At 48.9% G+C, this 70,832-nt stretch overlaps 2 protein-coding genes and 2 long non-coding RNA genes across 4 annotated transcripts; 2 read left to right on the top strand and 2 right to left on the bottom strand.

The window, feature by feature from the left end:
* Positions 1–30,013: 30,013 nt before the first annotated feature.
* LOC131508793 (uncharacterized) lies at positions 30,014–31,081 on the bottom strand. Its single transcript, XR_009260151.1, has 2 exons — positions 31,007–31,081; positions 30,014–30,237 (listed from the first exon to the last, which is right to left on the bottom strand). It is a non-coding gene; the product is annotated as an uncharacterized LOC131508793 (long non-coding RNA).
* A 1,599-nt stretch (positions 31,082–32,680) lies between these two features.
* LOC131508792 (uncharacterized) lies at positions 32,681–33,202 on the top strand. The gene is made up of 2 exons (XR_009260150.1): positions 32,681–32,892; positions 33,090–33,202. It is a non-coding gene; the product is annotated as an uncharacterized LOC131508792 (long non-coding RNA).
* A 6,681-nt stretch (positions 33,203–39,883) lies between these two features.
* Positions 39,884–63,433, bottom strand: PDIA4 (protein disulfide isomerase family A member 4). Its single transcript, XM_058723936.1, has 10 exons — positions 63,079–63,433; positions 56,246–56,423; positions 54,048–54,253; positions 51,178–51,316; positions 48,554–48,759; positions 48,262–48,420; positions 45,984–46,135; positions 42,545–42,701; positions 41,857–42,090; positions 39,884–41,096 (listed from the first exon to the last, which is right to left on the bottom strand). The coding sequence occupies exons 1-10, from the start codon at positions 63,164–63,166 to the stop codon at positions 40,681–40,683; spliced, it is 1,935 nt and encodes a 644-aa protein (XP_058579919.1). The 5' UTR covers positions 63,167–63,433; the 3' UTR covers positions 39,884–40,680.
* On the top strand, positions 59,761–60,362 carry LOC131508791 (large ribosomal subunit protein uL22-like). The gene has a single exon (XM_058723937.1). It carries the CDS (start codon positions 59,796–59,798, stop codon positions 60,360–60,362), a length of 567 nt encoding a protein of 188 aa, XP_058579920.1. The 5' UTR covers positions 59,761–59,795.
* Positions 63,434–70,832: the final 7,399 nt, after the last annotated feature.

Raw genomic sequence — 70,832 nt, 5'->3', positions numbered from 1 at the left:
GCTCATTTTGCGGACGTTACACGTCTTTTTGTTTCCTCTGTTGCTAACTACTTGGCACAAGTATGTTCATTTTTTTCTGTGAGCCCTGAATGTCCTAAGATATTTGTGAAGGGCAAGAAGCTTCTACCTGGTCATTTGTGTCTATTTCCCATCATGCAACTGCATTCATTTTGAATATCAGTTTGTGTCAAACTGTCTAAAATTCAAGGGCGATGATTGGGAAACATATGCATTTTTGTACCAACAAACTGTATGGTTCTTGTAACATTAAACCTTGTTCAAGCCTATTAAAACATGTCGTCCTAAGTTATTTGGAGTAGCTGCTTAAGAGATTTATATAACGAAAGTGAAAGTGCTCCTTTCGGCTGGTCCGATGGCAGTGGGGTATCAGAACTTATTAACATTAGTGTCACTAAAGTTGGTATACACCCCCCCACTGCTAAATTTGACTGGCTTTTTAGGTTTGATTTTGTGTCCAATTACAAAGATAGCCTTGCATTCTAACCAATTACAAAGATAACTTTTCAAACGTTTCACTTTGGGGGAAAACATTCTTAAAATGAGTGTACGTATAACAACCAGGAACGACACTATTCTTTTTCTAAGGTTGTTCTTTTTTGTGTAATTTTGAAAAATATTTATTTTATTTTTCAGAGAGAGGGAGGCAGAACGTGAGCAGGAGAGGGGCAGAGAGAGAGGGAGACACAGGATCTGCAGCAGGCTCCAGGCTCTGAGCTGTCGGCACAGAGCCCGACGTGGGGCTCGAACCCACGAAGGTTAGATCATGACCTAAGCTGACCCGACTAAGCCACCCAGGCGCCCCTCTAAGTTTAATTATGATGGTATGTAATCTCTCCCTCTCTCTCTCTCTCCCTTTTATTTTCCTGTTTTTTTGTTTTTTGGTTTTTGTTTTTTTTAACCCGACATGGTCTTTTGCAGGTTTGATTCTTTTGTTTGTACTTAGCCTAAATGCCAATTTCCTCCGGCTCGGGCTCCAGGGATTGAAGCCCATCTCCTCCGTAGAAGCCCTCAGGGACAGAGCTGAGGGTTGAGTCTCAGATGGCAGCTGAGGAAAAAGGAGGGGTCTACAGGGTGCCTGTTTGCTGGGGAGGGAGGAGCGGTTTCAGGGGACTACGGACAATCTCCCCTGCTTGTCCCCTTTTGAGGCTCAAGGCTCTCCTGGCCGTCCTGGTCCCCGATTGAGCTGCAAATGCTTGTCAATATCTGTCTCTGGGAGCATCTCTCGGCAGCTCAGGCCTCCCCACTCTGTTCAGAGGAGTTTGTGGATGAGAACCAAGGTGCGGGGCAACCTGTTCTACTATATTTGCTTTAGTTTAAAATAATGATGATGATTAAAAACAATAATAAAACCAGCATAATCTTTCCTTCCTAGAAAATAAGACTGGCCACTGGAGCAAGGCAGAGAAAATAACAAGGGTAATGTTTATTCCCCAAAGCTCCTGATTGTGGACAAAAATAATACATATTTCTTTTTCTGTTTCTTTTTTCTGCAGTGGGAAAGAGGGGCAAGGGTTGGTGGCTGAGTGACAGAAATACAAATAGCCTGCATCCCCAGAAATACCACTTTAGATGATGTCTAGTCCAAACCTCATCGTGATTTCAACTGGTTACAGGAAATGACGAACCAGAGCAAACAAACATCTGGGTATTTGAAGCAACTTTCCCATTGCTCCCCAAACCACTTTGCCTTTTGTATCTGAATAGTGTGTCCTCAGTTGCTTGAATTATGGCCTCCGCTCCTGTGTGTGTGTGTGTGTGTGTGTGTGTGTGTGTTGGGATCAGAGTTCCAGAGACAAGCACAGCAAGAACAGTGTACAGACTCACACTGTGTGGCAAAGTGGGCTTGTAGCAGCAGCCCCACGACGTCTCCTCTGCGTGGTCCCTTAAGGACTGATCATTGTTTTGATCCAGATATCAAATGTCTTGCTTTCCAGGGGCCAGCTCTCTGATCACCACCCCCCACCCCATCTCTGAACCCCCAGCCACACTGCCTTTGGCAAAAAACACCCTCCATCACCTCCAGGCAGAGTCCCCTGTGTGGCCCTTATCCTGCTCCCTACGGTCTCATTTTCTCATTCTCCACCCACTTTTCTGGCTGGAGAGTTAGTGTTTCTCAAGTTCTTTCCCCCAAGCATTCCTTGTGCCCGGCACCCAAACTCCCACTTCCCAGGTGCTCGATAAGTGTTTCTGGGGGCCTCTGGGTGGCTCAGTCAGTTACGCATCCAATTCTTGATTTCGGCTCAGGTCGTGATCTCGTGGTTCGTGAGTTTGAGCCCCGTGTCAGGCTCTGTGCTGACAGCTCGGAGCCCGGAGCCTGCTTCGGATTCCGTGTCTCCCTCTCTCTCTGCCCTTCCCCCCCTCACACTCTGTCTCTGTCTCTGTCTCTCAAAAATAATAAACATTAAACAAAATAAAATTTAAAAAAAGAAAGAAAATGAAATTCTCGTTAAATTAAAAAAGATGTGCCTCTGGAATGGATGAACAATTGAGTGAATAAATATTTCATAAAATTCACTGAGCAAATATGCAAAATTTTCAAAGCCTTGGTTTAATAGCTTATTCCTTTTTAAAAAATGTTTATTATTTATTCTTGAGAGAGCGTAAGCAGGGGAGGGGCAGAGAGAGAGGGAGGCAGAGAATCCAAAGCAGGCTCCAGGCTCTGAGCTATCAGCACAGAGCCCGACGCGGGGCTCGAACCCACAGACCGTGAGATCCCGACCTGAGCCAAAGTTGGACACCTAACCGACTGCGCCACCCAGGCGTCCCCAGAAATAATTCTTTTTCCTTCCTTGCTTCCATCTGTGCAGAACGGAAGTGTGAGCTTCCTACTGCAGCAAGGAGTTAACCAACAACAGAGGTTGTACTGGGAAAGAGACAAAATCGACCACAGGAAGCTGGATTCTTTGGTGACAACCTACCTCCTCGGTGACACGATCTCCTTGCTGTCGGTGACAGATGCTTCTGAAGAACCTCTGGGTGGGTTTCTGAGCACCACCGCCTCATGTGGCACACTGATCAGCCCCGGGGGCCAGAGGACACCCCCAGCTGCTTAGTCATTGTTGTCACTACTGTTGTAAAATAGATCCCAAAGAACATTTGATTTTTGTTTGTGGAACAGCTACTAGTCCCTGACCCCCAGCCCCACAGCCGGGAGCCTCAGAGAAGGTGGCCCACATTCCTGGCATGGTGTGATCGTGCTGGGGTGGGCAAGAAAAACTTTGTCCTCCAAAAATCAGGGTTGTGTGTTTCGATGTGTCTCGTGAATCATTGAGAGACCTACACGGATCTGGCCGTGTTTCAACCACTCGGGCCGAAGCAGCTTCTGTGGAAAGAGTTTAAAGAGATAGAAAGACACAGAACACCTTTTGTTCCTTTCTTTTCTTATTGGATTCAGGCATTCAGATCACAGGCTGACTATGGAGATGATGGAAAAGAGACTTCGGTGACCACACATAACAAAGAATAGAGTCTTAACAAAAGCAGTTCGGAAAAGTCACTAAACAAACAGATGACTATCGGCCTTTCCAAGCACCAACATCAATCCCCAGAGAGGGAGAAAAATCTGATTTCCAGAGTTACCACATTCCAATATTCAAACTGTCCAGTTTTCCACCAAACATTATGAAGCGTACAAAGAAACAGGATGGCTGAGCGACAGGAAAGACAGAAATTGTCAGAAACCATCCCTGCGGAAGCCCAGACGTTAGACTTATGAGACAAAGTCTTCAAATGAACTGTGTTAAATATGCCCCAAGAACCAAAGGAGCCATGGACAAAGATCTAAAGGAGATCTTGAGTCTGAAGTGTGAAAAAGTAGGGAATCTTAACACAGAGCTAGGAATTATTTTTATAAAGAACCAGAGAGAAAGTCCGCAGCTGGAAAGTACAATACCTGAAATGAAAAGTTCAGTCGACAGGGTTAACACCCCAGAAGAATACCCTGGGGCCCGTAAGTCATTGCTTCCCGTTCCAACCATATGCTGCTTATAAGACACTCACCGTAGATCTAGAGACACAGGGGTGCCATAGGACCCAGCAATTCCACTTCTGGGTATTTAGCTGAAGAAAATGAAATCATTATCTTCCAAAAAAATATCTGTCCCCCCATGGTCCTTGCACCATGATTTACAGCAGCTAAGATACGAAAGCAATGTCAGTGTCCGTCGATGGATGAATGTTTTTAAGTTTTTTTAAGTTTCTGTACTTATTTTGAGAGAGAGAGAGAGACCCAGTGCAAGTGGGGGAGGGGTAGAGAGAGAGGGAGAGAGAGAGAGGATCCCAAGCAGGTTCCAAGCTGCCAGAGCAGAGCCCAACACGGGGCTCCAGCTCAGGAAACCGCAAGATCATGATCTGAGCTGAAACCAAGAGTCGGACGCTTACCCAACAGAGCCACCCGAGCACCCCGCATGACATGTTCTTTATGTATATAGTCTATATACTGTATATTTACAAGGGAATATTATGCAACCGTTACGAATGAAACCTTGCCATTTGCAACAACATGAATGAAGCCTGAGGGCATTATACTAAGTGAAATAAGTCAGACAGAAAAAGATAAATATTGTGTGATCTCCCTTACACGAGGAGTCTAAAAAACGACAAAACAAAACAAAACAACAGAAAGCCACGAGCACACGGATAGAGAATTGCTTGGAGCAGGGGGTTGGGGGAGGGGGCGGAAAATGTGTGAAGATGGTCAAAAGGTACAAATTTTAGGTTATAAAATGAGTAAGTCAAGAGGATGTAATGTAGAGCATGGTGACTATTGTTAATAATACTGTACTGCAGATTGGAAACCAGCGAGAAAACTGGATCTTGAAAGTTCTCATCACAAGAAACAAATTTTCTTTTTTCCTTTTTTTGTTTTAATGTTTATTTATTTTTGAGAGAGAGAGAGAGAGAGAGCACAAGCAGGGGAGGAGCAGAGAGAGAGGGAGACACAGAATCCGTTACAGGCTCCAGGCTCTTGAGCTGTCAGCACAGAGCCTGACGCGGGGCTCGAACTCACAAACCGTGAGATCGTGACCTGAGCCAAAGCCGGATGCGCAACCGACTGAGCCACCCAGGCACCCCACAAATTTTCTATAACTACATAGTGACATGTTTCCTGGACTTAGTGTGGCGACCATTTTGAAATACATACAAATATTGAATAATTATGTTGTACACCTGAGACTAATATAATGTTATCTCAATTATACCTAATAATAAATAAATAAATTGCAGCATACCTATAGCAAGTAAAGAAATTGAATTAGTACTTTTTAAATGTTTTTTCTTTATTCTGAAAGGGAGAGTGGGGGAGGGGCAGAGAGAGGGGGAGACAGAGAATCGCAAGCAGGCTCTGCGTTATCAGCATAGGGCTCGATCTCATGAACTGTGGGATTATGACCTGAGTCGAAACCGAGAGTCGGACACTTAACCAACTGAGCCACCCAGGTGCTCCTGAATTAGTAATTTGAAAGATTCCTAACAAAGAAAATCCAGGATCAGATGACTTTATTGGTGAATTTTACCAGACATTTAAAGAAGAGTTAATATCAATCCTACGCAAACTCTTCCAAAAATTAGAGTAAGAGGGGACACTATCTAAGTCATTCACTGAAGCCAGCATTACCCTGGTACCACAGCCAAACAAAGACACCACAAGGAAATAAAACTGCTAACATCAATTATGAATATAGACCCCCAAATCCTCAACAAAATAATGGCTAACTAAATCCAACAGCGCATCAAAAGGATTACATCCATGGCCAAGAGGCATTTGTTTTAGGAATGCAAGGTGGTTCAACCCAAGAAAATGAGTCAATGCAATAAACCACGTTCATAGAACAAAGAGGAAAAATCCACAATGATCATCTCAAGATGCAAAAAAGAAAACCATGGGACAAAATGCAAGACACCCTTTCATGATAAAAACAGTCAGCAAACTAGGACTGAAGAGGAACTTCTTTAACCCGATAAAAGGACATTTATGGGGCGCCTGGGTGGCTCAGTCGGTTAAGCATCTGACTTCGGCTCAGGTCATGATCTCGAGGTTCCTGAGATGGAGCCCTGCATCGGGCTCTGTGCTGACAGCTCAGAGCCTGGAACCTGCTTCAGATTCTGTGTCTCCCTCTCTCTCTGCCCCTCCCCTGTTCATGCTCTGTTTCTCTCTCTCCATCAAAAATAAATAAACATTAAAAAAAATTTTTTTAAGACAGTTATGAAAAATCCACAACTAACATCATTGGTGAAAAACCAAAAGCTTTTCTCTCAAGATCAGGAACAAGACAAGGATATCTATATTCACTACAGCTATTTAACACTGTACTAGAAGTCCTAGTTAGAGCAATTAGTCAAGAAAATTTCCCTGTCTTGGCTACTGTGAATAGAAGCATATGTTTTCCCCAAACAAGTCAGAAGGCAGAGGCCTAGGATTCCACTCGGTTCATTACCAACCACAGCCTTCTTCAGTGGCCCTAAGTTGTCCCTCTGATTTTTCCATCAAATTATAAGACGGTTCCGTAGTTTATGCTAATTGAGGGGTTAATTCCAAAGTGGAGAACTTTCTTCTTACTGCCCTCCTTCCAAGAGTTTAGAAGATACCTCACTGTTACCCTTATGTACCTCTGACGTCCTTAACTCAAGAACTCAAGGTGAAAGTTGGAAAATATTAGCGTCGATGTCCCCGGCACGGTGAATTTCTGGCTTGATGAGGATACCTGTTCCCAGCCAGGACCCCACAGTGTGCGTTACCCTCTGTGCCTCTGGTTGAAACTCTGACTCAATCCCTTACTTGAGGTATCTTGGTCTCTCAATCGCAAGGGATAAATCGCTTTACAAGGAAGTAGCTAAATGTTGGTCAACTTTGAGTGGACCTGTTTGTTTGGTTTTTTTTTTTTTTTTTTTTAATTTTTTTTTTCAACGTTTTTAATTTATTTTTGGGACAGAGAGAGACAGAGCATGAACGGGGGAGGGGCACAGAGAGAGGGAGACACAGAATCGGAAACAGGCTCCAGGCTCCGAGCCATCAGCCCAGAGCCCGACGCGGGACTCGAACTCACGGACCGCGAGATCGTGACCTGGCTGAAGTCGGACGCTTAACCGACTGCGCCACCCAGGCGCCCCTTTGTTTGGTTTTTTTAACTAAAAATTTTTTTTTAATGTTTATGCATTTCTGAGAGAGAGAGAGAAAGCAGGGGGAGGGGCCGAGAGAGGGAGACAGAGACACTGAAGTGAGCTTCCTACTGACAGCAGAGCCCGACACGGGGCTCGAACTCACGAACCGTGAGATCATGACCTGAGCCAAGGTCAGGTGGTTAATGGACTGAGCCACCCAGGTGCCCCTGTTTGTGTTTAATAAAAAGATGAGCTTTTTACTTTAGACTTACAGAATTATTGAGAAGATAATACAGAGAGTTTCCAGATACCCTGCGCCCAGGTTTCTCTATCATTAGCAACTTGCAGTAGTAAGGTACCTTGGTCACAATTAGTAAGCCAATGTTGATACTTTATTTTTGGGGGGCACTTTATTATTAAGTAGGGCGATACTGGATTCACATTTCCTGCTTTCCCCTAACATCCATTTGCTGTCCCGGGATCTCCCCCAGGATACCACATTACATTTAGTAGTCAGGTCTAGACTTCTCTTGGCTGTAACAGTTTCTCCGGGTTTTCATGTTTTTGATGACTTTGACAGTTGTGAGGATTGCTGTTCAGGTAGTTTGTAGAATGTCCCTTAGTTGGGATTCCTCTGATGTTTCCCTTCATGATTAGATCCGGGTTATGGGTTTTAGGGAGGAAGACCTCAGACATGAAGTACCGTTGTCATCACTTTGTACCAAGGTTACCTACTATCACTATGACTTATCACTGCTGATACAACCTTGATCACTTGGTTGAGGGTTTGCAAGGTTTCTCCACTGGAAAATTACTCTTTTCTTCTCTCCCTTGCCATATTATCCTCCGTGGTGGAAAGCTGACTGAGCCAGTGTTTTAATGTCATCAACATTTCATCTTTACATTCTCCTGGTGGCCTGACTTCCCTTGATCATAACAACACCCACGTCTGTGTGTGCGCGTGCGCGCACACACACACACACACACACACACACACACACTTTGTACGTTAGCTGCCACAGACACCTTTTCCAGACGGCTCTTTCCCTTCCTTGTGCATAGTTCATTTTTGAGTCTTGCCAGTGAGTCTGAACTGTACTTTGTAGGGTTTTGTTTTGTTTTTATTTTTTTTTTAATTTAAATCTAAGTTAGTTAACATATGGTGTAACAATGAGTTCAGGAATAGAATTCAGTGATTCATCACTTACATATAACACCCAGTCCTCATCCCCAAAAGTGCCCTCCTTTATGCTCATCACCCAACACTCCTCCGGCAACTCTCAGTTGGTTGTCTGTACTTAAGAGTCTCTTATGGTTTGTCTCCCTCTCTTTTTATCTTATTTTTCCTTCCCTTCCCTTACATTAATCTGTTTTGTTTCTCAAATTCCACATAGGAGTGAAATCATGTGTTTGTCTTTCCCTGACTTATTTTGCTTAGCAGAACACATTCTAGTCCCATCCGTGTTGTTGCAAACGGCGAGATTTCATTCTTTTTGATCATTAATATTCCATTGTATATATATACCACATCTTCTTTATCCATTCATCAATCAGTGGACATTTCGGCTCTTTCCGTACTTCGGTGATTGTTGATAGCGCTGCTATAAACATTGGGGTTCATGTGCCCTTTTAAATCGACATTTTTATATTCTTTGCATAAATGCCTAGTAGTGCAATTGCTGGGTCATAGGGTAGTTCTATCTTTAGTTCTTTGAGGAACCTCCATACTGTTTTCCAGAGCGGCTGCACCAGTTTGCATTCCCACCAGCAGTGCAGAAGGGTTCCTCTTTCTCCGCATCCTCGCCAACATCTGTTGTTGCCTGAGTTGATTTTAGCTATTCTGACAGGTGTGAGGTGGTATCCCATTGTGGTTTTGATTTGAATTTTCCTGATAATGAGTGATATTGAGCATTTTTTCATGTGTCTGTTAGCCATCTGGATGTCTTCTTTGGAAAAGTGTCTGTTCATGTCATTGCCTTTTTCTTCACTGGATTATTTGACTTTTGGGTATTGAGCTTGGTAAGTTCTTCATAGATTTTGGATACTAACCTTTTTCTGATATGTCATTTGCAAATAACTTTCCTCATTGCGTCAGTTTCCTTTTAGTTTTGCTGATTGCTTCCTTTGCTGTGCAGAAGATTTTCATCTTGAGGAGGTCCCAATAGTTCATTTTCGCTTTTCTTTCCCTTGCCTCTGGAGACATGTCAGGTAAGAGGTTGCTGCGACCAAGGTCAAAGACGTCGTTGCCTGTTTTCTCCCCTAGGATTTTGATGGCTTCCTGTCTTACGTTTAGGTCTTTTAATCCATTTTAAGTTTATGTTTGTGTCTGGTGTGAGAAAGTGGTGCAGGTTCATTCTTCTGCATGTCGCTGTCCAGTTTTCCCAGCACCACTTGCTGAAGAGACTGTCTTTTTTCCATTGGATACTCCTTCCTGCTTTGTCAAAGATTAGTTGGCCATACATTTGTGGGTCCATTTCTGGGTTCTCTGTTCTGTTCCATTGATCTATGTGTTTGTTTTTGTGCCGGTACCATACTCTCTTGATGATTACAGCTTTGTAATACAGCTCAAGGTCCAGAATTGTGATACCTCCAGCTTTGGTTTTCTTTTTCAAGATTGCTCTATTTGGGGTCTTTTCTGGTTCCATACAAATTTTAGGGTTGTTTGCTCAAGCTCTGCGAAGAATGCTGGTGTTATTTTGATAGGGATTGCATTGATTATGTAGATTGCTTTGGGTAGTATTGGCATTTTAACAATATTTGTTCTTCCTATCCATGAGCATGGAATGTTTTTCCATTTTCTGGTGCCTTGTCCAATTTCCTTCACAAGCTTTCTATAGTTTTCAGTGTATAGATTTTTCACCTCTTTGGTTAGGTTTATTCCTAGGTATTTAATGGCTTTTGGTGCAGTTATAAAGACCAATTCCTTGATTTCTCTTTCTGCTGCTTCATTATTGCTGTATAGAAATGCAACCGATTTCTGTACATTGAGTTTATATCCTGTGACTTTGCTGAATTCGTGTATCAGTTCTAGCAGTTTTTTGGTGGAGTCTTTTGGGTTTTCCACATAGTATCGTGTCATCTGCAAAAAGCAGAAGTTTGAGTTCCTCCTTGCCAATTTGGATGCCTTTTGTTTCTTTGTGTTGTCTGATTGCTGAGGCTAGGACTTCCAACACTATGTTGAATAACAGTGGCGAGAGTGGACATCCCTGTCGTGTTCTGACTTTAGGAGGAAAGCTTTCAGTTTTTCCCCATTGAGGATGATATTAGCAGTGGGTCTTTCATATGTGGTCTTTATGATATTGAGGTATGATCCTTCTATCCTTACTTTCTTGAGGGTTTTCATCAAGAAAGGATGCTGTATTTTGTCAAATGTTTTTTCTGCATCTGTTGAGAGGATCATATGGGTCTTATCCTTTCTACTATTAATGTGATATATCATGTTGATTGATTTGCAGATATTGAACCAACCCTGCATCCCAGGTATAAATCCCACTTGAACATGGTGAATAATTCTTTCAGTGTATTGTTGGATCCGGTTGGCTAGTATCTTATTGAGAATTTTTGCATCCATGTTCATCAGGGAAATTGGTCTGTAGTTCTCCTTTTCAGTGGGATCTTTGTCTGGTTTTGGAATCAAGGTAATGCTAGGCTCATAGAATGAGTTTGAAAAATTTCCTTCCATTTCTATTTTTTGGAACAGCCTCAAGAGAATAGGTGTTAACTCTTCCTTAAATGTTTGGTAGAATTCCCCTGGAAAGCCATCAGGCCCTGGACTCTTGTTTGTTGGGAGATTTTTGATTACTGGTTCAATTTCTTTACTGGGTATGGCTCTGTTCAAATTTTCTATTTCTTCCTGTTTCAGTCTTGGTAGTTTATATGTTTCTAGGAATTTGCCCATTTATTCCAGATGGCCTCATTTGTTGGCATAGAATTGTTCCTAATATTCTCTTATTATTGTTCGCATTTCTGCAGTGTTGGTTGTGATCTCTCCTCTTTCACTCTTGATTTGATTTATTTGGGTCCTTTCCTTCTTCCTTCTGATCAATCTAGCTAGGGGGTTATCAATTTTGTTCATTCTTTCAAAGAACCAGCTCCTGGTTTCATTGATCTATCCTACTGGGTTTCTCTTTTTTATTTCAATATCATTGACTTCGGCTCTGATCTTTATTACTTCCCTTCTTCTGCTGGTTTTGGGCTGAACTGTACTTTGAATATTCTCACGAAGCAAGAGCTTGGCAAGCGGGTGTCGTTAGAGCAAGGAGACAGTTTCTGTGACCTGCAGTGATGAGGCTGTTGGCTGTGGAGAAGCCTTGTTTGTTTGTTTAATGCTGTCAGCTGTGACACGTGTGACAGCTAATCACCACATCACTCATCTGCCATGTAATTAGCATCTCCGTTAAAACATCAGCGCCCGCTAGCAAGTATCATTAAGTTTAAATTGGATCCCTGGGCAATGTTCTAATTACAATATTGGAATTTTTAGAATGAAGTCATAGCAAGATTAATTTCCTACTGTAATTAGTGATTTTCTCCAATTGGACAGAAATATGCACCGTGCATTTTTTTACAGTGGATTTTTAAAAATTTAAAAAAAAATTTTTTTAATGTTTATTTATTTTTGAGAGACAGATAGACAGACAGACAGACAGACAGAGTGCAACTACAGGAGGGGCAGAGAGGGAGACACAGAATCGGAAGCAGGCTCCAGGCTCTGAGGGGTCAGCACAGAACCGGATGTGGGGCTTGAACTCAAGAACTGTGAGATCATGACCTGAGCTGAAGTCGGATGGTTAACCGACTGAGCCACCCAGGCACCCCTACAATGTATTTTTTGAAGTAAATGTTGATTTCATCCTTGTAACACTAAGGTGGGCTTATGTGTCTGATTCATTCAAGTAATTACATTTCACTTCTTATTAAAATACATTATGTATATAATATATATTATATATGTAACCTATACTATGTCCTATGTAAATATTATATGTTTATATATGTAGAAGTATGTTTGAATGTTTATATATGTATAGATAGATATACTATAGAGAATATGGAATGTAATAGTCTGTGTCACATCATATATATTCTATATTCTATTGTATGTTATATCGTATACAATCTATTGTTATATTCTATATTCTGTATTCTGTTGTTATTGTTGCTGTTTTTAGTGAGCTCTTCGTCCAACGTGGGGCTCAAACTCGTGACCCCATGATCAAGAGTCACATGCTCTACTGACTGAGCCAGCCAGGCACCCTCTATATTCTTATGAGAATATATATGCATGTTTATAAAATATCGTGGTTGAAAATGGGGAATGTGGTGAAAGTAGGGAATGGCAAGATACCATTTCAGAGCGAGGTTAATTACACCATGCAAAGTAACAAAGGCACATAGAGGACAAAAGCAGTTGGGATACAGGGACGTTGTGTTTTAACTAAATAGAAAATAGGGGCGCCTGGGTGGTTCAGTCAGTTAAGCGACCGACCCTTGACTTTGGCTCGGAGCACGATCTCACAGCTTGTAAAGTCGAGCCCCACATCCGGCTTCGCGCTGACAGCATGGAGCCTGCTTGGGATTCTCTGTCTCCCTCCCCCTCTCTCTTCCTCTCTCTCAAAAATAAATAAACAAACATTAAAAAGAAAAAGAAAGAAAATATCCTCCTCGGTATTGACCCTATGATTTTTCAGGCTCCTGCCGAGCAGCCACAGGACACACTAGCCCTGGCAAACAGGGACGGCCAAGTGACAATGTGAACTTTCAGCCCCTACCCCAAGGCACCTTGCCCACTGCCACTGTGTTTCCCCAGGCTGCACACTGCACAACTCCAGAGAGCACCATTCATTCAGGGTCCGTAGCATGGCCATCCTGAGAGGCTCCTGGAATCCTACCACGTGACTCTGGGTCTCCCATAAATTATGTATGTGGCAGAGAGGTTTCCTGAACACTTGCCCCACTTTTCTCTTTCTTTTTTTAAAATCCATAGTGCTCCTCGGATGCTAGTCTTTAATGATTCACTCATCTTGTATCTAATCCATTTGGATCTACCATCAACACCTGGGAAGGGCAGTCTGGCCCTTTTTCATGTTTTGATTCTTTCGCACCATGTCTTGGTTTTCAGTCGCTCGACAGATAGGTATCAGTATTTCGGTCTGTGCCTCCCGGCGGGCTTTCCTTCTCTTATTTTGAAGAGCGGGCATGGAGAATCTTTTATTTCTTGCAATCCCACGCCCCACAGTGGTAAAAAGCGTATCAAAACCGGCTGAAATAGAGAACCACTTAAACTCGTATTGGAAACTTGTATGTAGATGTTCATGGCAGACTTAGTCGTAATATTCCAACTCACATGTCCATCAGCTGCTGGGTGCACAAACAAAATGGGGTATATCCATACAGAAAAACCTTATCCTGCCATAAAAAGAATGGATTACTGCTACACCATGGCAGAACCTTGAACACATCATGCTAAGTGTAAGAAGGCAGACACAAAAGGCCACATGTTGTATGATTCCATGCGTACAAATGTTCAGAACAGGCAAGTCTATAGGGACGGGAGGTCAGTGGTTGCCAGTGGTTGCCTCCTACCCCCAGGTAGGAGGTTGGGAGTGACTGTCAGTGGATATGGGGTTTCTTTTCGGGGTAAAGAAAATGTTCTAAAATTAGATAGGAGTGATGCTTGTGAGTATACTAAAAACCACCGAAGTATACACTTTAAAAGGATGGGTTTTACGGTGTATATGTCAACAAAGCTATAAAAAGTTTTTTTAAATCGTATCAGAATCACAGAACTTTAGAGATGTATTTTAGCGGTCTTCAGACACATTCCTCCTTTTACATAGGAGGAAAAGAAGGCTCAAAGCAGTTGCTTGTTTGTCCGCAGTCACAATAGTCTGTTAATGGCACCACTATGATTCAATTGTGAGGGGGAAGGTGTTTTTGTGGGGGTACACATCCCATGTATGGAGTTGTTGATGTACCCGGGGGATGGTTCTTATACCTGGCTCCTTTCTGATCTTCTCTCCAGTGAGGAGCCCATCTCCCTGGTTAGGGATGAATGTAATGCCTTCAGCTCACGCATTTTATAAAGAATAAACAATGGGGGGGCGCCTGGGTGGCGCAGTCGGTTAAGCGTCCGACTTCAGCCAGGTCACGATCTCGCGGTCCGTGAGTTTGAGCCCCGCGTCGGGCTCTGGGCTGATGGCTCAGAGCCTGGAGCCTGTTTCCGATTCTGTGTCTCCCTCTCTCTCTGCCCCTCCCCCGTTCATGCTCTGTCTCTCTCTGTCCCAAAAATAAATTAAAAACGTTGAAAAAAAAAATTAAAAAAAAAAAAGAATAAACAATGGGGCGCCTGGGTGGCTCAGTCGGTTCAGCCTCCGACTTCGGCTCAGGTCATGATCAAGCGGTTCGTGAGTTCGAGCCCCGCGTCGGGCTCTGTGCTGACAGCCCAGAGCCTGCAGCCTGTTTCAGATTCTGTGTCTCCCTCTCTCTGACCCTCCCCTGCTCACGCTCTGACTCTCTCTGTCTTTCAATAATAAATAAACGTTAAAAAAAAGTATAAACAATCAGAAGCACAAAACGGCATTGAATTAATCAATACAATGAACATTATAAGGATACTTTCAGGGGCACCTGAGTGACTGGCTCAGTCAGTTAAGCGTCCAACTTCATCTCAGGTCATGATCTCATGGTTCATGAGTTCAAGCCCCATGGCTCAGAGCCTTCTTGGGACTCTTTCTCTCCCTCCCTCTGCCTCTCCCCTGCTCACTCTCTCTCTATCTCTCAAAATAAATAAACGTTAAAAAAAATTTTTTTTTAACGAAGAATACTTTTAGCCCATTCCTAGGCCAGTGAGGACAAAATTACAGAAAAAGGAGAGACTGAAGAAGAGAAATGAGGACACAAGAAAGAACCCCAGAGACAAGGGCCGAGACCCAGGTCTCCTCCTCTCTACGCCACCTTCCCCTTCTGCTGGCGCTGAAGGAACAACAGCTCAGAATCCCCTACGCAGACCCTCCAGTCTCCCCACCACCCCTGGAGGCCTGGCCCAAGACCACCTTGACCAAACGCCACTCCCAGGCCCCAGCACCAGGACCTATACCTTTGGTGATATCTCTCCTGCTGCTGGGAACAGACACTGCTCAGCTGGAACACCAGGGAAGTCACCGGGCCATTAACACTGGAGAGTGAGATTTATTGAGGGGATTCTCTTCCAGACAAAATGGCACTGACTTTGTTAACCTTGGAGGAGACATTCCCCAAGGCCTCCCCAGTCCTAAAATTCCTTTCATCCAGGATCTTAAGACTAGAAAGAAGGAGTAGATCAACACCTCAGGGCAGAGCACTTGCTATGGGTCAGATAAAACTTGGAGGCTCCCTCAGGGCTGCTGGAGCCACGTGGGAAGACAGAACAGCCTCGTTCATGCGCCACTGTTGGTCCCGCTCAGGAATGCAAACCACTGTCTCCTCAGAATTGCAACTTATGGGCAATCGGATGGCTCATTGCTTAAGCTGCTGACTCTCCGTCTCAGCTCCGGCCCTGATCTCATGGTTTGTGAGTTCGAGCCCCCTGTGGGGCTTTGTGCTGGCAGCATGGGGCCTACTTGGGATTCTCTCCCTCTCTCTCTCTGTCCCTCCCTACTTACTCTCTCTCTCCAAAAAATAAATAAACTTTAAAAATTAATAAAAAGGATTGCAATTTACTATGACAAAGTTATTAGGCAACCATTGTGGACCCTTTTGAGTGAGTGGATTTTATTTTTTTTATTTTTTAATTTTTTTTAAAGTTTGTTTATTTTTGAGACAGAGAGAGACAGAGCATGAATGGGGGAAGGGCAGAGAGAGAGGGAGACACGGAATGGGAAGCAGGCTCCAGGCTCTGAGCCATCAGCCCAGAGCCTGACACAGGGCTCGAACTCACGGACCACGAGATCGTGACCTGAGCTGAAGTCGGACGCTTAACCGACTGAGCCACCCAGGCGCCCCTCAAGTGAGTGGATTTTAATAAAACTCCGCTCTGCAGACCCTCCTGGGACCTGGGATCGCTTCCACCTGTCACCTGCAGCCACTATCCTGATTTGCCATTTGACGGACCTGGTCTCACAGAGAATGTGGCCGTAACCCTGTGGACTTGGGCTTGCACTTTGTCAGTGTTGACTGCACTGATTTATGAAACAGAGTTTTTAAAAAGACTAAAACCTCATTTTTCTACAGTGGAGAGTTGGCAGTTCTCTATTGCAAACACATCGGCAACCAGACTGGATAAATTCTCCTAAATGTTATCCCCTCAAGGGCATGAAATTTGGGTCAAATAATCAAGGAGTCTGTATTGCGCACCTGTCGGGGGTCAAGTGTGGATTCGATTACTTATACTGGCTTCAAATACGCAATAAGCGAAAGGCTGGTGGAAGCCTGGGGGAGCCGAAGGGAGCACGTTGCCATCGGGATTTCAATGAGGTTAGAAGCAGCTGGTTCTCACCCCCCACCCGGGACAGGATCCCTCACCCTGCCTTAGGGATGGCCTTGTTGAGACCACCCCATTACGGAAATTCCAACTCCCTCTGCAGGAATCGGTTCAGGATCTCAGCCCATCGGTGCATGCATGGCCTTGACCTGGGTCTGGTATTGATTGTGAGCCGGGCACATGATCCCATCCCAGCGACAGAAAAGACATTTTTCCGTAACAGATCTGGACCTGAGCCGAAGTCGGACGCTTGACGGACTGAGCCACCCAGGCGCCCCTTATTGTATTTTTTGAAATCGTGTATAATATATATTACTTAAAATCGACCGTCTTAACCATTTTTAAGCGTACAGCTGGGTCGCCTCAAGTATTCTCATCCTGTCGTGCTAGCCACCTTTGGAACTCTTCATCTGGCGAAACTGCAGCTCTGCTCCATACAGCGCCTTCCCGATTCCCTCCCCCAGCCCTTTGCAGTCAACATTCTACTGTCTGTCTTTCTGTCTGACCAGTCTAGGTGCCTCACATCAGTGGGATCATACAGTATTTGTCCTTTTGTGACTGGCTCATTTCACTCAGCATAATGTCCTCGGAGTTCAACCGCGTTGTAACAGGCGTCAGAACGCCCTTCCTTTTTCAGGCTGAAGAAGATTCCATTGTATATAGATGTGCCCCATTTTGTTGACCCGTGCATCTGTTGATGGACACATGGGCGTTTCCACCCTGGCTGCTGGGATTAATATCTAAGTTCAGAGCAGCATTATTCACAACAGCCCAAAGTGGAAATCCCCGAGCGCCATCAACCGATGAATGGATAAACAAAATGTGGTCTATGGGAACAATGGACTAGTATTCAGCTTTAAAAAGAAGAGGCACCTGGGTGGCTCAGTCGACTGGTTGAGCGACTGACTCTCGGTTTCAGCTCAGGTCATGATCTCGAGGTTCATGAGTTTGAGCCCCGTGCTGACAGTGCAGAGCCTGCTTAGGATTCGCTCTCTCCCTCTCTCTCTGCCCCTCCCCTGTGTGCGCTCTCTCTGTCTCTCTGTCTCTCTCTCTCTCTCTCTCTCTCTCTCTCTCTAAGTAAATACATAAACGTAAAGAAAAATAAATGTTAGGAAGAGAAGAGAAATTCTGACCCATGCAAGAACATGGATGGACCTGGAGGATGTTAAGTTAAGCCAGGCACAAAAAGGACAGAGAGCGAAGGATTCCATTTACGTAAGATCCTTACAAATAGATTCACAGAGACAGAAGAGAGTTGCTAGGGGCGGGTAAGTGGGGAGTTGTTCAACGGATACAGAGTTCCAGTTTTACCGGATGAAAAAAGTTCTGGAGATAAATGGTGGTGATGGTCACACAACACTGTGCACGTATTTAATGCTACTGAGCTGCACAAAGATGGTTAAATGGTGAATGTTATGTTGCGTATATTTTCCTGCAATAGAAAACAAGGTGAAGGTGGGGAGCAAATGGTGAGGTTGCGCGTGCCTCACCTTTTGGGAACTGCCCCAAAAGACAAAGATCCACTCGTGCAACAGGTTACAATTGCTGGGCCCATGGGACCAGCAGCAATTAGAAAGACAAGGGACAGGGGCGCCTGGGTGGCTCAGTCGGTTGAGCGTCCGACTTCGGCCCAGGTCATGATCTCGCGGTCCTTGGGTTCGAGCCCCGCATCGGGCTCTGTGCTGACAGCTCAGAGCCCCGAGCCTGTTTCGGATTCTGTGTCTTCCTCTCTCTCTGACCCTCCCCAGTTCATGCTCTGTCTCTCTCTGTCTCAAAAATAAATAAACATTAAAGAAAGAAAGAAAGAAAGAAAGAAAGAAAGAAAGAAAGAAAGAAAGAAAGAAAAGAAAAGAAAGGCAAGGGACCTGGGTGGAGTAGACTATTCCTTGCAAGCCACACTATTCCTACCATAGGCTTGGCTTGGAGTTGTAACAGTGTGAGTTGTAAAACACCTGTGCCTATCAGAGAAAAGTTAAAACACTCCTTTGAAACAATATATTCATTTCAACACCCATTGAGAAGGTTACCTGTTTTCTAAGGAGAATAAAATATCCCATATTAGAATACCAATGTAAGTACCACTGTGGAAGTGTTGGCTTAGCCCTGGTCTCCAGACACAGATTAGTTATTTATGCATATTTCCCTCGTCTCACTAGAGGGGCAGGCCCTGTTGGAATGTGTGTGCGTACCTACAAGGAAGGAGCCTGAAAGATTACCAATGCTCCAAGGCCTGGGCTCCATGTACAGTTGTTCAGGGTGTACCCTGAGCAAGGGTACCACATATACATGGATATCACTCCCACTGCATATATCTTCACTGTTTTGCAGTATATTAATTTTTTTAAGAGAGAGAGTGATCAGGGAAGAGGGGCAGAGAGAGAGAGGGAGACAGAGAAAGAGAGAATCTCAAGCAGGCTCAGTGCCCAGCACAGAGCCCGATGCAGGGCTCTGAGATCATGACCCAAGTCAAAATCAAGTGTCAGATGCTTAACCGACCGAGCCACCCAGGCACCCCAAAATATTAAAATTTTTATTATAATTGCATTGACTCCAATGATGGAAAGATGGAAGAAGTCTTGTTCTAACGGGATTGATATCGATCATTCCACTTGGAATTCCACAGGAAAAAGCTTGACGAGAGAAAAATCTTGTTGATGTCTCCCTGAAGTAGTCTACGCTTCCAAAAAAGGAGCTCTTTTTCTGCCCTGATTGGCGATTGCTTTCAAATTAAACAAATCCTCTCTTGGCCCTAGCTAGTACGTGCCTGATTTGACACTTTGCATTGTGGTTCTTCTCTTCAGCTCTTTCTTGCCCGTGTCAGACCTGTATTGCTGAATTCCCAAATGATACCTACAAGTGCTTCCATTGTGTGATAACATGTATATATTTACCTCCATTTTCCAAAGTCAAATATTATCTGGGCAGAAATTAGAAATTACTTCGTACTGGTTTACTATTTTATATTATAAACATTATTTGTTTGTTGTTGAGGGATTTCATCAGTACAAAAACTCAGTGCTCAAACGTAGCGCAAGTAGGCATAAAAACTGCCATTTCCTTTTTACAAAAGTAGGGCCTGTATATAAGACTCCTGTGTAGCAAATTATTGTATCCTGGTGATTTTCAGCTTTTATAGTGATTTCAAATTGATATTTCTATTAGTTTGTCTTTACTATTTTGACATTTTTTTAATGTTGATTTATTTTAGAGAGAGAGAGACAGAGCGTGAGTTGGGGAGGGGCATGGAGAGAGGGGGACACAGAATCCGAAGCAGGCTCCAGGCTCTGTCTGAGATGTCAGCACAGAGCCCGATGCAAGGCTCGAACTCACAAACTGTGAGATCATGACCTGAGCCGAAGTCGGACGTTTAACTGACTGTGCCACCCAGGTGCCCCAATATTTTGACATTTATACATGGTTTATACATTACATGGAATGATTTTTTAAATTAATTTCTTAATTTATTTATTTATTTTGAGAGAGAGAGAGAGTGCAAGTGGGGGAGGGGCAGAGAGCAAGGCTGAGAGAGAATCCCAAGCAGGCTCCGTGCCATCGGCACAGAGGCCAAGTTGGGGTTCAGTCCCAAGAACTCCGAGAACATGACCTGAGCTGAAATCAGGAGTCCAACATCCAATGGACCCAGCCACCCAGGTGCTCCCACATGGAATGATTTTATATTTTTGCTGGTGTTATTATTGGCATATACATGACATTGATTAAAATTCACCTTTTACCACTTATAACGCTAGCCTTGCTTATGGCAAATCCACCTTCACTCCTGGAAAGGGTGAGGAGGGCACATAAAACATTGACGATGTTATTGACGAGGTTATTGACGATGAATGTGGAAAGAAATGGCCAACCTTCTCCCCCACCCCCCACACACGTAAACTCTGGCCGATTCAGGAGCCAACTCCATGCAGCCAGCCCAGAGGAGGGAAATAAGTCCCCCAACGTGAGGAACGAGGATGGGCGTCTCTCTGGGAGATTTGGAGGAAAGTCAGGGGAGCAGCAGCCTGGGAAGAGGTAGAGATGTGAAGAGCTTTGTGGCTTTAGGGAAATGCTGGGATCTGACAGCAGAAAGGGAACAAGATAAAGTGTCCCACGAGCAGCCACCTACAGACGGGAGTCAGCCTGTCAGGGCCCGGGAGGCTGTGAACAGAATCCTTTAGACCCAATGCCCAGATTGAAAAACAACAGAAGCAGCAGCTTGTCCTTGGGCCTGAGGATCTAAGGAGAGCACGCACCGGGAAGGGGATGCGCCAGGGTGGGGGGCACACTGCAGACAGGCACGGGCAGCCAGACAGAAACTAGAAGGTGGCCTGCTTTTATTTATTTATTTATTTATTTATTTATTTATTTAGAGAGGGGTGGGGAGAGACAGAGAAAGAGGGAGAGAGAGAATCCCAAGCAGGCTCACAGCTGTCAGCACAGAGCCAGATGTGGGGCTCGATTCCATGAACCCCGAGATCCTGACCTGGGTGGAAATCAAGAGTTGGATGCTTAACCGACTGAGTCACCCAGGTGCCCCCGGCCTGCTTTTTATTATCACCACGTGCTGGTAATTTTAAACAATGCCAGAGACAAAGTGCTCCTTGCCCCAAATCTATTGCTAATCCGAGTTCTAAAACATTGCTGCAGTTACTTTTGAATTTAGTATCTATAAGATTGGAATTAGCACATTTTTAAAAGTTTTTATTTATTTTTGAGAGAAAGAGAGAGACTGAGCACAAGCAGGGGAGGGGCAGAGAGAGAGGGGGAGGCAGAATTTGAAGCAGGCTCCAGACTCTGAGCTGTCAGTACAGAGCCCCACGCAGAGTTCGAACTCACAAACTGGGAGATCATGACCTCAGGTGAAATCAGAAGCTTAGTTGATTGAGCCACCCAGGCACCCCTGGAATGAGAACATTTTTTTTTTCAACATTTTTTTTTTTTTTTTTTTTTTTTTTTTTGGGACAGAGAGAGACAGAGCATGAACGGGGGAGGGGCAGAGAGAGAGGGAGACACAGAATCGGAAACAGGCTCCAGGCTCCGAGCCATCAGCCCAGAGCCTGACGCGGGGCTCGAACTCACGGACCGCGAGATCGTGACCTGGCTGAAGTCGGACGCTTAACCGACTGCGCCACCCAGGCGCCCCTGGAATGAGAACATTTTTAAATGTTTCCTTTAATACACATCATATTCCAGGGCACCTGGGTGGCTCATTCGGTTAAGCATCTGACTTCGGCTCAGGTCATGATCTCACAGTTTGTAAGTTCAAACCCCACTTTGGGTGAGCTTGAGCCATCTTCGGGAGCCCGAAGCAGGAGCCCTGCTTCGAGTAAAAACACAAACACAAGCCCTGCTTTGGGTGAGCCCCACTTCTCTTTCTCTCTCTGCCACTCGCTCACCTGTGCCCTGTCAATCTCTAAAAACAAAACAAAAACAAAAAACCACACTATGTTCTACATGGGAGTTAATTTGGAGACGTCTCAGGAATAGAGGCAACCAACACACGTGGACTCAGCTCAAGCATTTGTTTGAGGAAGGAGTTCCTCTTGTTCCCCACATTATTTAAGGTAAATCACTAGCTCACAGCTATGAACCACTTCATTCAACTGTAGGATTCACATTCTTCTCAAGCTCACATGGGACATTCACCAAGAGAGACCACATTCTGGGTCATAAAATACACCCTAACAAATTTAAAAGACTAGAAATCATAAACTGTTTGCTCCAGACCACAATAGAATTAAACTACAAACCAGAAACAGAAAGATAGCTGGGAAATCCTAAAATGCTTAGTAATTAGCACACTTATAAGTAACCCATGAGTCAAAGAAGAAAGCTCAAGAAAAATTTTTAAATATTTGAACTAAATGAGGATGAAAATACAATTTGTCAAAATTTTTGAGATGCAGTGAAAGTAGAGAGATATTTATAGCATTGAATGAATGTATATTGCAAAGAAGAAAGATATAAAATCAATTATCTAAGCTTCCACCTTAAGAAACTAAAAAAAAAAAAGAGCAAATTAAATCCAAAGTCAGCAGAAGAAAAGAAATAATAAAAATTAAAGCAGAAATCAATGAAATTGTACACAATAAATCAATAGAGAAAAAACAAAAACAAAAACAAAACCTGGTTCTTTGAAAAGATCATTAAAATCACTAAACTTTAGCCAGGCTAAGAAAAAAGAATATCTAAGTTACTAATATCAGAAATAAAATAGGGACATCACTACAGATCCTATAGACATTCAAAGGATGAGAAGCAAATATTGTGAACAACTCTATTCCCACAAATTTGATAACCTAGATGAAACAGACCAATTCCTTCAAAGCCACATACATCTGCTAAAACTCATACAAGAAGTGGACAGTCTGGGTAAGCCTATGAAAAGACATGGAGAAAACTTAAAGGCATATTACAAAGTGAAAAAAGTCGATCTGAAAAGCTACATATTATATGATTCCAACTGAATGACATTCTGGAAAGGGCAAAACTATGGAGACCGTAAAGGGATCAGTGGTTGCCAAGAGTTGGGGCAAGAGAAGGATGAGAAGGCAGAGCACAGAGGATTTTTGTAAACCTACTCTGTATGATACTGTGATGGTAGATACCCATGCACACTTAGTGCACAACACTAAGAGTGAATCCTATTGTAAACTGTACACTTTGGGTGATCAGGATATATCAGTTTGTCCATTGTAACAAACATACCAACCAGGCTGGTTCAGGATATAGATAATGTGGGAGGCAGTGGGTGTGTTGGGGCAGGGAGTACATGGGAAATCTCTGTATAGTCTACTGGATTTTGTTGTAATCCTAAAACTGCCCTAAAAATGAACCCTATTACCAACAACAACATCAAAAAAATTGTAGGACAACGATTGTTCGGACAAGAAACCGAACTTGAGTTACTTGATTTCTATCACTGTCTATCATCACTTGGGATTTTTATTTGTTAAAGTTTAATTTAAAATTAAATTAATTTAGAGGAATTTTAAAGTTTAATTTTAAAATACGTAGATTTAAGTTGGTTTTTAAATTAAAATTAATTTTTTTTTTTTAATTTAAAACACTGTTTTCAACAAGGAAGCTCAGAGGGAATTGCAAGGTGTGATTTTTTTTTTTTTTTTGGTAGTAAGAGCAAATTTTAATTCATACATGAAATAATTTACTGAATGTAAAGAAAATCTTTAAACTGTAAATTTCTTCCTTTTCAAATTGTTGGTGGCTTGTTTTAAAACGAACGAAGGAAACAGAGATTACTCCTAATGATTGCGGGGAGTATGACTGAAAATAACTGGGGTACAGACGAAAGTTCCAAATGGCCCCCTCCGGGGTCAGGCAGTGGTCCCAGCGGCTCCACCTGAGGACGAAAACTGCCGCCGAGCAGCGCGGTGCCCGGGTCCGGCTGCGCGCCCGGGTTGGGAGGAAGGTGCTGCGTCCCCGCAGGACCCGGGACGGGGAGGGGGGGGGGGGGCGGCGCGCGCTTGGGCAGGACCGCGCAGCCGGGGCGGGGCAGGGCAGGACGCTGGGGCAGGTCCTCAGGGAAACCCGGGAAGGTGCCCCCTCCCCGACTTCGGCCTGCGGTTACCTTGAGCCTCGTTTCTGCATCGCAGCTTCCTAAAACTGACTTCTGACACGTTGTCTCAGCCTCCTTGGGTGTCCCCTTCTGTTTCCACAGGGGACCCCCAGAGGGCTGACAGCACCCAGTTCTCCTAGAAACAAAACCTCTCGAGAGCACTGCCACGGAGACCGGCGGGTAGAGAGCAAGCGAGGCCCCCAGGACCAATGGTGGAGATCAGGTCCCGGCGGTTGGGCTCCTGGCTGGGGGCACACGGCCGCCGAGCATCCATACACCTGTGTCAGTCCTGGCAGCGGCCGTCCCCAAAGGTGGAAGCGACCCGCGCTCAGGTGCTGTTTCAACATGCGTCCTGCCTAGGAAGACGCCCTGATGAGACAGATTCGGATTTAAAGAAAATCGGGTGATTTCAGCGCACTGAACAGAACCGCCACACAGAATCCAGACGCACCTTTTGGATTCTGGTGGATGTGGCTGCCGCTCGTTTGCATGCACATCACCCACAATGCTCTGAGCAGCGTTGCCTGGAACTACTTTAATTCCATCGAAAGGGGAAAGGCTTTTTTCATGACAAAGTTGCTAATGTTTTGTCTTTAAAATATATGGTTTATATTCGAGGTGCATAGTTATGCGTTTAAAAGCAAACCTTACTACAATCACCATAACTGTAGAGAAGATGGAACTCTGGAGACTTATATAAGGGGCAGTGCAATAACATTTCCTGGCTGGTCCGAGTGCAGTGGTGTTTACAATTAATTGATCACAGCCAGTTACAGATTTCTTTGTTCCTTCTCCACTCCCACTGCTTCACTTGACTAGCCTTTTGCTGCAGCGGCGGGGAGAAAAGGAAAGATAAAAATTTTTTCCCCTATAGGCCAGCCGGGTACTAGGTCCTGCTTGATGGTTTCTTAAACACACCAGAAAACGCATCGTGCATGCCAAGGACCTGCCAGCAGAGATGACTACTGGACAGCAGCATATTGAGCGATTATCGGTTTGCCTGGATCATGCTGAAAAGGAAGGTCCTCTTGTCTCCTGATTGTTTCTTGAGAACAGGGAGAACCAAAGGTTTAGGTGACCTGGGGAATAAACCGTGCCTCATGCACCTCCTTATCCCCAGTGTCAGGTGTGCAGGAGAGAGGGCAGGAAAGCAAGGGGCAGCATCGTGCCTTGGAAAGAACACAAGCAAGTTGCAAAGTAATGTGCATAGAATGCTTCTATGTCACTCTATAAAGCAAAACAATGAACATATCTGTGAGTGAGTTTGTCTGCGTCCACAGAAAACACGGAGAAAGAAGACAAAGGAAATCCCAAGGCTGTTATGCCATGGCAGAAATGAGGTTTTACTCTGTGCTGAGTCCTGGATAAACTGTTTATGCACCCTTATGCATTCCTCAGTCTCTGTGGTTCACGGTATTAGCTCTAAGCGTTGGGTCCACCAAGCTTTGATTTTCTAGTAAAGCAGAGAGGTTTTGGTATTGAAAAAAAATCCCCTTTCTCTTTTCAAATGCCAGGTTTTTGCAAATCAAGATGATTTTGGCTTCAAACTACAGTGTATGCAATAATAGCAGGATATACCTTGCAATATTTGGGATATACTTACACTAAAAAATGATTTGTTATCTAAGTATCTTGTATTTTATCTATCTTAGTCACATGAGTCTTAGGAAGGAAGTAACCCCAAACTCTTTTCTTTCTAGGGTTATTATATTACTCTGGGCTGGCCCCATTGCTGTATTGGCCATTCATTACTGCTTTGCAGGTATTATTATCTGGTTAGGAACCCTCTAGAAATGAGATACATATATCATCAAGACTGATGGGGGGGGGGGTGCCTGGGTGACCCAGTCAGTTGAGACTCTGACTCCGGATTGCGCTCATGATGTCACCGTCATGATCCTACAGTTCATGAGTTTGAGCCCCGCATGGGACTCTGAGATGGTCGTGAGGATTCTCTGTCTCCCTCTCTCTCTGCCCCTTCCCTGCTCACACTCTCTCTGTGTCTCAAAAATAAATAAACACCAAAGGGCGGGGGGGGGGGGGGGAACCTGACGGGATTGTGCAGTCCCCTAACCTGTGGAATGAGATTTTCCTAGGGTCAGAGAAATTGACTCTGTTCTCGAGTTTCTTAGTTTCCATGTTCACACTTATTCCACCACCAATTACTTACATCCCCTAAACTCGGTCTTATTTTATTATCTAACTATCTTTGAATTTTTTTTTTTTAACGTTTATTCATCTTTGAGAGAGGATGAGCTGGGAAGGGGCAGAGAGAGGGAGACACAGAATCTGAAGCACGCTCCAGGCTCTGAGCTGTCAGCACGGAGCCCGATGCGATGCGGGGCTCAAACCCACAAACAACAAGATCATGACCTGAGCCCCTGAGCTACCCAGGGGCACCTACCTATCTTTGTATTCTAATGCAATGTTTCCATTGATTGGGACACCACAGCAATTGGTTTCTTGGTTTTGTTGCCATTGTTTCTTTGTCAGTTTTTCATTGTGGGGTAGCAGAGGGATTTCTTGGAAAAGAAAGGTAATTCTGGCCCTGCAAGTGGTGAGCTCTGTGGTTGGCCTTGAGCTACTCGCATGTTCTCTCAGAACCTCAGTTGCTTCATTTGTGAAATGGTAATGTCTGCCATACTAACCTAACTGGGTTGTAAAGAATATTGTGAAATAACGATATGAAATAAACGATACGAAATATTTTGCACCTTATAAAATACAATGCAAACATAGGGGTTTTCTTTAGCAAATATAGACCATTGGCTGTGGCCAATAGACTGTTGTTCTCTTGCAATACCACTTATTATCATTATTCTTCAGATTTGACAGTCCTGTGTTCATTGCTGGTGTATGATCAGAGCATCATCAATTGGCTTGAACGATCCACTGTAAGTAAGGTGGTTCTCCTAAGTGTATATCCATTCCCGAGGAAACAATGAGGTGTACAGGAAAGGGCGTGGGATCTAGATTGAGAACACCCACTGGGAGCCCTTGGTCTCTCTAAGTCCTAGGGTGCTGCTCTTAACCTGGCCTTACCTCCCAGTGGAGTCACCTTGAGACTACACAAGACCGTACTCACGGAAGCGCTAGGGAAATCCAATGTCCTCTCAAGGTACCTTGGATTGCCTCTACCTATGAGGACAAACCAAATCGTTTCCTTTATAGGATACACATTTGTGGCCGTCACACGGTACTATGCCTGGTTTCTGTTGCTGTTAGGAATTACACTACCATCCGGTAAAGGTGAAAGGCGGACCAGTGTTATGACTCCTACTGTCAGATGAGGGGGCAGCTGAATGGCTTTCTGAAGGTCACACAAGAACGCAGGGGCAGAACCACGATGAGAAAGTGGCTCTGAGGCCCCACCTGGATGTCCCACAGTATACTCTGCCCTTCTCCACCTTCTGTTTTCAGACTCTTGGGCTTGGTTTTCCTTCTTCCAAAATGTTTTCTCCTTGAAAATGTTCACATCTCTGTCTTCAAAACTTTGCGGGATTGTCAACTCTGAAATGTCTCCAATTCTCCAATGTTGTCTATTAAGTGTTGTTGTATCATCAAATATTAGTCTCACATTCTATTGATATTCAAAACATTTTATAATCCTTACATATCTTCAAAGATGTTTCCTTTGGGTTGGTTTTGTGGGGTTTTGTTTTTGGTTTTTTTTGCAAATGACATAAAGAATATAGAAATTAAATAAATAAGGGGCACCTGGGTGGCTCAGCTGGTTAAGTGTCTGCCTTTGACTCAAGTCATGGTTCACAGTTCAAGCCCCACATCAGTCTTCTCAGCACAGAGGCCACTTCAGATCCTCCGTTCCTCTCTTTCTCCCCCTCCCCTGTTCTCTTTCAAAATCAATAATTAAACTTTAAAAAAAAAAAAAAGAAATTATATAAATTAAACAAAACTCCATTCCATTAAAAGGTGGGGGAGGGTCGCCTGGGTGGCTCAGCGGGTCAAGCCTCAGACTCTTGATTTTGGCTCCGGTCATGATCTCAAGGTTCCTGGGATCGAGCCCCATATTCCACTCTGCACTGACAGCACAGAGCCTGCTTGGGATTCTCTCTCTCCCACCCTCTCCCCCCACCTCTAAATAAATAAACATTTATTTTAAGTGGGAAAAATAAAAGCCTTATTCAACCCACCCCCATTTCCTTTCCTTGATCTCTTAGCATACATACTATATTTATCATCTCTCTTTTATTTTGGGGGGTAAGCAGATGGTCCGTGTTGGCTTCCCTAAGTTCATCATTAGCTCCTGAAGGTTGAGGTAATGGAGTATATTTTAAAACGCGTGTGTTGCTGTTATTTGGTTGGCTTTTTCTTTTGTTTTGTTCTTTTTTTTTTTTTTTTTTTTTTGTATTCCCAGCTCTTATCTCAATGATACAAACATGGTAAGACTACTTGGTAGTGTTGATTTGAAAATTTTTTAAGTAGAAACAGACACCTTTTAAAAAAAAAAAAAAAAGACTAGTCAAGTGCAGTAGTGAGAAGGGGGGAAAGAGTAGAACAAGGAGTTCGATCTGTAACTGACTGTGAACAATCAATTGAGATAACTCACTACCTTCGGACCAGCCAACAAACCACGCTTCTGCTTCCAGTATTTAAAGCCCAAGTACGTACTCATTTTTAGCTTGTGGCGACACTTCAGTTACTGTTTATAAACAACTGTATTCACAGGACACAACTGTACGCATCCTCTAAGAACTCCTCAGTGCATCCATTTACCAGGAGATACCGTAAATGTATTTAACAACCGGAATCAGAAGCACTGCTGAGCATCCTGGGAAAGAGAATGCAAAATTAGCATCTCGCCACTAGGGCGTCTCTTTTCAAGTCCTGTTTGTCTGGAGTGGATCCAGGCGCAGGGTCTGGGCGAGCTGCCCAATCAGCGCTGACCTCCTTTGTTTACCGCGTGTGACCAGGGGGACCTGTGAGGTCCGGAGGCGACTCCGAGGCGGAGCACACGAAGTCCTGTGCTTCCCTGCCTCTGTGACCCCAGCAGAGCTCCGCATCCTGGAAGAGGCCGCCCTTCCATCTTTGCAGAGTCTGCCCCCTTCCGAAGGGCAGAGATGCCTCCCCCGTCTCCCCAAGATCGCCGTCCTCCTCCTTAAACCCCGACTGATGGAAAACAGAAACCAGTACAGGAACGGGAGGAGGAGGCATCTGAAACACCCCCAAACCTTGGATGCTGCTTAGGACTTCAGAATTCAAAAGGCAGAAGCCAAGATGACCAGGGGAAGCAAGCGGAACAGATTTCGGTAAAAGTGTCAGAGAGGCAAACCTCAGAAAGACCCAGAGTTCGCCCTCAGGGCAAAGAACAGCGAGAGGACAGTAGGGATGAACCTGGAGAGACAAGGATGGGAATATTCTGGAACAGGACGTAGAGGCCCCCAGAGCTCACAGCTCCGTTTTGCTCCCTGGGAAGGGCAGACCCAACTACAAGGGAGCAGACCCGAGGGGGTGGGGGGTGGGGGGAACAGGGCGGGCAGGAAGCTGCCCCTCCCCACCTTGGCCAGAGAAGACGTGCCCCTGGGTACCCCCAAGCTGATGTGAAAGGAGAATCGCCATCTGATTCCTTTTGGTGCCAAGCACAATGCCTGGCAGGTAGCAGGTGCTCAGTAAACGTGTTGAGTGAATATGTGAGATTAAGGAAAATGAACAACCTCGGAAAACTAGACATAGGGAAATGTCTCCCTTTTCGGGAGGAGAAAAGTGAGAGCAAGAGTTTCATAAATTACCTTCTCTAAATTGCTGTCGCTTTCTAGCAACATTCTGGTATGGATTATGAAGGAGGTGGATATGACAGCGGGAGCCAGCTTGAAATTAACAAGGGAAAAAAACCAAACACCGAACAGAATAGTTACTTTCTGTTTTTTCAGTGTCACTGGTGTCTGCCTCGGTTGATTACATCCCTTCTTCTGCCTGGGTGTGGGTTGGGTCCAGTGGGCTGGAAGCCATTCAACAACCTGGAGCAGAGGCTGCTGAGGGGGGTTGATGCCATCCTGGGAGAGGCGCGCTGGTGTTACGTGCCATGGTGTTGTTCGTTGGCCAGACCCGGTCTGAGCTGAAGATGGCCCTAGATTGATGGCACAATAGGTGATATGTTGTGAGAATCCAGAAGGCACTAGAGATTTACAGCTTGGGCTCATCTCACCTCACCTCGGGTCCTAGATTTCACTATCCACTAGCTGTGCGTCTTTGGACAAGTTGTTTACCCAGCTTGAGCCTCAGTTTCTCACCTAAAGTGGGCATAATCAGAGTATCCATTTTTAGCAGGTTGGGGGGACTAAATGTGAGGCCATGTAGAGAGTTGTTCAGCCTGGCTCATTAAAGAGCCCTATAAGGAAGTTAGCTCTTGGGGCACCTGGGTGGCTCAGTCTATTAAGTGCCCGGCTCTTGACTTCAGCTCAGTTCATGTTCCCATCCCTCACTGGACTCTGTGCTGACAGTGCAGAGCCTGCTCGGGATTCTCCCTCTCCTCTTTCTCTGCCCTTGCCCCACTTGCTGCCCCAGGGGTGGCAGGCTGGGTCTAGAGCAGTAAGTGTAATACGATTCCAAGCCCAGCCTGGTCCCCAACACCCACCAACCTCCCTGCTCGCCCTCTCTCAAAATAAATAAATAAACTTAAAAAAAATATTTTTTTTTCTTTAAAGTTAGCCCTCAAGGTTCAGAAACATTTTCCCTGGCTCAACAGACACAGACTAACAAGAAACTAACAGATACAAACTAACAATATAATTGATACAGATCAACAGAGCTGAAGTTCCCCTTTTCAGTTAAGAATTTTTTTTTTAATCTGAGCAGATGCCAGATAAGAGACTCTCACAGAGTAAAAATACAAATACCAGCTTAGTTACACAGAAGCTGGCTGTCGTCGACCCTCTGAGATGCGCTCAGGTCAGGTGGCGCCCAGAGCCCAGGGGACAGTTTTTAAAAAGACAGTGGCAAACCAGAGTGTCCTCAGGGGAAGGTGACTGACGTAATGGTAATTTCCACTTCCTCCCACTCTGACTTCACAAAAATGCTTTCAACTTAACGGCTCAAAGAGCCCCACGTGAGTTACCCACACCACCCAGCAATTCCACGCTTAGGTAGGGACCCCAAAGACTTGCAAGCAGGCGCTCAAACAAATCCATGCACACGCGTGTTCACAGCAGCATTTCTCACCGTAGCCCAAACCCGGAAATGCTCTGGAGTGTCCCGCAAAGCGTGAACGGGTCACCCAAAGGTGCTCTCTGCCTACAATGGAAAATCATTTGGCCATGAGAAGGGATGAAATACTGCTACGTGCAGCCACATGGATGAACCTTGAACACGTCATTGCTACGTGGAAGGAGCCACACGCACAAGGTCACCCTAGTGGATGAGTCCAGCTGGGAGCTGTCCAGCATCAGTGACCCCACAGAGACAGAAGGCAGACCGGTGGTTGGTAGGGGTGATTGCCTAAAGGGCACCGGGTTCCCTTTGCAGGTGATTAACACCCGTTAGAACTAGATGGAGGTGGGCTGCACAGCGCTGTGATTGGACCAAATGCCACTGATATGTACAATTAAGATGGTGAATTTTATGTTCTGCGAATTCTTTTTAATATAATTTATTGTCCAATTGGCTTCCATGCAACCCCCAGTGCTCATCCCAACAAGTGCCCTCTTCAATGCTCATCACCCATTTTCCCTCTCCCCACCCCCTGAAGTCTTTGTTTGTTTTTTTTCTTTTTTTTCAATATATGAAATTTATTGTCCAATTGGCTTCCATGCAACCCCCAGTGCTCATCCCAACAAGTGACCTCCTCAATGCCCATCACCCATTTTCCCTCTCCCCACCCCCTGAAGTCTTTTTTTGTTTGTTTGTTTTTTCTTTTCTTTTTTTTCAGTATATGAAATTTATTGTCAAATTGGTTTCCATGCAACACCCAGTGCTCATCCCAACAAGTGCCCTCCTCAATGCCCATCACCCATTTTCCCTCTCCCCACCCCCTGAAGTCTTTTTTTGTTTGTTTGTTTTTTCTTTTTTTTCAATATATGAAATTTATTGTCAAATTGGTTTCCATACAACACCCAGTGCTCATCCCAAAAGGTGCCCTCCTCAATACCCATCACCCACCCTCCTCTCCTTCCCATCCCCCATCAACCCTGAGTTTGTTCTCAGTTGTTTGTTTGTTTTGAGCATGAGCAAGAGGGGGAGGGGCAGAGAGAGAGGGAGAGAGACAGAATCCCCGAGCAGGCTCTGTGCTCACAGCGCAGAGCCTGACTCGGGGCTTGATCTCACTATGAGATCATGACCTGAGCCGAAACCAAGAGCCAGACGTTCCACCGGTCGAGCCACCCAGGAACGCTTGTCCTGTGAGTTCTACCTCAAGTTCCAAAAATATTTTCAACTAATCACACCCATTACGTTTGGTCCTCATGACAATCCGTAAAGGCATAGGATTGGTGATGTTTTTTCTAGTCGTATGGCTGAGACAAATGAGGCTGGGAGTAGTGTGGGGGTTCGCCATTAGTAACCAGCTGGGTGGTGGCAGGCTGGGTCCGAAGCAGTGAGTGTAATACGATTCCAGGCCCAGCCTGGTCCCCAGCACCCACCAACCTCCCTGCTTCTCTGTTGCAGGCGTGTGGAGATGTGCCCGCCTCCCACCCTGCCTGCTGGCCCAGAGCCCTCCCCTGGAGGGCCACACATCCTGTGTCCAGACAGCCCCGCAGAAGGCCGAGGGGACTGTGGGGCCGTCCGTCAGGTCTGTCCTCCCTTGACCCTTCACCTTGTGGCCTGGTCAGCCCCACAGGGTGAGAAACACTGTGCGGTCAGGGCAGGCCCCTCCTTCCTTCGCAGGAGGCCCCATCCGTGGGCTGGACCAGGGAGGGCCCCCGCCTGTAGGGGCAGGTCCGTGTGGGTGACACAGAGATGCATCTCAATGTTATCTTACTTTTTTAGATGGCCAGCTGCCCTTGGCCTCCTCCTATGTTACTTCCCTGGACTGCAAGGGAGTGAGGGAACAACAACAAAACTGGAAGGAATGACAGTTAAAATACTATATGAGAAACTGGTGTAGACAGAAGTCTTTTTCTTACGACCCACCGGCATCCACCGGGAGAGCTGGCTGGAAATCAAACGTCTCTCCTCTTAAGCCCTGTCCTGCCTTTGAATCGTGAAGATAAAGCCAACAGCAACAACAAAATGAGATAAAGAGACACCCCCCGCGGGGCTTCCCTGGCCCCATGGGGGTCCGTCTGACTTTGGCACCCAGTTGACAGACCCTTTCGGGCCCAGTGGAGTGGCCCCCTGGGACAGGGCCCTGCATAGTCACACCAGGGATACTGGCTGTTTCCCTGGCTTGGGGGTTATAACAAAGCACCACAGGCTGGGGGAGGCTTAGACAACAAGGCACATACTTCTCACCGTTCTGGAAGCCAGAAGTCCAAGATCAAGGTGCCCATGGGTTCCGTTCTCCGAGAGGACTCTCTTCCTGGCTTGTCAACGGGCCACCTTCCCCCTGGGTCCCCACACAAGGGAGAGAGAAGGCTGTCTTTTCCTCTTCTTGTGAGGACACCAATCCCATCATGGGGCCCCCACCCCCGTGACCTCATCTCAACCTACGTGCCTCCCAGAGTCCCAACTGCCCAAATGCCATCCCACTGGGGACTAGGGCTTCAACGTACAGATGTCAGGGGGACACAAATGTTGGGTCCACGGCCCCGGTTCCTGCTGGGCTTTGCTTTTTCTCAACGCATCACTGCATGGGCTGCAGTGGTCCCAGTAGTGAGGGTGGACCCAACTGGCCGCTCCCCACCGAGGCTCCCAGGGTGCAGTTCACAGTAGGTCCTGGAGCCCCATGTCCTGGCAGTCGTGGCATCATGGACGCAAACCTGGGGGCCCCTGTTCCCCAAGAATCTGTGTCCATGGCTTAGCAGGTTTCCTCTTAATCCTTCAAAGATAAAGGGCCTGCCTCCACCCCTCTCCCCACAGTCCGACGCAGGTGCTGCCGCCTGCCAATGCGGGGTCACCAGTGGGCATGGGGACAGGAACCTTCAGTAGCTCTGGGGGGCTTTCTGGTGTCCCCCAGGCCCCCATACACCCATTCCATCCGAGGCATCATTTCCTAACTCACAGGGGAGTTAAAAGCCTAAAAAAAAAAATCCCTCCTGACTCCTCTGGAATTTCAATGGACCGCCTCCTCCCTATGGCCCCCACTCCAGAATTTTCTCCTCGGGTTTCATCCTTCTTTCCATAAGGAGGCCCTCTCCTTGGTCCCCACATCCGTCTTCCTTAGAAACAGAGCCTCAAAGGGCCGGAGAGAAGGGCCCCCTGGCAGGTGCCAGTCTACATGACTGGATCCCCCCTCCTCCCCGGAGAGGCTCAGGGGACGCTGCCCTCACCCCAGCCCAGCCCAGCCTGTGCCACGTTGCCCTTCCTCGGGAACATTTTCTCAAAGCACTTCTAGGGGCGCCTTGGTGGCTCAGTCGGTTATGATCTCACAGTTGATGAGTTCGAGCCACACACTGGGCCCTGTGCTGACAGCTCAGAGAGCCTGGAGGCTACTTTGGATTCCGTCTCCCTCTCTGCCCCTCCCCGCATCAAAAATAAATAAAACAAAAAATTCTAGGCGCTTCTGAAGAGCCAGGTCACCTCCCTCCGCCCCCCTAGGTGACCACTGTGTATTGTAAACAGACCCCTTCTAAAAACAACATGGCTCCCTCTCCACTCCTTTGGTTTTGAAACCCAGAAGAGGGGAGCTGGGAAGAAAGGGCCAAGGGACACTTCAGTCTGTGGCCTGAGTGACAAGAGCAGGGCCGTGTGAAGAGGCTGGGCATCTGGCCGCCACAAGGTCATCGCCTCAGGAGCCTGGGCTGATGGCAGCACAGGGGACAACAGAGTCCGCGCCCTGTGCCAATTCAGCAACGAGGGAAGAGTCTTGAACAGAAAATATGGACGGTAGCTTCGTAGTTTGTAGTCTGGAGTATTTGGAAGGGCCCTGGGCCACCTCCGTGACTCGAGCAAGCCTATTTTTTCTCCGGGCCTCAGTTTCCTAAACAGGAGGGAGTTAGAAGCATCAAGGCTTCGGCAGGAACAGCAGATGCTGGTGGGCTTGGAGCCCGGCTGGCTCAGCCCCCAGGGAACTGCTGCTGCTTCCGAGGCCCAAACTAGCTTTGGGGTGAGCAAAGGGCAGTGGTAAGAAACGTGGCTTAGCAGGTGTCCCTGTCGGGGGTGCTCCCATGGGGTCAGAGAAATAACGGGAAGAGGCTGACCACACGCTGCACCCAGGTGACCCTGGAAATGGGGCGCGTCTGCCTGGCCGGGCAGCCGTCCCGTGTTCCAGTGTGGTTCAAGCACAGGCCACGGCCGGTGCCATGTAGCCAGCAATCCAGCAGAACAACCCAAACCCAGCCCAAATTCCAGCACCAGACTGCAATCTCCAGCTTTTCCAAAGGAAACCAATTCTTAAGCCTTTTTGCACTCCGTGCATCCTCTATGATTGTAAAAGTCAGGAAGAACAAAGAGGGGTTTTGGTGAGGTCTGCGGTTTCTAACAGAATGCAGCTCTCGGGAGCCTTTTCTTTGGCCCACATAGTACCATTACGACAGTGAATTAGATGCAACATTTTAAAACTGGGCGATTTCACGTTAAAATCCTGGCTTTTCTTTTTAAAGCACGTGAACAGCCACAGCAGGCCCGGATTCCCCCAGGCCACGAGTACCCCCTCCAAGTGGGACAAAATCTCAACTGTGCCCTGGTCCCCACCACTCCCTAGTGTCCACCCGCCCCTTTGTGCAGTTAACCTGCCTGTGCAGCCCCTTGAACACTGGTTTTCGACCTCTGACCTTGAAGGTCCCTCAAGTCTCCAGCCAACGTGTTACCTGTGATTTCCACGTAGGATACTCTCGTAGCAGGCAGGGAGAGGGAGAATTCAGGATTCCTACATACTCGTGACTGAGGCTTCAGTTTTTAATCCAACCTGAGCTGAGCTCACAGAAGAAAAGCCAGAAAGAATACAGAGCGTTCCCTTCCCACAAGATTCCTTCTGCAGGCAACAGCCATCACTTTCGAAAAGACCCCCGTCTCCATTTTTACTAACAAGTGGTCCTTTGTCCTCCTCTCTGCCACAGGATCCCCATAATCTAAGGTGTGTTGGAACACACTGAACTGGAGAACTTTGGGGCTGGGCCAAGTGCACAGGGAGCCGTGGTAGCCAAGGGGGAGGAGGGGACAGTGGGGCCCTGCCCGGCCCTCGAACCTGGTCAACCCAGGGATCTGGTTCTCCAGTAATTCATTCCAACAGCGTTCGTTACCGTGTGCTTGGCCCTGGGCACCCCCCCAACCCCCCACAGCTCGTGTGCTTGGCCCTGGGGGGGGGGGGCCACTCCCCCCTCCCCCCCCAGCTCACGTTAGCTTTCCCAAGCCCCGTGCTACTCCCAGCGAGCCACCCGCCACGTGGGAACTGGATGGCTTTAAAGGAAAGCCACCTTTCCTTTCCGAGGTGCCAGAGGATGCACTTTAAATACTGGGATTCGGGGCGCCTGGGTGAGTGTCTGACTTCGGCTCAGGTCACCATCTCACGGTTTGTGAGTTCGAGCCCCGTGTCGGGCTCTGTGCTGACAGCTTGGAGCCTGGAGCCTGCTTTGGATTCTGTCTCCCTCTCTCTCTGCCCCTCCTCCCAGCTCACGTTCTGTCTCTCTCTCTCTCTCTCTCAAAAATAAACATTAGAAAAGCAATAATAAGTAAATACCTGAGATTCACGGTCCTAGGAATCAAGGAACTACAGTAATGTGCCCTCTCGGGTGAATCTCCCTTGGCCTCGGCCGATAGGTCTTGGGAACACCTGAGTGAGAACACCTGTATGTAACTAGCTGTTGTGTGCGCTGTGATGGGCTCAGGGGTGGGCTTGTCCCAGCCCACACCCTTCACCCCAGGGCCCGTCCACGGTGACACAACGGTGACACAGGAGGAGGGGAGGGAGGGAGAGACATCGGTGCTTCCTCAGGGCCGGGGACACTGGCACGGGGGGGTGGGGTCACCGCGCAGCTCTGGGGACCTGTGTGGTTTGTGCTATAGAAGCCAGGTGAAGCCCATTCTTCTCTCGGAGTCCCTGGAACGCTCAGGCCTTACAGGCTCTGTGAGATTCTTCAACAAGATCCCCATTTAAGCTTTTTATTTTTTTGTAAGTTCTGATATTGTCAAATTACTAACAGAATTCAACTTTGTTAATTTTTTTTTTTTAACATTTATTTTTGAGAGACAGAGCGTGAGCGGGGGAGGGACAGCGAGAGAGGGAGACACAGAATCCAAAGCAGGTTCCGGACTCAGAGCTGTCGGCACAGAGCCCAAGGCGGGGCTCGAAGTCGCGGACCGCGAGATCATGACCTGAGCTGAAGTCGGACGCTCAACCGACTGAAGCCACCCAGGCGCCCCTAACAGAATTCAACTTTAATGGAGCATTTATTAATCTTCTTTAGAAATGTTCTTTCAACACATCTGGGGAAATGCTGGGGCCTTAACTAGTTCTGAGTTCTAGTTCCAACTGGCCAATTTACTGGCCCTATGGCTTTGGGCAAATTACATTGTTTTTAAGTGTTTATTTTTGAGATAGAGCACGCATACACACACGCACAAGCAGGGGGAGAGGCAGAGAGAGGGAGACAAGAGAATCAGAAGCAGGCTCCGGGCTGTCAGCATAGAGCCTGACATGGGCCCGACTCTGGGCTCAATCCCACGAAGCAGATCACGACCTGAGCCGAAATCAAGAGCTGGATGTTTAACTGACTTGAGCCACCCCAGCGCCCCTGGGCAAATTATTTAATCTCTCTGACCTCCACTTCCTTCATTATGTGATGGAGGTCATAACACCTGTCCTGTCTTCATTTCAGGGGTGAAATGCGATTGTATTTCGGAACTTCTGAAAACTGATACTAGGCCCCAATCCTGCTGGATCTGATTCAGTAGGCCAGCACTGGGGTCCACAAAGAATCTGCATTTTATACATACAAACAGACCCAAACCCTCCATTTGTGGTCTATCTTATCCGCACAACGCACGGTCAGGGGCCCCATCCTGGCCCATCACAATGGGCTGGAGAGACAAAAAGACAAGCACTTCCCACATAGATGGGAAAGGCCTCAGATTTAGCATTTCAGAGCTCTGCAGAGCTTTGCTCCGGTGTCTGATGTTCTGTTCACCAACTTCCTCTTTTATGCACCCGCAATCCCATCCTTCGGTTGGCACATGCTGGGTTAGAGACAATCACTGACAAGAAGGGTGTGCCTTTGTCAACAAGAACTCCAAGCCTGGGACTCAGCGATGGACCTACCCGCGACGAACCCCTGCCAGGGACGAGCTGAGCCAGCACACGTCCTGCACGGGGTCCCTACAGGCACGCTGCAGAGGCTGGGGCTTCATGTTACGCAAGGAGTTAGGTAACTTGCCCACAGTCACACGGCAAAGGAGCAGTCAGCCTGGATTAAGGCTTTGGGAACAGCACATGCCGGACCCCGGATCCTAGCAGGCACACGGTCAATGGCTCGAATCTTCAGCCTTCCGGATTTGGTGCTGTTTTCTACACTCAGCTCCCTCCAGGTTTCTACGTACCTCCTGGAGAGGCCGAGACCGCGAACATCGAACATTCCTCAAACTTGTACACGCAACACAAACAACAGATTCAACTGATCCCTTGTCACTGCTTCCGCCGAGTGGAGGCTGCAGGGAAAAGCCAGCGGGTGACGGGCACAAGAGACAAGCCCAGAGCAGGCACTGTGCGGAGTCAAACAGACCAAACGTCAAGAGCCATTTTTGAGACACGCGGGCACACGTGACCGTGCACTGGGTACGGGATGAAATCATTCACTTTGGTGGCTGTGCTGAGGTGCGAAGAGCATCCTCAAGTCCGCAGCGGCGACAGAGAAAAGAAGGGGGACGGACAGATGAAGATGCGGCAAAATCCTGGTGACCTGTTTCACATGGGTGATAAGCAAATACACACGGCCTTGTGTGTACCGACCACACCAAAGCCCCAGGAAAAGAACCACTCAGTTCTCCCGGCAGTGCCGGAGGGGTTTGCCTCTTCAAGCCCCACACCCACCTCCACTCCGGAATCTTCTGGCATCCAGCCCAAGGGGAGGCCCGCTCCTTCTCCCAGTGGGAGAGGACACACAGGTGGACCTAGACCTACTGCACTGGCCACTCGGAGAACTTACCAGAGCAGCACCACCCTCCCGAGCTTGGGCCACTTGGCTGGAAAGAGGTCGTCTGGAAAGGCCCACCCAGGTGGCCCCGCCCCAAGACCTAAGACCTGCTTCCTGGCCCCCACCCGGCCCCCGTCACAACCACACGTCACTGCTGGAAGCTGCCGCTGGCTCCAGAACTGTCGTCCTCCTCACTTCTGTGTTAGTCACGTCAGGAGCAGGGGAGTGTCAGGCGAGGGGAGGTGGAGGCGAATGGAACCACTGGAACGAGGCTCCCGTCAGGCACGAATCCCCCAGACCCCCATGTCGGGGCCGCACCATGCCCTCCTCCCGGGCTCCTGAAGTGCTGGGGACAGTCTCCTCAGCCTCCACCCCTGCCGTCCACACAACCGGGAGCTAGATCGCCGATGCCCCCCCCCCCCCACCAGGACACCCCACTCCCCGAATGCTCGGGGGGTCTGTGGCAACAGGCACCTGCAGGACGGCCAGCACTCCCCATCTTCAGCTCAACCCAGGCTCCAGGACAGAGCGGACATTCTCTGACACGGTGACGGGTAATTTCCAGTAATTGCTTTATTCCATCATGAGAGCCTAATCTATCTTTTCCATCACCCGTGCCCTAGGTCACCTCTCCTCCGGCAGTACTGATGCCAAGAGGTGGGGCCGGCCTAACCAGGTGGGCAGGCGGCCTCCGTCCCCCCGACCCCGAGGCGGAGCCCTGGAAGCTGACTCCCAGGGTCTAGGGGACCCGGAGACCTCCTCGCCCCACAGTCCTGGGTGTGAAAGCAGAAGGCACGATGACGCCCAGTCCCGCAGAGACGGGGGCGGCTGACATCTCGGCACGGGGCTTGGTAACAGTTCTTGGTGCCGTACGGGAAGAAATGAAAACGAAAGCACAGGGACCGTCAGATCTTCAATTAGTAATTCCTCAGACAACGGTAAAATAAAAGGCAAAAAAACCAAAAAACAAAACAAAATTGTGATTTGGCAAACTGTTTTCTTAAATTTTAAATTAAAAGAAAAAAACATTCACACAGAAGAGATTCAACTTATCTGCTTTGAAGAAATATATTAAAGAAAATGGAAGGTTAAAAAAAAATCAAACCCCAAATAATGGTAAAAATAGACGTATCCTCTGTAAAAATCTGGGCTAATCTACTGAGTCATTCATATCTATTCAGTATTCAGAGCATGAGGTGAAACACCAGAGTATAAAAAAATTAAAAACCAAAAAGAGATACTGCCCTTGCGCTAACCCGCCAGCCTCACGGCTCGCTGGGCCTCTGGTCACCGGCCGCTGGTGGCTACAGTGTCTGGTCCCTCCCACCCGCCACAGACCTCACTCGAGGCCTTCAAAGCTCCTCCCTGGTCCTGCTCAGTTTTGTGGCATGTTCTTCTACAAACTTGCTCAAATGTTCCAGATCTCGGTTTCCATCCTCAAACTTTATCGGGTTCTTTTTGTCCCCGCTGGGGGCAAAGTAGATGGTCGGGAACCCCTCGACTTTGTAGCGGTTGTTGGGGATGTCGTTGGCGGTGGCGTCCATCTTGGCGATGACCAGATTCTTGTGGCCCTTGTACTTCTTGCCGAGGGCGGTATACTCGGGCTCCAGCTGCTTGCAGTGCCCGCACCAGGGCGCGTAGAATTCAATGAGGACGTCCTTCTTGGGGTCCATCACGATGGAGTCAAACGTCTTCCCCACCACGACCTTGACAGGTCCCTTGTTGTTCTTGGGCACTGGCTGGGACTTGACAACCGGCTTTAGTTTTCCTGCCCAGGAAAGCAAGCAGGGGAGCGTGTGAGTGCTGCAAAGGCCCTGGGCTCTGGCGGCCCTCACAGGACCAAGTGGCGAGGCCAGCCCGAGTGCAGGACGGGCGAATCCAATGTGCCAGGCCAGGTGGAGCCCACCTCTACTAGCGGGCCCCTTAGCTCTCTAGCCTCCTCACCCCTTCTACTCTCCCAGTTCCTGTAAAGGCCAGAGAGCCTGTTGATGGTCACACCCCAGGCCCGATGGGACGCTGGGCCCCGTCCGGGAAGGAGGTCACAGGAGGGGGGCCACCTGGTACGAAGGGGCTCTGGGAAGAGCCGGCAGCCGGGGCGAGGAAGGCCTGCAGGTACCAGCACAGGGAACGTTGGCAGACGGCGGAACGAGGTCCGCAGAGGACTCTGCCCCACGCCAGAAAACTGGGCCGAGGTGCTCACCCAGATCAACAGAGATACCCTGATGCCTCAGAGCAAGTTTTCCACGTGTACAAAACTTACTTTTAGGTCCAAAAGCCTGCTTTACACATTAAACATTTTAAAAATAGGGCTTCTCGAAATTTCTGAGATACCAGCCTTTTGTTACAAAAAAGAAAAGCAAGCGAGCATGGGGCCTGTCTGTGTCCGTTCTCCCACCCCCCAGGTACAGGACAATACACGCAGGGCCAGGCTCACCAGAAGGGAGTCGGGGGATGCTGTGTTGGAGCACCAGGTAACCACCCCTCCCGCCCCCAGGCTCCATGTGGGGAAGCCTGAGGCCAAGGCTCACCTTTTTTGAAAGCTCTGACAAACTCACGGAGGGTGTCAGAGTCAAACTCGTCGGGCTCCATGGCGAACTTCCGCCCGCCCTCGTCCAGGATGGCTGCGTTGACGTCCTCGCCGCTCTCGCTGAGCCCCAGGTCCTTCACCTCCGTGGCAAAGTCATCCTCATCAGCCACGGCGAAGGTGTACTCGGGGAAGTCCTTGGCCACCTCCAGGACCTTGTTCCGCCAAAACTGAGTGGCTGAAATGGGACGGAGCACTGTGAGCTGAGCCATAGAGATCAAGTTTAAGATTCTGTGGCTCAGACTCTCTGACCAAGCTCAAGCCTCACTTGGAGAGATTAGCATTTCTGAAAAGCGTCCTCCCTGAGCAGGTGGACCTTGCTCAAAAGCCCAATGAGCCCAAGTGGCCTGTGTCCAGTGACATAAACCCCTGCCTGCCTGAGGATCAGGGGCTGGTCTAGTCCCAGCTCTGCCGCCCCATCTCTAAGAGATCTCTGGACTCCACACTAAGCTCCCCTCGTGCTAAAAAAGGAAGGAAGAAGGGCAGCTCTATGTAGCAAGGAAGGAAAATTGCCTTGGAACCACAAATACAAAATACACCCTTGTGAACCCGCAAGGTCTTAGGTGCAGGATTCCTAAGTGCGAGAGCCAAGAGCCCCACCAAGAGCCGCTGGACAGGCCCTGGGGTCTCACCAGCTCTGTAATCAAAGCTGAAGTCCACGCTGTAGTAGACGACCACCAGGGGGCGCCGCGTGTACCGCTTGGCGTCATTGGAGGTCTTGCGATGGCCCACCAGGGGCAAGGTGTGCTTCAACACGTGGTCCCTGATGGCTGACCCCTCGGTGGTGCTCTGCAAAAAAAAAAAAAGGGGGGGGGGCAGGTGAGGAGCAGTTTCACGGAGGCGGGGCTCATCTCACCCCACCTTCCGCTGCCACTGTTAAGGAATAACAGCTCCGAAGGGACAGGCATGGGAGAGGAGCCGTCTGAAGGGGAGCTGCTGGGGGAGCACACCCAGTAAGACCCTGGTGTCTTTCAGGGCCCCTTGCCTCCAATGACCCCTAAGTGAGCTTCTCAGGCTACGGCAGACAGCATGTGACCTTTCCTCTGGGTCTGGGCTCGCCATCGGTGTCAATTAGAAACAGCTGCAGGGGGCACCTGGGTGGCTCAGCCGGTGAAGCATCTGACTGCGGCTCAGGTCATGATCTCAGGGTCCGTGGGTTTGAGCCCTGTGTCAGGCTCAATGCTGATCGTGTGAGTCTGCTAGGAATTCTCTCCCTCTCTCTGCCCCTCCCCAACTCACGTTTTCTCTCTCTCTCTCTCTGTCTCTCAAAATAAAAAAAAAAATTTTTTTTAAAGAAAGGAAAAGAAACTGCTGCGGGAAGGCGGGCTTCCAGACAACGGCTGTTCCCACGGCTGAACAGAGTGGAACGATCTATCTTCCCCTCATGTGACCTTCACTACAGCCCCACCGGGGGCATTTTACAGAGGTGAAGGGAGGGAGGCCCAGGGGCACACACCTGCTGAGCAGCTATGCTGGGCTTCGAATCCTACCTTGAGAAACAACACCCATGACTACCGGTTACACCAGAGCCCGGCCAAGCTCTCAGGGAAACGCGGAGCCAGACAGAGCTGCGTGGCTGGAGGCTGCTGCACCTGAGGCCACCCCTCCTGAGACAGGGCCAGGAGGCGGGGCGTGCGGGGCTCAGCTGTCTGGTACCAGGCACCCGTCCTTGGACAGGCTCAACAACAGTGGCTCTTAAAGCTGGTTCACGAGGCTTCCCAAGTGTTTTCCAGACGAGATGGACCCGACTGACAATTTATGCAGCACCTGTGACCAGCTGGGCACAGCGGCAGTGGCTTGGGGACACGGAACTCAGGCGACCGCCCCAAGGGGACACGCAGGGCCCCCTGACTCATGGTAAGACAGTCTCTGAATCAGAACCTCCAGACACCAGCCTCACAAACACATTACAGAGGAAGAAACTGAGGCACGGCCAGGCTGAGTTGCTCACCTAGGTCACACAGCTGGAAGTGGTTGGGGAACACCACACTCTTGGCTCTGGGCCCCAGTCCTGTCAGGATGGGACAGTCAGGGAGGTGGCCCTGTGTAGCACTAAAGGATGGCAGGAATTACCAGGTGGGAGGGGGAAGGTGCTCCAGGGGAGGAAACAGCAGGAACCCAGCAGGGTACAAAGTCCCAGGGGAGGGGAGGGAGCAGGGGGAAAGTGCTGGAAAAGCGCGCAAAGAGGACGGCAGGTCAGGACAGCCGCTGGACTGAACATCACCTGGAAGGTGACCTCAAGAGTAAAGCAGAGTGGCCCCAGGGCACACGTGCTCTACAGCTGGGCATGTGCCACCCACAGGCCTGCACCGAACTCAAGGGCAGAGCCGGCCTCACATCCTGCAAGCAAACAGCTACTTTCTTCTGGCAACGCTTCTTGTGCTGACTTTGCACCTGGCTTCACCTTGCCTGTCCTGCCTTGGTCTCTCCTTCGCCCAGATTTCCAAATCCACCTTTTACAAAATCGCATTTCACTGTGTTGTGTAAATTTTTACAAAGCAGTCTTAAATAATTCTGGCAACAAAGGTGGCATGTAAGCAATGCCAATCTATTTGTTTGTTTTGAAGTTTATTCATTCGTTTTGAGAGCCAGAGAGCAAGCAAGCAGGGGAGAAGCTAAAAGAGAAGGAGAGAGAGAATCCCAAGCAGGCTCCGCACTGTCAGCACAGAGCCCGATGCGGGGCTCGACCTCACGAACCGCGAGATCATGACTCGAGCCGAAATCAAGAATAGGGACACTTAACCGACTGAGCCACCTAGGTGCCCCATCACCCATCCATTTAAGGTAAAGAGTAAAAGGCAGCGATGTGTATAACAAACTAGACCAAGTGGCCCTTAACCTTTTGGGGGTTAAGGACCCCTTGAAGCTCTCTATGGAAAGCTGCAGACACCTTTCCCGGGAACATTCACACCACCTGGAACGGTGCCTGGTTCCTGGGGTCGCCTGAAGAGGAGGCGGAAGGGACAGGAGAGGGAGCAGCCCCCGTATGTCCAGGGGAAGAGAGGGGCCCTGAGCCTGAGCAGATGTGGCCATGAGTGAGACTCCAAGGAGGAGCCATGGTGTTCACGACCCAGGGAATCAGAAAGATTCAAGGTGGCCTCTCCAAGGCCCCACATGCCCCGTTCACAAAAATGGATCAGAAGGTACGAGGCTGCTCCCTACGGTGCTCACCCTGCCTGGGCCGCCACACCCTCCAGGTCCCAGGAGAGCCCTGGCGGGGGAATGGGGGCACTTGCAGCTTTCCCTCAGCCTGCCCCTAACCGGTGGTGGCAGTCTGGGCCATAGCTCACTGCTCTGCAGCCCTGTCTATCCAAGGAGAGCTCTGGGACCCTTGGCGTCGACGGTTCTTCCAAATCTGAAGATCCGCTCACAGAAGCGCCGGGCACCCGTGAAGCACTCCGGACATGGAGCTGGATCCAGGCTCACCCCGGGCCAGGAACCCCTCACGCCCTTCTCAAGGGAGTGTGTCACACGGTTTCAGAAGAGGGGGACTGGGTAGGCCAGCGGAAAGAAAAGCAAGGCCAACCCCATGTGCCTCACTCCACGGCTCCATCCGGTGGAGAGAGGCCTGCATCGCTCTGTACCCTCAGGGCCTCGCCTGCCCTTCGGCTAAGGGGGCCTAGGTCAGAGACAGGAGCACGTCCTGGCCCAGAGCAACGCTGGACGTGCAGGCCAGGCCCGCAGCGGCCGGGTGCCCAGGGAAGCTGGCGCTGGGCTGCAGGAGCATGAAGAGAGGGAGCAATGCTGGCAGGGGTGTGAGGCTCCCAGACCCCCCAATAAACCACCGACCACCCTGCTGCCTGCGCTCACGTCTTCAGCCTCCCAGGAACCTGCACCTTTACCATGGGGTGGGGAAATGGGGGCCTGGAAAGGCTTCAGGCTCAGAACCCCAGCGTTGGCTCAACCAGCAGCCTGAGGCCGATCAGAAGCCTGGGTGTACAACACAGTGATCAGTTCCACACGCCTGAAACTAATATTATGTTGTAGGCTAACTGGAATTTAAATAAATATTAAAAAAAAAAAAAAAAAAAGGCAGCCTGGGGCTGTGGTGGCCGCTGAGCCCTCACGCACCTGGATCTCCATCACGTAGCTCCTGGGCTCGAATTTGGACTGGAATTTCTCAGGCTGCATTACAACCAACTTCCCAGAGGAGACTTTCAAGAACTTTGCTATTTCAGTGCTGAAAGTGTGGTGGAATTTGTAATCTTCTCTTAGGTTGTTGGCTGAGGAAGTAACAGAATGGTAAGTACACAGCTTATTAAACTGCCTGACAGATCTAGGCTTAACTCAGGACTCTTAAAGCTGTTGCCCTGCAAAGACCATGATTCCCACTGTGAATTCTGTGTGGACGATACCTAGAGTATGAACACTTGAAGTTTGGATTTTAAAACTTGGTACAGGTGTATTGCCTTAGAGCCTCTATATCAGAATTGGCTTAAAAAAAAAAAAAAGATAACCGTTCACGGAACAGCTCAGAGCTAACTGGTCAGGAGCTACTGTCTCCCATCCAAGTACTAACCAGGCCCGACCCTGCTTAGCTTCCGATATCAGACGAGATCGGGCGCTTTCAGGGTGGTATGGCCGTAGACAGGAGCTACTGTCTCCAATGCTGAGAAACACATTAAACCCCCAGACAGTCCGTGTGAACAGGGGAGCGTCACACTGTTATACCCACAAGGCGGCTTTTCACACGCAGCCCCTGCGAGTGGGCTGGCCTCTCCCCCTCGGACTGGTGGCTGGCCCGTTTGCAGGCTGCAGGCCTTTTGCTATACACACTTTCACTTAGATCTTCTCAGACTCTCAAGATGAAACCCCCCAGCCTGAGAATACTCCAGAACGGGGGTTGGTAAACCTTCCGCAAAGGACCAGACAAGATCTTTGGCTCTGTAGGCCATACTCTCCTAAGCACTCAACTTTGCTTTCCAGTGTGAGAGCAGTTAGACAGCATGTAATAAAGCGTGGCCGCGGCCCTGAAAGACTAAGGAGACCAGGCAGGGGCTGGATCTGGCCCGCAGGCCAGTTTCTCCATCCGTGCCCTGAATCCCCCGGGGGGGAACGCACGTCAGTTCTCCATGCTGTCCTCACTGAGGCATCCAGACCCATCCTGAGCGGAGTCTGTGGTCCAAGCACTGGGTAAGACCTCCAATGGGTCTCCCCATCCTGGAGGGCGACTGGTTATAGGAAACATACGTTCTGGGGGAGGTGGGGGACGGCTTTCAAAATCAGCCAGACTTAGATTCAAATTCTAATTCTGAGACCTGCTCATTATGTGACTTTAGGCCTCCCCGGGCCTCAGCCCCCCCTCGACAGAAACAAGGAAGTCTACCCTGTAACCCCTGGGTAGGCTGGGGCTTCCCTCGGCATGTTTCTTCCTGGCTAGTTCCCAGCAGGTGACACGGTTACTTCATCAGTTAAGACTGATGAAGCACCTTGGCTCCCGTGTTGGACACGGAAATGGGATTTCCCTCTACTGTCGGTTTTACCACGCTCATCTGCACTTGATGGACACACGATCGTTCTCGTGCAGCACAGAAATTAGCACTAAGTGGCAACCGGTGCATTGAAAAGTTGCAGCTGCTACTCTAAAGCAGAAACCCAAGCCGTGTTTGGAGTGAGTGGGGTGTAGGGCATCGGAAAGGACGCAACAAGGCCGGAGGGCATCCTCAGGGCTGCTGAAAGAAAACATCTTCCACTCCTGACCCAGAGTCATCGAGGAAGGCAAGTACGCCTGCCACCAGGCAGGAGCCTGACAGTGGGTCTCAGGATGGGGCGAGTGCGACGTGCCCCACAGAACGCCACCTCTGACCGCTGTTCACCTCTCAACGCTAACACTGGACCTTAGCATTACCAGGCACGTTTGCTAGGTGCTTTGTCCACATCAGCTCAATTAACGTAACAACCTCTGATGTAGAAAACACCAAGTCGCCACCTGTGGTCCTTATGCTAATAATGGCAGAGCCAGGATTCGAACCCAGGCCTGAGTCAGAATCCCTCACTTTCTGGTCAAGACCCTGCCCTTGCAGAGGGACTGGGAAGGGGTGCCTGAAGAGACAGGGAGACAACGAACGTGGATGAACGTGACCGTGGCCCTGCTCCTCCTCAGAGCCCAGGGAGACGGCACACTCAGTATACGATCCTATCACCCGTGTGTATTCAAGGCAACAGGGACTGACCTCTAACCCCAACCCCAGAAAGGCGAGTCTGTTCCCACAGATGCTATTGCAATCCTTCATCAAGCTATCCCCTCAAGTGATGCCCCAGGAGCTTCACACAGGAGCAGCAGACTCCCCGACAACCTCAGACAGCCTGGGCACGTTCGCTTCATCCAGCCCAGAATGCCACTACTTACCGGCTTCCTGGTACTGCTGGTAGGCCGGGTCACTCTCCGCTGTAAAGACCCCGATGATGATGACATCGTCCCCGTCCTTCAGGAACTCCTGGACCTGCTTCAGAGCCACGATCGCCTTGGAGGGCGGCCCCGACTGCTCGATCATGTAGTCCACGATCCCTGGGAGCCGAGCACACGCCTGAGGAGGGGCGAGGGGCTCCGAGGCGCTCCACCCACCGCTCTCCCCGCCCCCCTACATCCCTCCCCCAGGACCCCCCCTCCCCGCTGAGGGAACACCAGGAGGCAAGCCTACCGTATTTTTCCCGTGGGCCGTTGTAATCAAAGGGTTTTCCCTTGCGGAAGATTTTCAGGGTGGGATAGCTAGAGACGTCGAACCTCTTGGCCAGGTCTGTTTCGGCAGTGGCGTCGACCTTGGCCAGGGGGATCGGGGGGGAACGCTGGCTCAGCTCCTTGGCCGCCTTCTCGTACTCGGGGGCCAGTTTCTTGCAGTGTCCACACCTGTAAGAAGCGACCGTTGTCAGGAGCCTATTCCAGCACGAACACAGTCTCCCATCCGAGTGAGACACAGAGGCCCGGCCCTCGAGCAGCTCCGTTAGACCCTGCAAACCTCTGAACGTCTCCTCGGGGAGGGGGTGGAGCCGGGCCACTCCGGAGGCCAGTGTGACATCACAGGTGCCACTCACACAAGGTGCACACAACACACACACACAAACAGGAGGGAGTTGGGGGGGGGAGGGCGAGTAAGACATGGGAAAGGCGAAGAAAAACAACGATTTTTCTCCATTGCAGTCGGGACAGGGAAGGACACAGGTCAGGGATGGCTTCATACAGGAGGTGACAGTTGATCTGGGACGAGAGAGACAGGTAGGAAGCGGACGTGAGTTGGTCAAAGGTGGGTGAGGGGAGGACAGACCGAAATAACCACATTAACAAAAGCACAAGGACGAACAGTAACCAACCCTCGCGGACGCCGCCGCCCAGCAGGGCAGCAGAGGGTGGGCCTGAGGACTCCGTACCAAGAACCGACGGCTCACATGGGGGCAAGGACCTCGCAAGTCACGGGCTCCGCGTAGTGAGCTGAACAAAGCACTGCCTTGTCAGGGTCCCCAGGATGCCTCGGGGCTGCACCCAACAGCAAGTGAACTGTCTGCAGCTACAAGAACTGTTCTCTGTGGGGTCAGAAACCAGGTGAACCTGCTCTCTGAGCATTTACTGAGCCTGTGACGTCAACGGGCAGCTGAGCCCAGCCCCCGGCAACTAGAACTTAGGATCCGTAACCCATCGTGAGACGTAACCTCACAGCCGTCTCTCCTCCAGCACCGGCACCACCTCCCGGGTCCCCTTTGTGCCGGAAACCTCACAAGAGGGGCCATGGCGGCCCTGCTCTCCACGTGCCCCAGGCCTTCCTTCCTCCTCCCACCACCCCGACTTCTCTCCGCACGTGCACACCCCGTGAGACCAAGTGCAGTGACTTCTGCTGCAGAATCCAGAGCCTGGGGTCACTGTCGTCTGCCCCGAGGTCACATTCCTGACTCTGGTCTACACCGCACACCCTGACAAAAAGCAAGCCTGCTCCAGAATCAGAACTGCTAGCTGCCCCGTGATGAATGCGCCAAGGTGAACTGCGAACCCCTGGCCTCGACGCTCACACCTCCCTTGAAGACAGTCCACTTTGCTTTGCTCTGTCTTCTCCGGCTGCCCACACCTCCGTGCTCTCCTCAGGAAGCACAAGAACCACATACAGCACCTCCACCAGCCACTCTCCGACTGCCTTTCTTCCCGGCATCTTCTTTCCCACGTCCGGGTCCCCCCCCCGAATGATCCCTGCCCCCGCATTCTGATCCTTTCTGCTCTCCTCTTGAGTTCTGTCGTCGCCTACAATCTGGGGGCCAGAACTGGCCACGTCACCTGCGTATGCTGGGGTCACGCAGGCCACACCCCTCCTCAACTCTAAGGGACTGGCCCACTTCCTCCGCAGAGCTGGGGATTCCAGTTCTCTGACAGGGAGCAGGCTTCGATCCCAACCCACGTGCTAGGGCCACAGCCCCCAGACAAGAGCTCTTCAGGCGCCCCAGGCCAGGTTCTGCTGTTTCTCCCCTACAAAAGCTGAAGCCCTGAGGCCAGGGGGTTGGCCAGGGTTGTGATGGACAAGAGGAAAGGAGGCAGGGCGAGTGGAGAAGGCAGAAGGCAGGAGGGCCGCAGGACCCTGGAGGCTCCGACTGGAGAAGGGGACACATCTGGAGCATGAAGCGAGGCTGAGGGTCATCTTCGAAGATCTGTTCCAGAACAAACAGCCACGAGTGGAGACGAAGACAGATAAAACCATGGTTCGAACCCCTCAGGAGGCAGCAAGGCGGGAAGAGGCGGCCTGAGGCCACCAACTGCCACCACCCTACCCACCGCGGTGGCAGCTCTGCAAGGTCCTCCTCATCACAGCTGGACGAACTTCCATGAACAGCATTTCCACACCTGCTACGGCCGTGTCCCCTCACACTGCCCCCCAGAGCCACAGCCGTCCCAGCGCCTTCCTGCATGTTTCCTCAGGGACACGCCCTCGGCACATCGCTGGGCAGGGCAGGCGCGTGATGACAGATGGACCCAGCAGGCACAGGCCTGGCGCATGAGGGAACATGGACCGCCTTGTGGCCCCACACACGGGCTCCACTCTCCTCTGTGCTACAGGCCTGTGTCTACCTCGTCCTGTCATCTGGGAAAAGACCACCGCTCTCTGGAGGACTCAGCAGTCAGTTCAGCCTTCACGCATGGCCGGGCGGAGGGGGGAGGGCCGTGGCAGGACCCCGTTCTGCTTCACACGCAGGCGTCTGTCTCTGACGCCCTCTACCCAGGGGCTATGGGGGAACCGAACGCGGGACAGGGCTCATCGTACCCGAGTACATGGGACAGATGGCATCTTACCAGGGGGCATAGAACTCCACCAGAATGATGTCTGCATCGTTCACCACTTCATCGAAGTTATCCTTGGTCAGCACAAGCGTGACTTCTGGTGGGGGCGTCCAGCTGGGCTGGGAGATCTCTTTGACCTTGGCCACAATTTCTGAAAGAAACCACACAAGACTGAGCACGGGCAGACCTCACCGCAGAGGCAGGCGGGGAGGCGCCGACAGACAAGTGGCAGGGCCTCGAGGAGAACGGGAAACGTCTGATTTCCCCAAATCCACTGGCAGTTCTCGCCAGCGCCGCTCCGCAGTTTGAGGCCACAGTTCAGGGTCGAAGGTCCACGGTTTCCACCAAACCCCCTCCTGCCCTCTTTCCATCCCCTGATGACTTCTCCGACGGCCCAACGCCAGCTGGCGAGTGAGACCCTGTTCTTGCCCCGCTGTGGTGCTCACCGCAGGCCAACAGAGGGGGTCTCCCAACGTCTGACCACACGTGCCTCGGAGTAGCCTCGAGGGCGTCCCCTTCTCAGGTACAAAGCCACGCGCGTTTCGTCATGTTACATCCGGCACGTGTCCCGACACGTCCGCAAAAATCAAGGAAAACGAGGAGGAGCAGCCCCTCCCCCTGCTGCTCGGGCCGCGTCGGCGTCACCTCGGAAGTCATTACAGACAGGCCCGGTCGTGGCCCCGCTCCCCAGAGATGGAGTCAGCGACGCGAGTGGGACACGGAACAGACTCTCACGAGGCACCTTCCAAGTGGCTCTTAGGAGCAGTGCGGGCACACTTTACATTCTTCTTTTTTTCTTTTGCTCTGCACTCACCAAGGAGCCGGATCTGAGAGCCACTCCCGCAAAGCAGGAGCCTTCAGACGGAAGTAAGCACAGCAGCAGACGCACGGCATGTCCACGGCGTGAACCCCCGCGCCACCATCGTCGGGGAGGCCCATGTACTAAAACGCACTTGGAGGCCACACTGCTCTCAAGATTCCAAACTGGCCACACCGCTAGGGGTCAAAAGTTGGGACCAGATGTCCACATATATAAGCCTTTAAGGTTTTACTTTATTTATCTATTTTGAGAGAGTAAACGTGTGGGCGTGCGCATGAGGTGGGGCAGAGAGCAGAAGGAGGGAGAGAAAATCCCAAGCAGGCCCCACGCTGTCAGCACAGCCCAACTCGGGGCTCAAACTCACGAACCAGGAGATCATGACCTGAGCTGAAACCAAGAGTCAGACGCTTAACCAACTGAGCCACCCAGGCGCCCCAAGCCTGTTTACTTTTAAACAAGAAGTACACGGCTTTCAGCCTGTCCTTCCGTGAAGTTCCTCTATGTGCTGACATGGGCAAGACATTATTTGTTAGGTAAAACACGAATGTGCACATGATATGCTGACAACTGTGTGAAAATCTCACACACACACACACACACACACACACACACACACACACGCTGCCACCTTCCTGGAAGGGAGCCAGATAGCCAGACTCAGGGTGGAAAGGCTATCCCTTATCTACCTCCTTGAATTCTGAACCACGCAAACATATTTCTGGTAAGTTCTCAGACAGATACAATGTGAAAGTAAGTACTGATGGATGTGAGGTCTTCTTCGTGCACCTACAATGGGCTCCAGTGCTTAGAAGATCATAGGACTGACCCTCACACCAGCTCAAAGAGAATTCAGATCAGACCCAAGTGACCTCCTGTTCCTCGGACGAGGAACTTGAGGCCTGGCAAGGAGAAGACACTTGTCCGGGACCAGTGCTATGTCACGACTGTAAGACCCAAACCTTAGTCAGTGCCATACCACACCAGGAAAGGAAAACGTAACATAATTTTTTTTTTTCCTAGTGATTAAGAGATATGGTGAAGAGGGGCACCTGGGTGGCTCAGTTGGTTAGTTCTCCAACTTCCGCTCAGGTCATGATCTTGCAGTTTGTGAGTTCGAGCCCTGCATCAGGTTCTGTGCTGATAGCTTCGAGTCTGGAGCCTGATTTGGATTCTGTATCTCCCCCTCTATCTGCCCCTCTCCCTTGCTCACACTCTGACTCTTTCCCTCAGAAATAAACAACCATTAAAAAAAAAAAAAGATATGGTGAAGATACCACAACTTGATTTGTTCATTCGTTAAAAAAAGAATTTAGCGGGGCGCCTGGGTGGCTCAGTCAGTTGGGCGTCCGACTTCGGCTCAGGTCATGATCTCGCGGTCCGTGAGTTCAGGCCCCGCGTCGGGCTCTGTGCTGACAGCTCAGAGCCTGGAGCCTGTTTCAGATTCTGTGTCTCCCTCTCTCTCTGACCCTCCCCCATTCATGCTCTGTCTCTCTCTGTCTCAAAAATAAATAAACATTAAAAAAATTTAAAAAAAAAAAAAAAAAAAAAAAAAGAATTTAGCTTGTGCCTAATGTCAGTCAGGCAGGGATCCCTCGGGCTTGATTTTGGAAGAACCACCTGGCTCCCAGTGCCTGTAGTTCCTAATATGGGGTTCTGGACCCACAGCCTCAGTAAGCCCGGGGAGCCTATAAGGAATGCACATCATCACGCCTGACCTGAAGCGTAGTGAACTGGAAGGCTGGGGATGGGGCTCAGCACGGGCTGCGGGAGCCCACCAGCTGAGTCTGACGGAAGCTCTACAGCACCGCCGAGAACCTGGCCTCGGGCGGCATGTGACACACGGCCTTCAGATCTGGAGTTTCATGGTCTGAAACGGGAAGAGACCCCTGCCACCCTAGGACAAGTTTATTTTGATCTCAGTTACCTGGAACATTCCAGCAGGGACCACTCCCAGCCCACACAACTGGTCTTCCTCTCTATTACCCAAACTCCCCCTCTCTCAGCTTTCCTGTGGGAAGACAGTCCCGGCCTCACCTCCCCCTGCAGCTCAGGCTCCACTCACCTTCCTGGGTCCGGGAGCCCTCGTAGTCCACAGGCTGCCCCTTCTTAAGGACCTTGATGGTGGGGTAGCCGCTCACGCCAAACCTGCTGGCCAGCGCCGACTCCGAGGTCGCGTCAATCTTGGCCACAGGAATGGGAGGGTCATTCTCCTTCAAGGCATTGGCGATTTTTTCATATTCTGGAGCAAACTGCTTGCAATGTCCACACCTAAGAAAGAGATTTAGGGAAGGAGAAGCAGGTTAGCTGTACCCACGGAGACTTATACCCAGCAATGCACACAAACGCCGGGGCACCGGGACCAGAATGATCGCAGTCAAGAGAGACAGACACAAGGTAACACAACGAGGAAGCCACAGTGGCTGGAGTCAGACAGACGTAGGCCAGAGTTCCCGTTCCGGGCTGGACACACACTCCCAACACCTCCAAACCCCAGTGCTTTCACCTGTAAGCTTCTCAAAGTCCATCAAGGGACCCCTTGTGAGGGGTCTATGATGTTAAAAACTCTTTACCAGGGGCGCCTGGGTGGCTCAGTCGGTTAAGCGTCCGACTTCAGCTCAGGTCATTATCTCACGGTCCGTGAGTTTGAGCCCCGCATCAGGCTCTGTGCTGACAGCTCGGAGCCTGGAGCCTGCTTCGGATTCTGTGTCTCCCTCTCTCTCTGCCCCTCCCCCACTCATGCTCTGTCTCTGTCTCAAAAATACATAAAAACATTAAAAAAAAAACCCAAAAAACCTCTTTACCAAAGACCCTTCTGGTTGTCTTCGTGCATTCCCTCAGAGCACACGGTGGAGTTTTCCAGAGGCTACATCACAGATCACAACGTCCGCATAGTGATGATAACACGTAAGGGTTATCATTAAAGATGAATTAGTATTGAAATTTCTCTGTTTTAATGTTCAATATGGTACATACTGATTGCCATAATCCACATACAAAGCTATCTGGAGGGCACCTGGCTGGCTCAGTCAGTGGAGCGTGTGACTCTTGATCTTGAGGTTAGGAGTTCAAGCCTCATGTTGGACACAGGGCCTTTAAAAAAATAAATCAGCTTTCTGTGCCGTTAGCATTCTTGCAGCCATGGTGAACGTTCCTAAAACCCGCCGGACTTTCCGCAAGATGTGTGGCAAGCGCCAACCCCACAAAGTGACACGGTACAAGAAGGCAAAGATTCTCCTTACACCCAGGGAAAGCGACATTATGACAGGAAACAGAGTGGCTATGGTGGGCACACACAGCTGATTTTCCAGAAAAAAGGCTAAAACTACAAAGAGGATTGTGCTGAGGCCTGAATGTGTTGAGCCCAACTGCAGATCTAAGAGAATGCCAGCTATTAAGAGACGCAAGCATTTTGAACTGGGAGGAGATAAGAAGAGAAAGGGCCAAGTGACCCAGTTCTAAGCTTCTTCTTTTGTTACGTTATGAAGACAACACAGTCCTGAGGTTACGTTCACTTCAAAAAAATAATAACAATTAATTAACTCCTTAAAAAGCTATCTGGAGTCACAAGAGCAAAAAGCGAGAAGTGATGATCTATTATTACTGTTAGTTAATAATATGACCTCACGAACCTGTTGTAAGGACTACTTAGTTACCTTGTACGGAACACCTCTCACTTGAACATCAAACAAGGGACCAACCACGTGAGTATATCTTAACTATCTTGTCTCAAAAGTGAACCAAGGAGGGCAGAGGAAAGAGGACGACAAGAAGGAACAGAGGCCAGCAGGAGAGGAGAGGAGGAAGGGACACAGAGCTGTAACACTGCACACAGCGGTGGGGGGGAGGATAGAACGAGCGGGGCCCGGGAACTGTGTGCCCTTCCACACCGGAAACCACCGTGGGCCAAGCTTGCACTCGGGCAGCATGTGGTGGGAGCAGGGAGGTGGGGTGGCCTTGACACAGGTCAGGGTAGAATCTCTAACAAGGGACGTGTCTGTCGCCAACGCGGGTCTCCGCGGCGGCACAGCTTGTTAAACGTGCCCATGCCCCGGCCGTGGCTATCAGAGGTCACGTTCACATTCTGAACTGCTAAGGACCGTGTTCCACGAGGGCCGGCTCCCTGGATGCGGGGTCCCTGGCGTTCCTGCACCCGGACACTCCCACCCCGCCGGGGTCTGGATGCCCGTGAGGCACCAAGCGTGACAGCCCAGAGGAACCCCTCGTCCAGGCTGGCGGAGCGAGGAGGATGAGGGTCCTTACCATGGAGCATAAAACTCCAGCAGCACTGTGTCTTTGTCTGCCACAAAGTTATCAAAGTTTGCGTCGTTCAGGATCAGGACCCCATTTTCTTCTTTCACTTCCAAGTCGTCTTCCTCCTCGTCGTCGTCGTCCTCCTCCTCCTCTTCATCCTCAATGGCATCTTCCTTATTAGAAGAATCTGAGCAGAAAATACCCACAATGTTGGGAACCTGGGGACTCTCCTCCTTAAAAACTTCCCTAGGACCCCAAGCCCTCAAAGTGTGGCATGAGTCCTGAGTGGCCCCTGAGGACCACCACGAGCCGGGGTGGTGACATCAGGCCTCCCCCACCCCAGAAATTCAGGGTAGAACCTGTAACAAGGGACGGGTCTGTCGCCAACGCGGGTCTCCGCGGCAGCACAGCCTGTTACACGTGCCCACGCCACGGCCGTGGCTATCAGAGGACACGTTCACATTCTGAACTGCTAAGGACCGCGTTCCACGGAATTCCGCTCCCAGTCTGTACACTGGGGAGCCACTTAGGATTTCACTTCAAGGGAGGTCCCAGTTAAAGGGTTTGAAAACCACAGGTCTAGAATTTAATGTCTCAAAGCCCCAGCGGGGCTTGAGGGCAGGACGAGGCACCTGTGCAGACGCAGCCCCGCAGCCTAGCTCCACGTGCCCCCTGCCCAGCCTGGGGGAACCCTCACCGTCGGCGCCTCCCCCTGCACTGGGATCTGATCCGCTCCTCAGCACCACCCCTCTGCGGGCTTTCCAGGCCTCGCCCCTGTAGCAAAGCCCCTTTATCCACATCCCACGCTTTACTTTTTAGGGCACCTCATTCTCTGGTTACCCCATGTTTGTGCTCCAGGGCAAGGCCAACTTTCAACGACATCTTCTTCCTCACTGACTACGCTTCCCACAAGTAGGGCCTCACTCAATCTCCCGTAACAAACACGTGCCGGGCCCCCCAGACAGCACCACGCTTTTCGTTCTGGAGGATGGACTACTGACCAATTCCAGTTCTCTGACTAACCCCAGCGATCTCCAGGGTGGGAGCTCTCCCACGAAGAATTGTGAAGATTTACAGGGTCAACACGCGTCAAAAATACACAAACCACACCTTCATGGGATGCCTTGCCCGGAAGCAAAGCTCTCTTCCCAGAACACGAGAATCTGGGAGTTTAGCTCACTACCCAGGGATACAGGAATCTTCCACCAAACTACACGTACGGGGCACCATGAGCTGTTGTTAACCAGGATCCCCGGCTGCTGTCGCATCGGCAGACAGAGGTGCAGGAAGTACCAGAATGGCAGCAACCCCGGAGCCAGGTCATGGCCAGGGTCCCGTTCTTCCTTCCGGAGGGGCTCCCTGGGAGACAGAGCAGCCCCGGTGGTTCTGTGTTTGGGGCTGAGGGTGAAGTCAGCCTCGGGATTCTGGAACCTCCAGGACTCGCCCTGGCTCAGCCCTGCCCCTGACTAGTCCAGGGCTGGCTCCGCGGCTGCCGGGACGAGCCAGGGAATGGGTCCGGGTGGCCTGGCAGCTTTGCCCGTTTCCGTGAAAATCTACCAATCGGCAAACTAATTATAAAAAACCCTCAACCCTCAACCGCGTCCCTTCACGCATCCTGCTGCTTTTTCCTGGCTTCCACGTCTCTCTCCAGCTTACGGTGTAAGATTTCCTCCTTTGTGGGGGGAGGAAGAATGGCCTCTAAAATCCCAAAAGAAAAGCCACCGATTTGACAAGTATGAACCGAGCAGACTCTCCTTTCCTGGGACTGGTGCCCCCCAACCCTGCCCCCAGGGCCATCGCCCTCTGACGTGTGCTCTTTCCCTGGCCTCCCTCCTCCGCAGCAGGAGCTGCAGAGGATGGGCCTGCAGAGGCCCCGGGCCCCCAGCAATGTCACCAGGCTTCCTGGATGTGGAGGAAGGCAGGACCTGGAGGAAGACAAAGCAGGCTCGGGCTCCGTCTCCACCTCTTAGGCTGGTGGCCTAAACCGAATCCCCTCCCCTGGTCACTGGCACGCAACACCATACACCCAGGTCTTCTGTCAATCTGAGAACCTAAGGCTCTTGGGAACCTGAGTTTAAAACTGGCCGGCGAGGGCTCCCCCAGGTTCTTCTGGAAATACCGCCCACCCCGAGCCCGCAAGGCAAGAACTCAGTACTGAGCTTTCCTGTTACGGCCTGTGGGACAGCAGCTCCGTTGGCTCTCCAGAAGGCCAATCTGCCCACCCTTCGCTTTAAAGTCCTACCCACGATGACCTGTGTAATGGCTGCGCACTTGAGGGCTTGACGCGGGAATGTTCTGCAGGTTCTCTGCTCCAAGTCGGGGCTACGAGGCACCCCACGCCCTGCCTCCAGAGGCTCGCGCGGGCCGGACAGCCTGCTGACAGCAGTGAGGCAGGGCCTGTGGGCCATGCGGACCCACGCTCACTGCCTGACTGCCCTGCCCATTCGAGAATCAGATTAACTTGCAAGCAAACGGAAAGACTGGAGGCCGGCTGGAAAGAAAGCACCGGGAAACTTAATCTGCGCTTTAAGCTAGGAAATACAGCGGGGGAAGAGGAAGCACTTGGCGATCTGCTCAGAGCATGGGGATAAGGTGAATTTTACAAAAAGAAAAAACAAAGATGCCTTCTCACCTACCCTCAGCCTGATCGGGTCTGTGAGCACAACTAGTGAGTGCTCTTAAGTGGGTGTCCCTGAGCTACCACGGGACAGAGTTCCTTAAGAGTGAACTCATTTCGGGGTGCCTGGTAGCTCAATTAAGCATCTGACTTTTGGTTTCGGCTCAGGTCACGATCTCACTGTTCATGAGTTCGAACCCCGAACTGGAATCCTTGCGGAATCCACGCTGACAGTGTGTAGCCTGCTTGGGATTCTCTCTCTCTCTCTGCCCCTCCCCTGCTCATGCTCACTCACATGCTCTCTCTCAAAATAAATAAACTTAAAAAAAAAAATCTTAAAAAAAAGTGAACTCGTTTCTTCATACTTGAAAAAAAAAGTTTTTTTTGGTTTAAATGACAACAAACAAAACGACAGGGCATTCCCTACATAATTAAAGACTCTCAAATGCATTAAGTCATGCCTCTACCTTTCCATCCCTTCCCAGCTCGCAGATAACCCCAGGACTGGACCCACTACAATCTGAGCAGGCAATGGCTCTATATTCCTACGTACTAGGAACCCACCCACTCCTGCAAGGAAAACACCCCACATTAAAAAAAAATTTTTTTAATATTTATATTTGAGAGAGAGAGAGAGAGGGAGACACATACACACACACAGAGCATGAGGAGGGGAGGGGCAGAGAGAGAGGGAGACACCAAATCCGAAGCAGGCTCCAGGCTCTGAGCTGTCAGCACAGAGCACTATGTGGGGCTCAAACCCTCGAACCGTGAGATCGTGACCTGAGCTGAAGTTGGATGCTTAACTGACTGAGCCACCCAGGCGCCCCAAAAATATCCCATATTTTAATGGGCAGGCTGTTTTTTCACTGGGCTTCACTTTTAAGACTGGGACATTCTAGGATAGAAAATACATCCACCTCTTTGTGTAAGTGGCCTGAGATGATCTCTGAAATGGTTCACTACTCACTTGACCCGGAAAACCCGACAAAGTCATGCAAATCAAGAGGTTCAAATCTTCGTGTTCACTTTAAGAATACACGGGAAACTGCCCAGGCCATCAAGGGCATGCATATCCGAAAAGCCACCAAGCATCTGAAACATGTCACTTTGCAGAAGCAATGTGTGCCATTCCCACACTACAATGGTGGGGTTGGTAGGTGTGCCCAGGCCAAACAGTGGGGCTGGACACAGGGTCGGTGGCCCAAGAAGAGTGTTGAATTTCTACTGCACATGTTTAAAAAGGCAGAGACTAATGCTGAACTTAAGGGTTTAGATGTAAATTCTCTGGTCATTGAGCACATCCAGGTGAACAGAGCCCCCAAGATGTGGCATAGAACTTACAGGGCTCATGGTCAGACTGACCCATACCTGAGCTCTCCCTGCCACATTGAGATGAGCCCCACAGAAAAAGAGCAGACTGTTCCTACACGAGGAGAGGAAGTTGCACAGAAGAGAAAGATATCCCAGAAGAAACTGAAGAAACAAAAACTTATGGCCAGGGAGTAAATTCTGCACAAAGCACAGGGAAATAAAAGTAAAATCAGAAAAAAAAAAAAATCCAAAGCCTTCCAGCATCTTCTGGATGGATGCCATTCTCTTTAGCATGAGGCCAATGAAGCCCCTCACACCACCTCCACAATGCTCAGCCTACATGGTAAGACCACTCCAGAAGTGGGGGCCCCTCCTCCAGCCAGGCCTCTGCCATCCCTGTCCACTCTCCACTGTTTATCTGATGACCACACCGGAGCCTTGCCCAGTCTGGACACAGGCAACTCCTTTCAAGGTGTCCTCATTCTACCTCCTCAGCTGCTCACTCTTCAATCCCCACCAGAGAAGTGCCTAGAACAGGTGGATAAACTACCATCAGGTAAAAACCATGAAGCTTGCATTAAACAAGGAAAAAAAGAAATTTGTTATCAGACAGATCATTAGAGGTGATATTTATTAGGTGCCAAGCACCGTGCTGAGCTTTTTAAACACACTCTCTCACCCCTGGAGGGAAACATTACATGCACTTTACAAAGAAACGAAGGCACACAGAGTATTAGTCACGTGCCCAAGGATCACAAAACTACTCAGTGGATGGAGAATCCTGACCACTCAACTGCTCTGGTATACTGTCACAGCAGATTTTCTTTGCAATATGCCGAAAGTTTTAGGCGGAATCAGGTGGTAATTACTTCTCAGGAATGAAGAGAGAGGGGCTGAGCAGTTCTTTAGCACTGCACCCAAGTGACTTTCCACTTCACTTTTAAACCTAAACCAATCCCAGATAAAAAACAGACAACCACCTGCATCAAAGTATTTTCCTTCACTATTTTTAGCTGGATGTAAAGATGTGAAAAGTACCATTGATTTCTAATCTGAGACACAGAAAGTCCCACAACCTAAGGTTTACACCACCGGAGCTTAAGTTCTATTTGGCAGTCATATTCTCGGGATGGGGGAGGGGGAGGAGTGTCTTTTCGATCCCAGACACCACTGTGCTGTCTGAATCTAACATGTAAGAGGCAAAACAAAATCAAAACCTAAAGACTGGGAACATCTAGGGTGGAGGGAAATGTGGCGCCAAAATAAATCCGCAGGACAAGTTACCTATGAAAGTGAAGGGGCAGGGAACCCCTCCCTCAGGGATGGGAAAGGGTCAAGGTAGGGACTAGAAGCCCCTCCCCAACGCGCCCCCACCTCAAAAGCACATGCCCTGCAAGACCCACCATGACCATGACAACTCCAGAGATTCCTGGGATCACCCCAGGGGCAACTGCTTCCCAGGGCCTTCATGGGATTAGTGACCTGTCACCCAAATGATACACTTGCTAGTCCTAATAACCCTTGGGGTCCACCCAAGTCTGCCACTCTCTCAGGCCCCTTTAGAACTGTCCCCAAAAGAGTCACTGGATCAAAATCAAGACAAAATTATTTTGCTTTTTAGCTGCGTTCCAAAAACTACTCTCCAGCCTCACTAGTCCTGAAACTTTGAGATGCCTCCTAAAGTTTAATGTGCATATGAAATCAATGAAAAAGTTTAAAATACAGATTCCAGGGCACACCCCTGCAATCTGCTTTGGTATATTTTGGGCCTCTGTATTTAAATAAGCATCAGATGATTTGGATAAAGGTCCCAAGACACACCGTTATCTGGTTCCTTTCGGCAGGTGCTTTTTCCACCACGTGCCGAATTTTACTTCCTTTTCTGTTTTGGCGAAGGCTTGAATCAGTGACCCACACAGAAGTTACTCAATCTGTCTGAAAGGGTATAAAGTTCACACACTTCCCCCTACGCACTACTATTAGAAAAGGGGGGTTATTTATACTGGAACAAACTGGCTAGGGGAAAAAAAAAAAAAAAAAAAGAGGTCATCAGGAGAAAAGCCAGAGAGGAAGAAAGTTAAGACCAGGAATGGGATGCCTGTTCTCTAGGAACAGTATTCTTTTCTTGACTACTACTGCTTTCTAATTATGGACGTTTTCTCATACCATTTGTTTGCAGCGAGCTGGTTTCAAAGAAAAATGTGGCAACGATGGCTAGTAGCTGTCTAATGTTCGTACTAGAGCGGGAGCTCTATGGGCCATGGCCACGCTCATCCTATACTCCCAGAAGCCTGCTCGGTGACTGGCACATAGTAGGTGCTGAATAAACAGGCGCAGAGGAAATGGAACCTCTGGTTTCTAACAAATGCAAACCAAGCTGTCCCTTTCTCCCTCAAACCAAAACCCAGGTGCTATTTCTTCCCAAATCTACAAACCGCATTTTCAAAAAGTAAGATGCCTGCGGCCCGCCGCTGCCCGGGAGAGCTCCCACTCTCGCCCCTTCACCAAGACCTGTTTTGCAAACAGTGGCCCCCTCTGCCTTCCCGCTCCCTGGGCGTGCTCGCCTGGAAATTTTAACCACCACCCTTGCCAAGAGCGAGCAGTCAATCTGAACACGAGTAAAAACTGATTAGAATCTGGGTGAAGGAGCCAGTTGCAGAAAAGGCACCTGACACCCTCTCCGCGTCCCAAACCTGGTAGGCAAGGGCTTGCTAAGAGGCCTCCGCCGCCGTCCTCTCCCGGGATCTCCTAAGCGATCCCGCCCACCGCTACTGCCCTCAAACTCCAGCAAGTTGCCGCCAGTAGCGGAGGGGCTCCGCACGGAACCCACCGGTCCAGGGTCGCACCCACCCCGGATCTCACCCGTGGGCCCCTGCGGCCCATCAGGCGCGGCCCACCGCTGGCCGCTCACCTTCGTCCGGCCCCCCGGCGCTCGCCACCGCCAGCAGCTGCGCCAGCGCCAGGAGCAGCACCAGCAGGCAGGCTTTCCGGGGCCTCATCGTGGCAGTGCGCAGCGCGGCCTCCCCACGCCTTCGGCCCCTGGGCACTCCCGGACCTCGGGCCCCCGCCTCGCGAGCGAAACCGGAGGGAAAGCGAGAAACCCCCCCAGGAAGTCCTCGCCGGCGCTCGGCTGGGGGCGGGGAACCCACCGCCCGGCCAATCCCAAACGGACTGGAGGCACGGGCCGCGTGCGCCTCGCTGCGCGTCGGTGCTCCGCGGCGCCGCCCTCCTCTCCGGCCCTCCTCCCCGTCCTCCTCCGCGCGCCCCGCGGCTCGCGCGTTTAAAGCTCCGAGCCCTAACGTGAGGTGCCCCCTTCTGATTGGCTGCGCTGCAGCCACCAATCAGCGGCTGCCACTCGGTTTGCCGGGAGCGCACAGGCTGAGAGAGGGAGTGAGGGAGAACAAAGGCGGCGGGCCAGGGCCAGAGGGGCGGGGCCGGGCTGCGCATTGGGGCGCGATTGGCCGTCGGCGCGCTGGGCGGGGTGGAACCTGGGAATGTGGGGCGGGGCGGGGCTCCGGGTCCCTCCGCGGAGCTTGGCAGGAAGAACACGTGTCCTTAGAGGAGCTCCAGGGAGAAGGGCAGTTCGTAAAACCAGCCCGATAAGAGGAGGGTTGAGGTCGAAGCAGCAGAGGGGACTGAGCCAGTTCTGTTAATGGGAAAAGAAGGGAAAGTGGCTCTTGAGTCTGCTCTTTGTTCGTGGGCTTCTCAGTTTTTTTGTGTGTGTATGAGCAAATAAAAGTTTGCATTTTTCCCCCCTGGGTTAAAACATATATTGAGCTGGGGAGCGGGGATGAATATGCAGTAAAGGTAATCCAGACCTAAGAGTTCTGGAAGCTGCTCTCCATGGTTTCATCTGCGAACAGACCATCAGTTGCTTGTCCAAATTTTGTCTCATGTTGTTTATTGCTCTTGTGATTTTCAGCAAAGGTGCAATACCAGGTAGGCAATCTAGTGGCTTACATATATCTAAATATGGTCCAAGTTTTCCCTCTTGACAACTGAAAAGAAAATTAGGTTAAAATAATTTTTGTAAAAAAAAATAATAATTTTTGTATGCCAAACCTGTGGTTTGAGATTTCTTCCACATGTGAGGATTAGTATGCCCAAAGAATTAAAGAAGACAAATTGGGGAGGGGAGGGGACTGTGGTCCAGGAGAATTTTTCTGTGTATACAGATTATGTTAGGAAGAAAGAAAGCTGGCTACTTACAGGCTTTATCATTTAGACTTACAGGCTTTATCATTTAGACCATTTTAATTTAAAATTTTTTATTGAATTCCTATCAATCTGATGGTTCTCTCAATTTTGTAGGGCGGAAAGACATTCTGCAACTAAGTATACACTGAGTGACTTATTAGAATGCTATTAGTGTAGAATATCGAATAATTCAATATCATTTTATTTTTATGTATTTTTTAATTCCAGTATATTTAACAGTGTTGTATTAGGTGTATAATATAGTAAATTAACAATTCTATACACTACATGATTCTCATCAACTAGAGCCCACCCAGAATTTTTGTCTTTCATGGCAATTTTCTACAGATCTATATTTTATTTTATTTTATTTTTTTTAATTTTTTTAATGTCTATTTATTATTGAGAGACAGAGACACAGAGCGTGAGCTGGGGAGGGGTAGAGAGAGGGGGAGACACAGAATCCGAAGCAGGATCCAGGCTCTGAGCTCTCAGCACAGAGCCCGATGCGGGGCTCGAACTCATGAACCGTGAGATCATGACCTGAGCTGAAGTGGGACGCTTAACTGACTGAGCCACCCAGGTGCCCCTACAGATCTGTATTTTAAAGAAGTTTTTTCAATGTTTATTTTGAGAGAGAAGGAGACAGAACATGAGTGGGGGGGGGGGGGGAGAGAGAGAGAGAGAGAGAGAGATGGAGACACAGAATCCAAAGCAGGCTCCAGGCTCTGAGCTGTCAGCACAGAGCCCAGTGCAGGGTTCGAACTCACAAACTGCGAGATCATGACCTGAGCTGAAGTCCGATGCTCAACCAGCTGAGCTACCCAGGCACCCCTCTATAGATCCATATTAAACTGAGAGGAAAGAGAGCCCCATGTGCCTGGATGTGGGACAAATACAACCAATTTCACCAAGAATCTCTATTGACACAAGGTATGAAAGGAAACGTTTCAAAATGCAGTATGAATGTGTGTGCATGTGTGTGCGTGTGTGTGTGTGTTTGTGTAGTCAGTATCGCATTACTTGTGAAACTAAACACAGTCCTTTTTTAAATGTTTACTTATTTTTGAGACAGAGAGAGACAGAGCACGAGTGGAGGAGAAGAAGAGAGAGAGAGAGGGAGACACAGAATCTGAACCAGGCCAGACTCTGAACAGGCCAGACTCTGAGCTGTCAGCACAGAACGAGATGCAGGGCCCAAACTCACAAACAGAGATATCATGACCTGAGCCAAAGTCCAATGCTTAACTGACTGAGACACACAAGGGCCCCTAAATACATTCTGTTTTAAAGCATTTGTAGTATAGGGGTGCCTGGGTGGCTCAGTGGGTTAAGCTTCCATGTCTTAATCTCAGTGTTGGGAGTTCAAGCCCCACACTGGGGAATTCATTTCCACAAATACCTGCTTATTCTGCCAGATATCGTAACCAGAGATACACCTGTGTGTAATTTCCTATCCTACATTTTAAACTTAATATTACATTATAATCATTTTTCCCATACTGTTATCTTGTCTTCCTAGAGAACTGTGCTTTCTCTTGAAGGGTCTGCCTTTAACTAAGATTAGAGATGGAGAAGAGGTCCTGGGCCCACACTTAGGACGCTGTTAGTTGCCTGAGAATACCCACCATACTCCTTCAATTCATTCTGTGCATTGTTAGGACACTGTACTTAGATTCTATCATTACATTTTAGGGTATAACAATATTTCAGCAGCTGCAGAAGAGACTGCTTTTGATATGTTTCAAAATAGGGAAACATTCACACATACAGGTGTGGCCAACCATTGAAAGTAAGGCCAAGTTGACGTTTTTTGGCAGGAGGTTGTCTGTGACAAGACATTCTTTCCAAGTTTACAGAAAGAGGTAACTGGCACAGTTATTTCTTGATTAAGCCAATGGTCTTGGCCACTATTTCTCATTGTTCTAAGGTGAAGAAATTCTTAAGATGGTTTAAGAGTCAAACTAAGATTATTCCCTTAGTATTTAAATTTTGCTGTCACCAAATGCTAGAAGGTTCCAGGCATTTGGTAGCTGTTACTAAAAAGACATTACTGGTATTTGTGGAAATGAAACAGTAAGAGTTAGGGGCGCCTGGGTGGCTCAGTCAGCTGGGCGTCTGACTTTGTCTCAGGTCATGATCTTGCAGTCAGTCTGTGAGTTCAAGCCCTGTGTCGGGCTCTGTGCTGACAGCTTGGAGCCTGGAACCTGCTTCGGATTCTGTCTCCATCTCTCTCTGCCCCTCCCCCACTCTCACTGTGTGTCTCTTTCTCTCAAAAATAAAATAAAAACATAATAAACAAATAAACAAACAGGAAGAGTTAAATTAAAGACATAATAAGTTTATATTACAGACAAAAACTGTATTTGTTGTGAAAGGGTAGGAGTAGAGGCTCTGGAGTTATATTACATGGTCTTGAGGTTAGACCCGACCACTTTATTCACTCATTCAATATTTGTTAAGTACCTACTATGTGCCAAGTAGTTATCAGTGTGCAATCTTCCATGTGCTTTGTAATATTTTATGCTATTTTAAAGTACATTTTATTTTTTTATTTTTTTTAATGCTTATTTATTTTTGTGAGAGAGAGACAGAGCATGAGTAGGGGAGGGGCAGAGAGAGGAGACACAGAATCTGAAGCAGGCTCCAGGCTCTGAGCTGTCAGAACAGAGCCTGATGCCGGGCTCAAACCCACTAACCGTGAGATCATAACCTGAGCTGAAGTTGGACACTTAACTGACTGAGCCACTCAGGTGCCCCCAAAGTACATTTTACAAATTTCAAATTCCTACTGTTCATTGCAAATATATGGGAGTACAATCGATTTTTTGTATTGATCTTGAATAATGCAGCCTTACTAAACTCACAATAGTTTTGGTAGCTTTGTTGTAGATTCCATTAGATTTTCTACATAAATCATATCCTCTGCGAATAAAGACAGTTTACTTCTTTTTCATTATAGATGCCTCTCATTTCTTTGCCTTCCCTTATTCCACTGGCCAGAACCTCCAATACAATGTTGGAAAGAAGTAGTAAGAGTGAATATCCTTGTCTTGTTCCCTATTTTAGGGAAATAATTCAGCCTTTCCCATTATATAGGATGTTAGCTATAGATTTTTAGTAGATGCCCTTTATCAGGTTGAATAACTTCCCTTCTGATTCCTAGTTTTCTGGAAGTTTTTTGTTTTTTAATTAGGAATGGTTTTTCTTCTTTAGTCTTTTCATGTAGATTATTATATTGATTTTCTTTTTTTATGTTTATTTTTGAGAGAGAGAGAGAGAGAAAGTGCAAGTGGGGAGGGGCAGAGAGAGGGGGACACAGAGGATCCAAAATGGGCTCTGCACTGACAGCAGAGAGCCCGATGCTGGGCTCGAATTCATGAACCACAAGATCATGACCTGAGCCGAAGTCTGATGCTTAACCAACTGAGCCACCCGGGTGCCCCAATATAGTGATGGATTTTCAAAAATTAAACCAATCTTGCATTCCTGAGACAAACTGCCCTTGGTCATGATGTATTATTATTTTTACATATTGTTGGATTTCATTTACTAAAATTTTATTGAATTTATACATCTGTGTAAAAGGGATATTTTTTTTTAATTTTTTTTTTCAACGTTTTTAATTTTTATTTTTGGGACAGAGAGAGACAGAGCATGAACGGGGGAGGGGCAGAGACAGAGGGAGACACAGAAGCGGAAACAGGCTCCAGGCTCTGAGCCATCAGCCCAGAGCCTGACGCGGGGCTCGAACTCACGGACCGCGAGATCGTGACCTGGCTGAAGTCGGACGCTTAACCGACTGCGCCACCCAGGCGCCCCTTTTTTTTTTAAATTTTTTTTTTCAACGTTTTTAATTTTTATTTTTGGGACAGAGAGAGACAGAGCATGAACGGGGGAGGGGCAGAGACAGAGGGAGAAAAAGGGATATTTTTGATGTCACATAATGTTGGCCTCATAGAATGAATTGGGAAGTGTTTGCTCTCAGTTTTTTGGAAGAGTTTTGATATATTTTTCTTTCTTAAATGTTTGATAAAATTCTCTAGTGAAGTTTTCTTTGTGGGAAAGATTGTAAGCATAAATTCAATTCCTTAATAGACATAGGGCTATTCAGGTTTTCTATTTCTTCTTGGGTGAGCTTTGATAGTTAATGGGAATTTCCCCATTTCACATAAGTTATCAAATTTATTGGCATAGAGTACATAATATTCTTTTCTTATATGTTAAGTAACTATAGAATCTGTAGTGAGGTCATCTCTCAGTGCTATGTTGATAATTTTTGTCTTCTCTCTTTTTATTAGTCTGGCTAGAGATTTATAAATTTTATCGGGCTTCTCAAAGAATCAGTTTTTGGTTGCATCGATTTTTCTTTTCTGTTCCACTGATTTCAGCTCTAATATTTATTTCTTTTCTTCAGCTTACTTCAGGTTTCATTTACCTTTTTTTTTTTTTTTCCCCTCCAGTTTCTTAAGGTGGAAGCTAAGGTCATGGCTTGGTGGCCTTTCTTCTTTTCTTTTTTTTTTTTTTTTTTTTTTTTTTCAACGTTTTTTTTTATTTATTTCTGGGACAGAGAGAGACAGAGCATGAACAGGGGAGGGGCAGAGAGAGAGGGAGACACAGAGTCGGAAACAGGCTCCAGGCTCCGAGCCATCAGCCCAGAGCCTGACGCGGGGCTCGAACTCACGGACCGCGAGATCGTGACCTGGCTGAAGTCGGACGCTTAACCGACTGCGCCACCCAGGCGCCCCTCTTCTTTTCTAATATAGGCATTTTGTGCTACAAGCTTCCCTCTGATTATAGCTTTAGACCATGAATCAGGCAGGTGGTGATGGTGGATATAGGAGAGTCTGCACAAGGAATTAGAACACAAAGGATGGGAAACATAACACAACTTGGATGCATAGTGAGAGGCATTCCATGTAAGGGGAGCCCATGCAAAGAACTGGAACATGGGGAATTTGGAGAAAGCAGGTTATTTAGTATAGCTGAGATATAGCGACAGGAGGTACAGCAAGGGATGAAGCTGAAGAAGCCAGAGCCAGATAATAAAAGGCTTTGGGGGCACCTGGGTGGCTCAGTCAGTTAGGCACCTGACTGGTTTTGGCTCGGGTCACGATCTCACAGTTTCGTGGGTTAGAGCCCCATGTCTGGCTCTGCACTGACAGTGCAGAGCCTGCTTGGGATTCTGCATCTCTCATTCTCTCTCTGCCCTTCCCTATTCGTGCTGTCTCTGTTTCTCTCAAAATAAATAAAGAAACTGTAAAAAAAAAAAAAAAAAAAAAAAAAAAAAAAAAGGCCCTGGCCTGATGGCAATGAAGAGTGAGTGAAGAATTTTAAGCAGGGGAGTAGCATGATAATGTTTGCATTTTATAAAGATACTCCGGTGATCATGTGGAAGTAGAGAAGCGCCCAGAGTCAGAAACACCAGATAGAAGGTGGTCTTGGGGCGCCTGGGTGGCTCAATCGGTTAAGCATCCGACTCTTGTATCAGCTTCGTTGATGATCTCACAGTTCACGATTTCAAGCCCCATGTCAGGCTCTGAGGTGCCAGTGCTGAGCCTGCTTGGGATTCTCTCTCCCTCTCTCTCTGCCCTTCACGCATGCGTTCTCTCTCTCTCCTCTCTCAAAATAAATAAACTTCCTTTGGGAATGAGATTAGTGTCCTTATAAAAGAGATCCCAGACCCTAACCTCGAGGCCCCAGTGACAGACTGACATCTAGGGATCAGGAAGCGGTCCTCACCAGATGTGGAATCTGCTGATGCCTTGGTCTGGGACTTGTAGCCTCTGAACTGTGAGAAATAAGCTTCTGTTTTTCATAATCCACCCAGTCTGTGGAATCCTGTGATGGTAGCCCGAATGGACTAAGACAGGACACGATTCACATTGTATTCCCTATCGGTTGTGATCCAGCATTTACATTCACTTAGATTCCAATGTTAACAGTACTTCCTCAGTTGTGTGCAGAGTGGCCCTGAGGTTTCTTTATGACGTCTTTACAAATGTTCAAGAAGAGTAGATGATAAGCCATGACCTAATCACCCCTCAAAGGCTCCGCTTCCTAATACCATCACATTGGGCATTAGGATTTAACATATGAAATGGTGGGAGAGGGTGGACGGGGACACAGACATTCAGCCAAAAACATACTCCCTTGAGTTGGGCAGTCCATGGCCCTGTCTTTGCTGAAGCACCGTAGAAAAAGCAACGCTCCCTGTGAAAGGAACTGATTTTGCAGTCTTGCCATCTAGTGCTCAAACCTAATACACACTCTGTAGATGGTATTTTGACATAATCTCTAAGGAATTCTGTTGAAAAAAATAAGTCGATGGCAGTAGACTTGATACATTAAATTGACCCACTCAGGGATTTTGTCCATCACCTTGTTCTCACTGCTCTGGTGAGATGTCCAGTTGAGCTAACAAGCTACTGATAGGCAATAAAGAAAAGCCACTGTGGGGGGGGGGGG

This window comes from Neofelis nebulosa, chromosome 4, assembly GCF_028018385.1.
Source record: "Neofelis nebulosa isolate mNeoNeb1 chromosome 4, mNeoNeb1.pri, whole genome shotgun sequence".
Lineage (NCBI taxonomy): Eukaryota > Metazoa > Chordata > Mammalia > Carnivora > Felidae > Neofelis > Neofelis nebulosa.
This window is presented reverse-complemented; position numbering and strand designations above follow the sequence as displayed.

Excerpts from the sequence above, each read along its gene's own strand:
- LOC131508791 (XM_058723937.1), top strand. The coding sequence starts at position 59,796 with ATGATCTCTGAAATGGTTCACTACTCACTTGACCCGGAAAACCCGACA.
- PDIA4 (XM_058723936.1), bottom strand. The coding sequence starts at position 63,166 with ATGAGGCCCCGGAAAGCCTGCCTGCTGGTGCTGCTCCTGGCGCTGGCG. Across the intron at positions 51,317-54,047 it reads GGGCTCCCGGACCCAGGAAG|AAATTGTGGCCAAGGTCAAA; the intron begins GTGAGTGGAGCC and ends GGTTTCTTTCAG. Across the intron at positions 48,421-48,553 it reads CGGCCCACGGGAAAAATACG|GGATCGTGGACTACATGATC; the intron begins GTAGGCTTGCCT and ends CTCGGCTCCCAG.